The following is a 69,417-nucleotide window of genomic DNA, read 5'->3' as shown; positions in this document are numbered from 1 at the left end:
AATAGCTGCAAGGGTATATGAACTTCGGCTTGCCGAAGTTTGCTTTCTTTCTTGTATTAAAAAAGGAACGCAAAATAATGTATGGATATCAGTGCTCTACATGTTGTTAGTTTGAAGTCAAAAACTTGCCCTCATACTTAGGAATTGGCTTTTAAGTGCAGAAGAACTTGTCGTTTTTATTATTTTTTCCCCGACTGTATGCTTGACAAACAAAAAGAATATACTCGAGTGCCCCGACTATTGTTTATCTGTTACTCAGCTAACCAATTATAAAAAAAATAAGTCACAATAAATTTATGCTAATAAAAGTTCGTTTTGGAAAATCTATGCGTTTTTATATCGAAAATATTGACCCCTACCACGACTCATAGCGACATGATAGACTTTCGTGATTTGTGGGCGTTAGAGTGGGGGCACATTTAAAAAAAACTTGCGCTGCAAAGGCCTGCATGTTATATCTCAATTCTCTGGACCTTATAATTTCCGAGAGCTTGAAATTCAAACAGACAGACAGACGGATAGACCATGTGAGACGCACATGGCTAGATCGACTAGCCTAATCAAGAAAATTTATGCTTTATGGTCGGAAACGCTTCTTCTTTTCAACGAACACAATAATAAACTCTTCGGGTTTGAAAGGTGTCATTTTATCAAGGATTATATAAAATTTATAGATTATCCACTTCTCAAGTTATATCCGTATATAATGATAACAACAGGGCCATATCGATTTTAAAAAATGTTTCGTTCCAAGGCTCAGAATAGTGATGTCTTACCAACCTGTCTAATTTGTGCTAATTTTATTGACGAACACCTATTTATAATAGATGTATTTGACATTTAAAAGGGAGGCGACATTGGGGTCATATCTCGAGGTCAACAAACTACTGAAAAAGCCATCATATCTCCATTACAGTTCAATGAGCACTTGAGCTGACTCGTCTTGAGTGGCTGCACCCTTTCCCAGGCGTAGATATCTCTTCATTACGGCGCAATTATGTTGCGTAATTTGCCGGCCACTTCAGTTGTATGGATATAGCTGTGCATGGCCCCTCGATTCCGACATTAGCAAGTGGCCGCTTTCACTGGAAATCAATTCAATTAAGACATAATTTAATTCTCACAGGGATTACAGGCACCACCTCATCCTGGGGCGTCCGCACACAATACTCAGATTAATTCCACACGAACAACTCCGAAGAGCGACTGATGATTAGCACACGGCGAGGGAGCCGCCACCTCAATCCAGTTCAGCACCCAGTCATCAACATCATGTCAAGCGACTGCATTAGAGAAGACCCGAGGTGGGACCACCCATATTGACGTCGTGCTTTTATTGCTCAGAAAGTAACATAAACAAATTGCGCTTCTAACTGCGGCGGGCGTAGAACATTCACATCCAGAAAGCCAACGCTACCACACACCTGATGGCCCTGATGGATGGATTTAGATGGATCATCAGCATCCCCCTGCATTGAAATACACAGAAAAAGACGGGAAACGCATGGAAATAGTATGTTCAAATTCATTTACACCAGATTTGGAGGAAAAACAGAAATAGATATGCAATTGAATCCTTCAATGGATTTTGAAAATTAACTTATTTTTATTTCGATTTCATAAAAACACAACAACAATAAACTCATATTTACTATGTAACAATTGCCCATAAATTAATTGAATTAAAAGAAAACAAAAAAATACATATTTGTACACATCCACGAATATAATTGGCATTATTAACCAAATATTGTAAAAAAATATTAAAAACAAGAAAGGAATCAAACTTCGTCAAGCCGAAGTTCATATACCCTTGCAGCTTTTTTAAAAATTAAATGTTCTTAAAAACATTAAAATTATGATTTACTTGCGTATATGTTTAAAAGCATTGAAGCTATGATGATTTGCAGTTTTATATCGTATTCCGAATTTAAAAGAATTAAAAAATTAATAAGTGAAAAAATCTCAAAATATTAATAAGTGAAAAAGAATTTTTAAAAAAAATGACAAACTAGAAAAGTTACATTTCAAAAATTTTTTTTTATATTTTTATTGTTTTTTTTTTGGTAGCTATATGATATAGCGATTTTGATGCAATTTAAACCGTAATTCTGAAATATTTAATTTTTACTATATCGAAGAACTTAAAAAAAAAATTAAAAACATCAAGGTTGTAATTTTTTTTTCGATTGTTCCAATGGGAGCTAAATGCTATAGTCGTCCGATCGGTCTCGTTCCGACTTATGTACCACCTGCAATAGAAAGACAACTTTTGGGTTTCATGCAGAATTAACAAGGCAGAATTTCTAGTTTTTGTAAATAATTTGAGCAGATATTTTAAAAAATTGGTTCAGAATCGGTGACCGTAAACATGTTGCACAGTGTACTTCATGCAAGTTAGACAAATTTTATTATTTAATGTTGATCAATTTTTTTCTTTCTTCTTTTGTTTGTTGTTTCAGTATGTTTTGCTTATTTGGAGTACGGTTTGTGAATACTTGCGCCGGTTGTGTGGTGAGCAACCGCCTACTTTCTTGCCTTGTCTATTGTCTTTCCCAAATTTGTTTTCAAACAATCGTCAACCCATGTCCCGGGATGGCAATCTAAATAAGCCACTTGGTGCAGGACCACCGCAAACAGCTGTCTAGACTGATTTCAAGTGGAAATCCCAATTAGCCACCTTGACCGAGACCCGTAACCGGCCACTTGAGTAGCCAAAAGATCTGGACAAAGAACATATATAAACACATATTTCACAGTCCTGCCGACATCCTCGGGTCTGTCCTGTCTGGCCGGGAGCGGCGACAATGCGTGATTTGTAAACAATGCCACACGCATGATAACACGATCATAAAGCCGATACATACCCATATAGAGAAACTGAGTGGCGACCCCGACGGCTTCAAAATGTGTATTAGCGTCGGCACAGCTATACAGGTCGGACTGATGAACCAAAAGCGTTTATGAAAAATTTAAGTCAAAATATTTATCAAACAAAAACACCTCTTAGCGAGGTTAAAAAGTCATGACTATCGCACGTTCAACATACAAAAAAACTAATATAAAATATATTGACTTAAAATGAATAAGCATTCGAATAAAAAATACACTTTTTAAATGTTTCCATTCGTACCGCTTCACCGAGGTATTTTGCCTACACAGGCGTTTTTTAACTCAGCGTGCCGAATAATAACTCTCGATTTCGATTTTTTGGAAACATATGTTATATATCAAATGTTAATAAATCTTAAGGGTTATATACGCACAAAGTCAAACTAAAATCGTTACTGCTGTTTTTAATAATTGCAAAAATAGTAAAAAAAAAATTTTATATATATTAAATTATATTTTAACTATTTTATTTAGAGCAGCGTGGTTAGCATAGTGACATAAATCACTTATCTGTATCGTTACCATTACCTTTTTTATCTTAAATTTGAATATTTTACAAAACCGGTCCCAAGAGCTCCAATCAAAAATATTTAGTACCGAAACAAATAAATCTTGGTATGCAATCCCTTTACTTTTAGCGATACCTTTCGGACAAACAGAGCAGATTTTTAATTCTGAGCCAATATATTGTAGTCTCCTTTGCATACGCTCGTGGTGCGCATCGTCACTTCATGTACTGCTGTCTAATCAAAGTTGGTCTACATACAATAATTTTAAAATAGCACAACAACAATTTTTAATTTTTTTCTTTGACATTTTCTGGACAAATTATTCGACAACGGCCCATTTCCTTCTTACTTTATAAGTGGGCCTTAAGATCCTCAACTTTTGTTATCAAAAACATGTATATAAGGGAAGATAAACAAAAATAACCTCTTCATGAGGTAAAAAATATAAATTTTCGTGACGAAAGTTAGTTAAGGACGCTCTTCTGAACCGATTCCTCTAAAGTTTGGTAGATATCTTGTTTATACTACTCTCCATCGCGTCTACCTCGGGATTGAAAAATGTTTGTTGATAAGTATTTTTTATATATTCGAAAAGGTAGAAAAAAATTGATTAAAAACATTTATTGTTTTCAATTTGACGCCGTTTTGTTATTTTTAACTGTTAACGACGTCTTTACTAATGAAGAATTTGCTGATTTTTTTTCCGTTCTGTACAACGGCAGATGTCATGTCCACCTGGACGCAGTGATTTTTTTGAAGCCACAAGCCTGTATATCGGAATATTGTGTTTGTTTTTTATTTTATTTTTTGTATTCTTAAAGTGTTAATAAAAACCATATATCATGATGGAGTCGCCCCATATGAATTTAGTATAGCTCTCTTAGCTGAATGCCATCTTAAATCAGGCTATGTAGCGTCATTACCAGTCAATACCCTCGGGGCGGGGAAATCCTTTGAGCTATGATTTAATATTTAATATTAGAAGAATCGAAAAACAATAAACAAAAATTATGCCTGCTGAAATTAAATTAAATATTTTTTCTGAATTACGGTTAAACATTTTTTATTTTATTAATATCGGACAACGATATCATTTAGCTACCCTATGAGCGATTCTCAGTTAGAGTTCTATTTACTTAGTTTGAGTTAAATTTTCAAGAAGCAAATTAATTAAATCGAGTACATAAGTTGTGATGATTCATACTTTTCAGCGGATATTTATACCCAGCAACGTTAGTTGCTTTGAACTGAGAACAGCTATTGCATAATGATGACTGCTTTTCTTCTGGTTGTTTTTACTTGTATAATTTTATTTTCAACATTCCCTTATACGTTGTATGGATCCGTTTATTGAAATGGAATTAAGAGCACGACATTGTTATAGAATTGGTAAAATTCAAAAGTAGCAACCATAATTTACACTCTAAAAAGTACCCGCATAAAATCGAAAATAATTGTATTGCCCCAACTCGAAAATATATATATCTGCACTGGGAATCGTACAAATCCAGATACAGATGCAATAAGGCATGATGCGCACTACTAAGCTCTTAAGTACAAAAAATTCACTTTAGCCAAATGTGTGCTTTTCAATTCAATATCTGTTTCGATTTCCATATTCGAAATAGCTCATTTTTCAATTACCACTGGGTCTTCCAAAGACAAGTACGCGTATTATTAATGTAATAGTGGCTAATTGCGCATTTGCTGCGTAAGCAAATTAGAACGCAAGCGAATCACTTCAGGCATCGGCTCAAAAGCTTTGATTTTGATGGAACACTTGGGTGTCGGCAGCGGAATTTAGGGCCGCATTTTACTGTTGGGTTCATTGCATTGATTTGCCAGCAATATGGCATTATCCAAAGATTAGACAATTTGCAATACCTTCATCCACTTGAGCCCCTCCGGCATTGACTGAACAAGGTTTATGGCCAAATCGCAGCAACCACCCGCCAAATGCCAAATTTACCGCAGAAGTCGTTGCATTTATTTGGTCTGGCCGAGACAATAAACAAAGTATCACTGCTGGCATGCAGCAACAAATAGAGGCAATCTAAATAAGAGTACGAATACGACCAACAGAATAATAAAAACACATTGGCAAAATAGAAAAAAGTAAACAATAATAAGTCCGCAACGAATGACTGCCAATTTGAATGATCGAACGGGACTATTCTAAGACTATTCTATAATTCTATTTCAAACATAAAATTTAATTGCCAATTTTTGGCGCGTTGAGTTTTATGGATATTTAACCATTTATATGTATGTTTGGGCGAGTTTACAAAAAGCTGGAAGACTGAAAAAGACTGAAAGATTGGAATAGGTATGATTTCATGGGCAGCAATCACAACATCAATGAGTTCGTTTAGTGGAAGCCGGGAAACTAATATTTAATTTACTCAAATGTCTATAATTTATTTACTATTTCCCATCGTTTAATTTTATCGCTTTGGGAAGTAGAACATAAGACCGGAAAGGAAAGTTTTAAATAAAAATAAATTGATAAAAATTAGATTAAGTTTTACACCCAGACCTTCTGTTCTGCTTTCAGTCAGAAGCTTTCAGTCAGAAGCTTTCAGAAGTTTTCCCGCTTTGACCACATCCATGTCCTATGTGAGAGTAATAAAGAACTTTAACACTTGTTATTTCTTAATGAGAGGAAATCATCTAAAGTCATTACTTATTTTAACCTAAGTAACCTTAGTTGATACAAATTTAAAACATCTTTTAACTAAATCTGAGCATAGGATTGCTCAATAAACAAACATTTAAGCAAAATGATATAAAGAAATGATACAAGAAATTTTGTATGTTAAAAATTCGATCATAACGATGTTTTAGCTCGTTTAGAAGTGTTTTTGTTTGATTTCGAAAATAAAGCTTTAGTTTTAGTCAGGAAATATAACGGAATCAAGTATCGGTTTCGGTTTCTGACGGTTACAATTATTATAAAAATTTCGATTACACTTTGGGTAAACATTTATTGTTTCGGTTGCGGTTACGGAACCGCTAGAAGCTTTCAATTTTTTTATTTGTACTTATTTACTTATGAACGTTTGGCAACTTTATACAAAACAAGAAGGAAGCAAACTTCGGCAAGACATAGTTCATATACCCTTGCAGAAATAAAATGATTGCAAAAACAAGAAAGAAAGCAAACTTCGGCAAGCCGAAGTTCATATACCCTTGCAGCTATTGCAAGAATTAAACATTTTAGAAAACATTAAAATTATAATTTACTTGCGTATAAGTTTAAAAACATTGAAGCTATGATGATTTGCAGCTCAATTATTTGATAGTTATTTTATATATTTTTATTGTTCCTATGGGAGCTATATGATATAGTCGTCCGACTTTGATGAAACTTAAACCGTAAATTGGAAATATTTAACCATTACTAAATGTCGAAGAACTAAACAAAAAATTAAAAAACAGAAAAATTATAATTTTTTTTCATTTATTTCTCCGATTGTTCCTATTGAAGCTATATGATATAGTCGTCCGACTTTGATGAAATTTAAACCGTAAATCGAAAATATTTAACTATTACTAAATGTCGAAGAACTAAACAAAAAACTAAAAAACAGAAAAGTTATAATTTTTTTTTCATTTATTTTTCCGATTGTTCCTATGGGAGCTATATGCTATAGTCGTCCGATTTTGATGAAATTTAAACCGTAAATCGGAAGTATTTAACCATTACTAAATGTCGAAGAACTAAACAAAAAATTAAAAAACAGCAAAGTTATAATTTTTTTTCATTCATTTTTCCGATTGTTCCTATGGGAGCTATATGCTATAGTCATCCGATCCGGCTTGTTCCGACTTATGTACTACCTGCAATGGACAGAAAACTTTTGGGAAAGTTTCATGTAGATAAAAACTGAGAGACTAGTTTGCGTAGAAACGGACGGACAGACGGACATCGACTCTTCTAGTGATGCTGATCAAGAATATATATACTTTATAAGTTCGGAGATGTGTCCATCACTCCGTTGCAAACTTCTGAGTAAAATTATAATAAAAAACAGACAACCGTCTTATGAATGTGTCCAAGAAGTATAATATGATTAATTTTTTTTCACTTTTATGTATTTTTGCAATAAGAGCCCGAGCACTTAATTTTTGCCACTTGAGCTTCTTCTTAAGTATTTAATGAATCCAAATTGGAATGAGTCTACACGTTTCTACTTGAGGCGCCTGAGTGCTAGGCAAAGTGTTCTTTACAAATTATGGAAAGATTCAAAAATCTTGCACAAAAAAAACCAATCCCCTTTCAAGAAAAGCATACTTATCATAAATTTAATGGGATTTCAACATCATCATTATATTGCTAAAGATTTGGTTCGCCCAAATGATTAAATGCCATTTCTGCTAAAGTAAACGCTTTTCATATCATCAAGAGCCAAAATATTCAATCTAAAGAAAACATAAAAATGGGTGTTATATTTAAAATTAATTTTCATAACACTCAACTTAACTGCCCAAAAGGGATTTTGAGATGTCAGTAAAAACAAAAGATGTCGTTTTTTTTATCAATAAATCAATCAATCAAAAAGTATACATTTTTGAAGCAGCTAAAGTCAATTCAATACCGAATTTTGAATAGACAAAATGACCCCAGAGACATGTGGCTAAATCTAAATCTGAGACAGCTCGAGCGCCATTTGGGCACAAAAATGAAATGTATACACGATTCCGAACGGAAGACTGGCAAGTGCACTCGAGGATGAAGTGCGGAGACACGGCTCTACGGCTCATTATGCATTCACAAACTGCCATTGAAGTGGGTGCGACGCCCCATGTTGCATGATGCTAGTGTTAAATTTCCTATGGGTCTTATTATTGGTATTTGTAACACATGATTACGCTTTATTGTAAACAAAAGCGCCAATAAACAAGCAAACACGCACACGCTCTAATGATATGTTAATGCAGATGATGGCACACAGGGCGTATGAGTACTGTGCGTGTATGAGGAGCGGAAAAGGGGTGAACCAAAGCTGTTTGTCTGTCAACGACTTAGGCAAATAAACTTAAAATGCTCCCCTACTAGTGGAATGTGCCTATCCCATGGCTCTACGAATGATGAAGACAGATTAACCAATTGCTAATTGTCAAACAGTTAAGGTAGTAACTTTTGAATGCAGCCCAATCTAAGTTGACAAAACAAAAAGTGAGAAAGCGAGGAAGCGAGGAAGCGAGGAAGCCAAATAGAATAGTGTTAGTCGAGAATTTTATCCCTTTTTTCGTAAAGTAAGAAAAAGAAAACATGATTTTGAAACTAGTCTGTGTTCTTAATCTTTTTTTCTGAAGGGAGTTACACCTTGCGCCGGGCCGTTTTGTTGTTTCACTTTTTGACACATTTTTATTTTTAGAACCACAAAGACTTAGTACTTTAAACTTTTTCCCATACATAAAGTAATCTTTTGACTACAAATACAATTTTTTTCATAAAAAATACTTAACATCTTATGACTTCATTACTGTAAAGGTTCTTTGGTGAAAAAAGGTGTCTATCGATGACCTCGATTCCAAATAATTTGCTCAACTGAAATCAAATACTTAAGAGAGCAATAAATCGTCAAGGCGAAGTTAATATACCATTGCAGCTATTGCAAAATGTAAATAACATTTTTATACCATTTATTATTTAATTTGGAATATTTGGGGTGAATAACTCCACTTTTTTAGGACATTTAAAATTTTGTTGAAAATACGCGTAGAATGACACACAATTTGCTTGGATGCGAAACTTCAAAAGATATTTAACAAATACCTGTTTTTGGTATATCTCATAAAGCTCTGTTTGTCAGTTTCAAACAATTTAAAGGTCCTGTTTTAGAATCCTGGAATCATTTTTATTGTATGGGCCGGTCGTTACAAAAAAAGTTTGTTCAGAAACTCTTTGAAAATCTACCTTCTTTAGCGAGTAAAGTGAGCAAAATGTAAGCAAATATATCGAAGTACTCGTTAGTTTTTATATCCTTGCAAATGGAGATCTATAAGGTATTTTTATATATATTCATGATCACCATCACTAGGTGAGTTGATCTACCTCTGTCCTTAGTCTCTAAATTTTAAAGCAATCTGTTTGAATTTTCACAGAAGTTGTTTTTCTTTTTCAGGTAGTATATAAATCGAAACGAGCCTAATCGGTCGACCATATCTTAAAGCACTTATGGGAACAATCGTAAAAGTAAATAACAAAATAATGACTTCAATTCAAAATAATGGTTTATTGTTTCAGACTTACGGTTTTAATTTTTTTTTAAACGGTTTACGATATCATATAACTGCTTGCTAAACTTAGATCAAAAAAATCAGAATCTTGTTTTTCTTAATTATTTTATTTTTGGAATAGCTGCAAGTTTATATAAACTTCGGCTTACCAAAGTTTGTTTCCTTTCTTGTTAGTTAGTCTTTAAAGACTTTCCAAAATTAGTGCATAAATATACCTAAGCGATTTTTTTGTCAAAGTCATGGTAATAATATTGGGGTACTTTGATTATACATATATCAAACAGAAATACTATTAACGAGATATAAAAAAATCGCACCTTCAACATACATAGATAATTTTCCTAAAATATTTTTTCTGTCTAAACTTAGCAACACCATTTGCACAGGCAAATCAAATCAAACTTCGGAAACCTGAACCCTAACCCTAACCTAACCTAACCCTTACTTCGTCCAAAAGAATTTTTTGAAAAACATTAATAAATATAATTTCAGTCAGAAGTTTGCAACGCAGTGAAGGAGACATCTCCGACCCTATAAAGTATATATATTCTTGATCAGTATCACTAGGAGAGTCGATCTAGCCAAGTCCGTCTGTCAGTCTGTCCGTCCGTTTCTATGCAAACTAGTCTCTTAGTTTTAAGGCTATCTGCATGAAACTTTTCCAAAATTTGTCCTTCTATGCAGGTAGTATATAAGCCGGATCGGACAACTATAGCCTATAGCTCCCATAAGAACATTCGGAACAATAAAGGAAAAAAAAATTATAACTTTGCTGTTTCTTAATTTCTTAATTTTCTTTAGGTCTTCAACATATAGTAATGGTTAAATAATTCAGAATTACGGTTTAAATTTAATTAAAATCAGACGACTATATCATATAGCTCCCATAGGAACAATCGGAATAATAAATACAAAATATTATAACTTTTCTGTTTTATAATTTTTTTTAGTTCTTCGACATATAGTAATGATAAAATATTTCATAATAACGGCTTAAAATTCATCAAAATCGGACTACGACATCATATAGCTCCCATAGAAACAATAATGCATAGCATAATACATAATAACATATGCGCAAGCAAATCATAATTTTAATGTTTTCAAGAATATTTAGTTTTTGTAATAGTATATGAACTTCGACTTGACGAAGTTTGCTTCCTTTCTTGTTTAATTTTGATTTTATATTTTTATTGTTTCCATTGGAGCTATATGTTATAGTAGGCCGATTTAATAAAAATTAAAGCCGTGATTCTGAAATATTTATCAATTACTATTTCTCGAAGAACTTAAAAAGAAATTAAGAAACAGCAAAGTTATATTTTTTTCAGATATTTTGTATTAACTGTGCGGACGGACAGACGAACATTGCTAGTGATGCTGATCAATAATATATACTTTATAGGGTACTTAATAGGGTCGGTAATGTCTCCTTCACTGCGTAGCAAACTTGGGAATTAATTTATAAAACCTTCTTTAAGGGTATACAACTAATATACACAAGATTTGATAAATTTAAATATTCATGAAAACATTTAAATTATGATTTACTTGCGTATATGCTTAAAAACATTGAAGCTATGATGATTTGCAGCTCAATTATTTTTTTTTTTATCATTCCTATGGGAGCTATATGCTATATGCTATCGAACGAACAATAGAAGCAACTTCTGGGAAAGTTTCATGCAGATGGCTTAAAAACTGAGAGACTAGTTTGCGTAGAAACGGACGGACAGACGGACGGACAGTGATGCTGGTCAAGAATATATACTTTAAAGGCTCGGATACGTCTCCTTCACTGCGATGCAAACTTCTGACTGAAATTATAATACCCTCTGCAAGGGATTAAAACCATAAAATAAAATATACTAAAATAACAAAATAATAATAAAACACCTTTATAGATTACACTATATATAGAACAGGTGTATAAATATCCTTTTTAACTTTACCAACATCATGTCAATTTGAAAAGACCCTCTGCAAGGTCATTAAAGGATGACCAAACTGAGAAGCTTGAGCTGTCGACACGCCGCAGCGTTTATGTGTAATTTTCTTCTTATTCTATTGAAGCATGTGCTTTGCCGGCAGGATGAGTAACTACTCACTGCAACGCACTGTGCAACTTCTAGGGTCTTCCCAGCTCGTTAAAAATTCACTTCAGACCTCGCTTTCACTTTGGATAAACATAATGGCCGTTCATTTGCACCCGTCTGGGCTCTATTCTCGACCTACTCAGCACCCCAGCAGAAAAGGCAAGAAAATGTTCTTTCCGAATCAATGTCGAGCGCCCAGGAAAATTGCGTACGTGTGCGCCAGGACCGTGTTCAAAAGGGGAGAACAAGAAAAAAAAAAACCTTACCGAGAACAGAAAAGCAAAAGAAAAAGAAAAAGAAAAGTAAATGTCCCATCTTTTGCGCCATGTAATTTACTCTCTTGCCATGTGCTCCATCAGAGAGGAAATTGAAAATTGCTGCTAATAGCTGCCGACATTGGAGTGGGTGTGGCCGATAGGCGTTGGGGTGGCGGGACAAACGAAATTCTTCGTTTAATGATTATGAAAAAATAAAAGAAAAAAAAGAGGAAAGATAAAGAGATGTCACTAAGAAAAAGAAGGTGGAATTCAATTGAAATCAAAATTACTCAGCTTAGTGATGAAAGCTAACGAGGCGTTTACACTCTTCTTCTGCAATTTAATGTTGATTTATACATTCCAAAAATTGCACGGATATTTCAATGAATAAAAGCTCACGGACTTCAGATATAATCGATACACATGGATATATTTATTGTTTGTGCAAAAAGCTAGTTTGCTACTAATTAAAACAACCAAAACACCTCTTGACAAGGTAAAATTAACGTGACGATCGCACCTTTAACTCCAAAAACTTATGATATCACATTTTGTGACGACTATTTTTTATTTTATCATATAAAATTACTTTTTATTTATTATTATTTTATAGCCCTTAAATAAATTTTTAACGATATGTAGTACGTAAACGCAGCTTTTGTCGTTTGGAAATAAATCTAGCTTGTTTTCCAAAAAGTGGTGGAACAAAAGTATATTTAAGTATATATAGTAGTCTCCTTGCGCACGCTTATCGGTGCTCATGTACGGCCGTCCATAACATAGTAAAACATAATACAAGTAATTTACCAGATAATAAATAATAAGTCGCTTAATGACGGCTTTTGTAGCTTAACGCCATTTTTTTTAACAGACATTAGGGGCTATACCAGTGCAAAAATAGTTCATTTTTAGATTTTTTTTAAAGAAAGTCCTTAATATAGTGTTTTTTGCACGTAAAGAGTGAGCTTTCACTTTATTTTGAAATTTTTGTCTTACAAAAATATTTAGCAACAACGCGACTATGGGCTGTCTGCCGAGGCTCAACAAATAAGTAATCCAACTGCCGACATGATTCCGGTCGAATGAGTGGTTGAAATAAAAAAATTTTAAAAAATTATGAAAGCTAAATATATTTCCCCCACAACGATCTACGATCTTTAAAATATCTCAAATATCAACAAAATGGCGTCGGTGAAAAAAATGTCTTAAAATACGACTTTGCCGCTTTCAAATGATGTTTTTGACATTGTAAACTATCAAAATGGGCAAAAATCGGCAAAAGGGATTTTTAAAATAAGTTACACTGAAGCCTTTAAGTCCGCCCTCGTTCTTCTTTACTCGCTGCTATTTATTTGTTCCGAAAAACCTCTAGTCAACTGAAAATTTGTAAAGCATCTTCACCTAGTTGTGACTCAGACTTAGACATCCAATGAAAAAACTGTTTACACTATGCAATGAACACTTAAACAAGTTTTAAGCTCTTTTATGTTGTTTGAAATAAATAAAGCAAAACAAAAGATTAACGACCAATCCAGTTGCTGGTGCTCAACCAAAATATTCCGTTTTAAAAAGTTTTCCATCCAGCAGACTGATTTATTGAAGTGTTTGCCCATACACGACACCTTTCAGTTTGTTTTCCCAACACAATCCACCCAAGCATATTTCGCTGCCAAATGCTGCTGGGAAAAAAACAGATCTCACCAGTTCACCAAGTGACTGTTTATCAATGGATCTTCAAGTGTTTTCCGCCTGGTAGCCTATTAGTAGTGCTCAGGCGTTGATAAGGCCCCAGTCCGTTGGGCAATGATATACAAAACATCTCACCAACTCAGTGTTTGGACCCAGGTCCTATCTAAGGCCCGAATCTGCTGGCGGCAAACCAAATGATTTTAGCGACTTTAATTGTCGAACATTACGAGTCGGCAGGCTCATTAAAAACGTAAATTAAGTTGCCCCAATGGAACTTGGACACATGTGCGTATCTCTCAGTCTGCTACACCACAAAATTTTCATCTAAACAGATCGCTAAAAAACAAACAATCCAATAGTGCTAGTTAGACTCAACTCAACATTTGCCGATTTAAATGGCTGTCTAAAAAACGAGTTCAAGTAAAATAAAAAAAATTCGTTTAATGCATGTAGTGAAAATTGGAAATTTTTTGACGAAATTTTAACAATAAACGAAACCACAAAAGCCAAAACATTTATCATTTAATTTGATGCCGCTGCTACGACTACCATTCTCGAAATCATTTAAATGATTTTTTATTTGAAGCCAAATAAGCAAAGGAGTGGCCAGCGAGAGCGGGGTGGTTGCATGCTGGATCGAATTCGGATTTGGCATTGCGCAAAGATGTTTTCAACAGCGGCCGAACGGGAGATTGAGTTGGAAATTCAAATTCAATTTGAAATTGAGGTGGGTGGCCATTTTGTTCGACGGGCGGGCTGCTGAACAACTTGCGCAAATAGCAGCATCATCAACAATTCGCCTGCTCGTTTCTGTGGGTTGGATTCCCAGGAATTCTCGGGGACCGCACACAGTCACTGCTCGGTTTGGTTGGCTAATGAAAAGCTGAAAAACAATTAACTATAAATTAAACGCACAATTTTCAAAACAAAATAAACATAAATACGCCGGGGCATCATTTGTACTTTCTGTGTTTTGTTTACAGAGCAATCGTGGTCCGTGGGTGTGAGTGGGTTATTCGTCGGGGAGACGTCTATTCGTTTACCAAGCTAAACCAAAGGTATTCCATCCTAGTGGCAAGCCCCATCGCCCGCCCGACGGCATAGCAATTAGGCGATGTCGCTGCCTTCAATTCCCTTTGTGATTCCCCCTCTTACACAGAGAGAATTCTCATGTTCTCAGCTAAGTTGAAAATGTGCTCAAAACAAGAACGCAACTTATGAGTACAAAATGTTCTTAATGTTCCTGAATCAAGCTTAATTGATGTGGTTGGTTAAAAAATTAACCCAATTAGGAATGCCTTTCCTTAAAGAAAAACATTCCGTCCTAAAAATGACTGGACTAAGGGGAACATCAAACATTGGCTATGTTGTTAAGATCCCGGTTTCAAATCCCAGACAAGGTAATCAAAAGTGTAGCTAATAGAAGCTACTTGAGCGCGAACATATTTCTTTGAATTATTATCTGGATGTAGTACATAGCAAAATTTAATGCCAGTATGGCGCAACCGACTAATGCGTTTTTTTTTTTGTAAATGCGTAAAAAAAATACCAATTCAATACCATAATGTTCTCAAATTAAACCCCTTTAGTTCTCAGATTAAGAACAATGTTCTTTGTTTTTACTTTCTGTGTACGAGAAGGCCCAACCCATTAAACAAAAAGCAAACTTAAATAACAAAATCAAGTTACAAACAGCCTAGGAAACAGACCTTTCGGTTTTAAAATACTCTACAACAAGAAAAAAAACAAACTTCGGCAAGCCGAATTTTTTATACCCCAGCTGCTTTTCTATACAACGACTATATTTTGAATGCACAGTTGTTAAAAAACGAATAAACCAATCAATTCCGACTTGTTGTCTTATACCACCTGTAATATAAATATGACTTTTGGGCAAGATTCATCCAGATAGCTTTAAAGTTTAAACTAAAGATCCGTATCTCAATCTTTCTATTTCGTTTTCCTTTTGTCAAGGCTGGAAACTAATGATGATCGATCTCGTAAGTTTACACTTTTAAAAAATTTTTTATTTTATTTATATTTGAAAATTTGGCAGAAAACGGAGTAATTTTCGGAACATCCATGATGCTTCGAAGTATCGGCACGAAGGCGCAGTTTCGGCCAATATTATTATCCAGGTAAGGGATTGTATTCAAGTTTTTATTGATTGTTAATTAAATTTAATATAATTTTTTTAATAGCATTTTTGTGAAGACCCTCTGTAAAGCTGACAATGCAAGATGAAATAAACAGCGATTGAGTACTCTACAGATTTAATGGGGAAAAAAATCATGTGCTAATGTTAAAATGATCACAGCATTTAATATTTCTTGTTTAATTTCGAAGTCACGGTACTTAATATGGAATCCCCAAAGAAGTTTTTTTCCCAATATATGGGCTTTTGTTTATTTTAAGTATGCAATAAATTTAATTTAAATATTTATTATAAAATTGAAGTTTGAAATGTTAAATTAAATATGAAAAAAGCTACTAGATATATTTATTATATTTTTAACTATTTTAACATATTTGAATCAAGTAAAATGATATACATAATATACTATTTTCATGTGTGGTTCTAAATCGTTAGATTCAATGATTAAATAGTTACATTTCCTTTGCTTTTTTACTAGTTTTTTTTAATACAAACATGAAAAAATGGTGGTTTAGGATTAGGATTTCCTGTTTTGATTTAATAAAAACTAAATCGACAAGCTGGAATGAACGTGGTAATTGAGAAGTAATAATAAATAAGAAACACAATTCACCGCATTTAAGTATACCTCACAAGGGAATAGAGAAGCATGCTTTAAATTTGGGAGTTTAGTTGATGAATTTGTTGTGAAGTTATTTCTACCGAGAACTGTTAGGAGCAGGGCTGCTGTATAAACAAACGCGTCGGCAGAAAAACACGTGCAACAACAACAACCATAGCAATAGCCAAGCGCTGACTGCAAATCGCCGCTCATTCTCAGCCTCCTTTTATGGCACACATGTGTGCAGCAGACGCCGTCGATTCCATTCAGCCAGAGATCGAGGGTTGCATGGGGATCGGTGTCGGATATTGGAGGGGCGGCACAGGAGCATGGGAAGGCAACGACAAAACGCTAAAGCAAAGTGCATCCAAATGGGCCAAAACAAGAATCCAGTGCATTTATAATAAGTGAACATTTCGGGCATGTTGTTTACACTTTAAGCTATTCGGGCAACGGTTTTGGCATTTTTTTTTAGTTTCCATTTTGCCAATAAATACACTTCTGCTTAAGAATGCAGGCCTACGAATCTGTTTAAACAAAATAGCAAATATCGCTAAAATTGTTTACCAGACACGAGGACGTCCGTTGACAGGAGGCGACTAATTGCAGTTTGAAGATTGCGCATACGTCAATTGGGCGACATGAGTAATTTTGAACCAATTACAAGTCAAATATAAGCGGCCCGGCTCAAAAGGATTGCCGGCAAGTAAATGTCAATTCGTAGCACTCCGCCATGTGTGTCATAAAAAAGGTTGCATAAACAAATCCGGAGGCGGAGCAGTATAAACAAATTAGTAACCAAGCCGCCGGCGGCAGGACGAACGGATTTGATTCTAAGACCACATGCAGCGCGTTTTTTCAACTCTTCAACGCGGTAACATAAATTCCAAAGCGTGCCATAAAACTAAAACTCAAAGTCAAAGAGACCATGCATTATGACGACGAACAATGGGGAGGGTTTCAAAAAAAATGCACTCATATTCTCTAAAGACTACTCAATCTGGGCTTCCAGTAGAGTCACTTCGTTAAAAGTTTTGTGGATAATTAAGATTAAGAACACAACGTAATTTAAATATTTTTGAATCACTTCTCAGGTAAGGTGAAAGGTATAAACATATCTCTTACGTATTTAGGTAGTATACAACTCGGAACGGGCAGGATAGGGTGACTATATCATATAGCCCCCATATGAACAAATATACAAATCAATTCAAGACTCCACGTTCGAACGGTGCGGTCGCAGTGTAGCGACCGAAATATATAGGATGAAATAATTAAAAACAATTTTTTTATTTTTCACAACAAATACATGACCTCGATCCGGGAAAGAAAACCATAAACAAGTGGAAAGATCGGCAAAAAATCATCTTCATTATTTTAATAGCTGTTTTTCAAATTTGTATGAATATTTTTAACATTGTTATACCCTTGCAGAGGGTATTATAATTTCAGTCAGAAGTTTGCAACGCAGTGAAGGAGACATCTCCGACCCTATAAAGTATATAAATTCTTGATCGGCATCACTAGGCGTGTCGATCTAGCCATGTCCGTCTGTCCGTCCGTCTGTCCGTCTGTCCGTCCGTTTCTACGCAAACTAGTCTCTCAGTTTTAAAGCTATCTGCATGAAACTTTTCCAAAAGTTGTCTATTGCAGGTAGTATATAAGTCGGAACGAGCCGGATCGGACGACTATAGCATATAACTCCCATGGGAACAATCGAAAAAAAAATAAAAAAAATATAACTTTGCTATTTTTCATTTTTTTTTTTTAGTTCTTCGAAATATAGTAATGGTTAATTATTCCAGAATAACGGTTTAAATTTCATCAAAATTGGACGACTATATCATATTGCTCCCATAGAAATAATAAAAATATATATATAATAATTGAGCTGCAAATCAGCATAGCTTCAATGTTTTTCAGCAAATACGCAAGTAAATCATAATTTTAATGTTTTCAAAAGTACTTAATTCTTGCAATAGCTGCAAGGGTATATGAACTTCGGCTTTCCGAAGTTTGCTTTCTTTCTTGTTTCTCTTTTTAAGTATTAAAAAAAATATTGTTTAAGTCCAGAGAATTCTGTTTTATATAATATTTTATTAGATTTTGTATATTCCTTGTCATAGTTTCCTTAAACCCAGAAAGCACAATTCTTTAATAAAAGGTATAATAACCCAAGCGACTGGGGACTACCATACAAATTTAGAAAAACATGTCAAAAAATATATATCCCTCTGCAAGAGTATAAAAAAAAGTAAATTTCAATCATAAGTAGCGAATTCTTTTTGAAAAGGAAATTATTGCGACATTGCTTAAACTATTATTGACATAAGTAATTACAACTGTCTCTTGATTTTAGTGCCCCAAATTCAAAAAATGCCTGCGGGCTTTTAGTCTAAGAATGCGCCCAAGACCAATATATGTACTTCAAGATCGAATTGTTTTCTCAGCTGGCAGTCACCAGACCTGCACGTTCAATGTCCCACTTCCAAAGATTTTTAGCACTTAGAAAAATTACCGCCAAATAAAAGAGTTCTCATTATTTTGGACACAGATGTTATAAGTCTAGAAAACAGAACTAAAAACAAGATTACCGCCAAAGTCGAGGGCTTTGCTAAAAAAAAATAACCCCTACTCAGTTAAGGAATTAAACATGACTTCATGAATTAGTTTTGTCGCTCGAATTAGCTCCCGATTATGGATATTACAAATTTTTCAGTTCTAATTAAGAATCGACGTTTCCATGGATGACTTACATGTAATTTCTGAACAATTCACATGTAAGTCCATAATTCTTTGAACTGCCGTTGCAGACTGACAAGAGCAAAAATAGTAGTTTTTAAAAAATCTCTAAAGCAAATAATAACACCCAATCTTGTTTGAATTGGTATTTTTATTTTAACAGATCAAACGAACATTTTTGCGTACCACCAAGAAAATAAAATTATAGGTTCATCAACTTGCTTAAAAAAAGAAGCTCAAAAAACGATGAGAGTAATAATTTTTTCTTAAACTTTAAAAATGTTTCTAAGTGAAGCAAAAAAGAAAGCAAACTTCTGCAAGTTGAAGTTTATATACCCTTGCAGCCATTGCAAAAATTAAATATTCCTTAAAACACTTGCATTTTGGTTTTATGCGTATTTGTTGATGATGATGATTGATGATAATTGATGATTTTCAGTTCAATTAATCGATCGTTCCAATGGCAGCTATATGATATTGTCTTCCGATTTGAATTCAATTAAAATCGTAAGTCTGAACTAACAAATTATTACTATTTCCAATAGAATTTAAAAAAATCCAAAAATAGAAAAGTTACATTTTTTTAAATTTATTTTTGTAATGTTCCGTTTGTTCCGATCCGAACCGGATCGTCCGATCCGGTTCGTTCCGGCTTATGTACTTACTGCAACAGGAAGACAACTTTTGGGAAAGTTTCATGCAGATGGCTTTAAAACTGAGGGACTAGTTTGCGTAGAAACGGACGGACAGACGGACGTGGCTAGATCGACTCTCCTAGTGATGCTGATCAAGAATATATATACTATTTAGGGTCGTAGATGTCTCCTTCTCTGCGTTGCAAACTTCTGACTGAAAGGAAATGTTTTACAAGAAATAGGAGCATTATTATTGATTACCGCCTCCGTTAAAAGTGGACGGGGCGTTTACATTATTTTTGGTCATATGTCCCTTTTATAATCCTAGGCGTCAGTTTGTGATTCTATTTGTTTGTTTGTTTATAAACATCGCCCGGCCGTTAGAATTGTCGCCGCCTGGAATGGCGTGTCCTTCATGTCGTCAGCCACCAACTGTGCTGATAAGGACATGTCTATGTTTTCGTAACCATTCCTCCCCCTCCTGGTATGATCTTGTGCAAAACGATCGGGTATAAGTCAGTGGTTTGTGGGTCACAGACGTCCGTCCCGACCCATCTGACACATTGAAGCACTTCTATGTCGACATTGAGTGGGCGCGTCATAGTCGGTTATCACCAGCGGCTTTTGGTTTTCGCAAGGATCCGGCCACACGCATAGCCACTTCAACAAAACAAATCTAAAGGCCCTCTTTCGCTCGATCGCTGTCATTTCTCAAGAGCCTGAGAAGCCTGAGAAGCTTCTCCCGTCTGTTAATGCAAATTTAGGTCATGTGGCATCAAAAAGATCGCAGCTTACTGTTGAAAATGTAAAAATACTATTAAATATTCTAAAAATATTAAATATTTTAGTTTGTATCAACAATACATTTTTATCAAAGCATAATATGTATTCGAATAGTAAACAAAAATTTTGATACAAATTTTCCAAAGTCGTTTGTTTATAGTAAAACGTGTCCATGCCAACAAACGAAAAAATGTCCCCTACTCTACATTTATTACCTTTTTTGCCCTGTTATGAAAAAATCTAGACTTCTCAGCTTTAAATTAGGAGGGGTTTTCAGAATCCTTAAACAAGTATTCAGTTTTTATTAGAGTAAGTTGGCTTAAGTTCCCGTATAAAACAACGCATGGACCCGCGCATGTGACCCTTTCTCGAATTCTAATGCTCCCGATGGGTCTGGTAAATGGTAAATAAAGGAAAATTATGTTAAAGACTTTAATCCTTTCTTACATAATTCTTAAAACAGAATTTAAAATAAGAAGTACGTAACGAGATCTCGAAAACTGTAAAAGATAGAGATTTGGGATTCTAATTCTGAGAAGCTTCTCCCGTCTGTTAATGCAAATTTAGGTCATGTGGCATCAAAAAGATCGCAGCTTACTGTTGAAAATGTAAAAATACTATTAAATATTCTAAAAATATTAAATATTTTAGTTTGTATCAACAATACATTTTTATCAAAGCATAATATGTATTCGAATAGTAAACAAAAATTTTGATACAAATTTTCCAAAGTCGTTTGTTTATAGTAAAACGTGTCCATGCCAACAAACGAAAAAATGTCCCCTACTCTACATTTATTACCTTTTTTGCCCTGTTATGAAAAAATCTAGACTTCTCAGCTTTAAATTAGGAGGGGTTTTCAGAATCCTTAAACAAGTATTCAGTTTTTATTAGAGTAATTTGGCTTAAGTTCCCGTATAAAACAACGCATGGACCCGCGCATGTGACCCTTTCTCGAATTCTAATGCTCCCGATGGGTCTGGTAAATGGTAAATAAAGGAAAATTATGTTAAAGACTTTAATCCTTTCTTACATAATTCTTAAAACAGAATTTAAAATAAGAAGTACGTAACGAGATCTCGAAAACTGTAAAAGATAGAGATTTGGGATTCTAATTCTAGTGACCACGCCCAGTCAAACGCCCACCAATCAGAAAAGTCTGTCTTATTTAAACTATCGTTTTAGAAGTTACTAGCATAAATGTTAATTTTAAAACTAAAATTATTTTCAGGGGCTTGTCCTGAAACTTGTTTGCTAAGCTATAGTCGAAGCTCTCTACTGTCGCGTTTTTTTTTCATATATACCCTTGCAGGAGGTATTATAGTTTTAGTCAGAAGTTTGCAACCCTATAAGGTATATACGTTCATGATCAGCATCCATAGGATAGTCGATCTAGCTATGACCGTCTGTCCGTCCGTTTCTACGTAAACTTGTATCTCAGTTATAAAGCTATCTGCATAAAACTTTCCCAAAAGTTGTCTTTCTATTGCAGGTAGTACAGAAGTCGGAACGATCTGGACAACTATAGTATATAGCTCATATAGGAACAATCGGAAAAATAAATGAAAAACAACTATAACTTTGCGGTTTCTTAATTTTTTTTTAGTTCTATGGCTAAATATTTCAGAATTACGGTTTATATTTCGTCAAAATTGGACTACTGTAACATAAAAATATTTAAAAAAAAATTTTAACAATTTCACTTTTATTATGTAATTTTTTTTATAAATTCTTTTTGACTAATTAATAATTTGGCAGTTCGGAATTACGCTTTTAATTATATTAAAATCGGCAAACGATATCATAAAGCTGCCAAAGGAACTATCGAATAATTAAGCTGCAAATCATCATAGCTTCAATATTTTAGACATATACGCAAGTAAATCATAAAGAATCATTAGAATCATCATAAAGAATATTTAATTTTTTCAAAAGCTGCAAGGGTATATGAGCTTCGGCTCCCCGAAGTTTTCTTCCTTTCTTATTTTTTTTATTTTTTTAAGTTCTTTGATATAATGGAAATCGAATTATTTCAGAACTATAGAGCTCCAATAGAAAAAATCGGTATATTAAAAAAAAATTTTTAATATAACTTTTCTATTTTTTATCTTTTGGACATAGTAATATAATCAGCTTTTAGGGCTACCGCTCTGATCTTTGGCTTGCCAGCCCCAAATATTCAGAAGTTTGCAACGCACTGAAGGAGACATTTAAGTGCCTATAAAGTTTTTACAACCTAAAAAAACATCACGAGGAGAGTCGATCTAGCCATGCCTGTCTGACCGTCCGCCTGTTTCTACGCAATCGAACAATCGGAAAAATGAATTTATAAATTTTAACCTTGCTTTTTTTAATTTTTTTTTCTTTAAGATACTGAGAATTTTTTTTTAAATTCTTTTGGACGCCTTAAATTTGATTATAATCGGAAATAGATTTCATTTAGCTGCAAAAGGCATGATCGAAAAATTAAGCTGAAAATCAACTTAGCTTCAATGTTTTTAAACATAAACTTCGCAATTTATATGTTTTAAGGAATACTTACGTTTTGCAATAGCTGCAGATGTATATAAATTTCGACTTGCCAAAGATTTTAAAAACCAGGGTTTTAATATTAGTTTTTTGCTTTCAAGGTTAAATTGATATAAAATAGTTTGACATATATATTTTAAAATTGATTTATTATTAACAATAAACTTTAAATTATATCAATCACCTAAAGTTTTATAAGCAGGTGTAATCTCTTTTGAGTGCAACATTATTTCATGGCACTTAACTAAAAATTTAAATAGATTTTTTCAAAAATCCAATACGGAAAAACCTGGTGAAAATATTTACAGTAGACAGCCGAACTCCAAGTACAACAAATTAGTTTTCATTTACGATTTTATTTAGCTCTCAATTGGTACAACTAACACTTAAGGCTACTAAAGCTATTGGGCATCTATTGGTTACACATAGAGACTACAACACAACTTCTACGGCTATCACAAGAACGTAACCACTCTTTTAATACGGGATATGGCTTTTTTCACCTAGTCGATCTCCACATTCTCGTCGCCATCCTCCGGCGCCGAGTGAATGCTCTCGGCTCCGCTCTCCACACTCACCATCTGGCCAGTAGGACTGGGACAAGGGGTCCGCTGAGCGCGAACTGCGCCCGGAAGGGGAACTGGTGACGAGGATGCGGAGGATGCGGTCGCAAAACTGGACGACTGAGTGGGCGGTGGGATGGGCTGCGGCACCTTGTGTTGCGGGTAAAAGTACGGGAACGGCATCTGCATCTGGGGCAGCGGCAGACCTCCGTAAGCCAACTGCAACTGGTGGCGATAGATGTTGATCAGGGCGGGATCCAGGCCGCGCCCCGGCCCCGGGGCAGCGATGTGGGCGTAGGCGGTGCTGCCATCGTCCCGCACCAAAACCTGGACAGGAACCCTCTTACTGGCCCCCAGAAGGGCCGCCTCGTGCTGCTGGATCTGCTTACGTTTGGTCTTGTAGCGACGGTTCTGGAACCATATCTTCACCTGGGTCTCCGTCAGGCGCAAGCTCTTGGCCATCTCGCTGCGTTCCGGGCCGGATAAATAGCGCTGTTGGGCAAAACGACGCTCCAGTTCAAAGACTTGGGCATGGCTAAAGGCGGCACGCGACCGTTTTTTGCGGTTCAAACCACTGCCGTCATGTGAAAGCTGCGATTCTGAGGGCGAACTGCTTAAAGGCGGCGGTGTGTCGCAGTCTGTAAACGAAAAATAATGGAAAATTAGTACCGTACACAAAAGACCAAGAATAAAAGTGGTTTCCCAAAATGCATTAGCTGTAATTGGCATTGACTTTCCATAACTTACCGGAATCGTTGCTGGTGCAGCGTCTCATGTCCAAAGGAGCGGCGAGTGCGGATCCAAAGTATGCCAATTTGCGCTGCATATAGTCCGCGGCACTGCAGTTCGATATTGCTGTTGCCTGGTGATGGTTAGCATTATCCACCGGCGTCGAATAATACTGCATATAGTTGGTGGCTTGTCTGGAATTCGGTGGTGTCTCCTTGGCTTGAGGCAGACTGTAAAGGCTGAAATCTCGGCAGCAGAGAGACGGTGATTTGGAGGAGGATCGCTCGCGATCAGAGGGCTTGAACTTTTCCGTGTCCGGCTCAGAGTCCACGATGGACATACGACGCGTTTCCGGATTTGTACGCGTTAGAATGTCGTTAATGGAGAAGGGCGTTGTGAGCGATTTGCTCAGACCCGCCATCGCAGCACCCACACCCGCACTTTCCATGTTAAGCATTTTAATAATTTCTTGTACAGGGAACTATGTGTTTTTCGACACTTGCTCACTTCGTTTATTTTTTTGGTTTTTCGGATCTTAACGGCTCGAGGGTTGAGCAGCGAATGTGCCTCATCTGGACGCTCCGGGCTGTCTTTAAATAGCGCCCGAATTCCCCGGCGAGAATCACTCGGTTCCACGGAGTGGAAACGTACGCCTTACTAAAGTGGCTCGTTGGCATCTGGTGGTGGATTGGCATTCGATTCCTCCCATTGGTAAGTCCAAAATCTGGCTAGAGTACCTTTGAGTTTCTCTCAAGTGCGTAAACAAAATTTGTCGTTAAATGGTTACGGTTGCTTCTACTTGCATATTGCGCATTTTTTTTTGGGAAGTGCATGCATCCTGTTTATTGTTTACGGCTATGCCAACTGCTCCGCTGAATTTGGGATTTTAAATATTGGGTACAGTCCTCCAAAATGTGATTCTGTCTGAACCGTATCTGTATGATTTGTTTAGAATACCGACTTGTTTAGAACTTAAATCATTTGAAAATAATACGTAAACTCGAACTCTTTCCTCTTAAGAGGTAAGGAATTGTTAGGAATAGTAATACAAGTACTAAACAACACATTAATTTTACCAACGAATTTTATTTTCTAGTATCACGTTATTTATATTTTACAATTCCTTTTAAGAAAACTGATATATATAACATGTGCAGAGAGTTGTTCATTTGTTGTCAAAAGTTTGTTATGTAGTGAAGGACAAATCTCTGACATATCTCTGTTCCTACAAAAACTGTTGCCTACATTAAACTTTGCCAAAATTCTGTTTTCTATTGCGGGAACTAAGTTAAGGAATGGAAACAATAAGTCCATAGAAATAATCGGAAAATCATTTTTAAAAATTAAGGTGTATTTAATTCAAAATGTAGTATGTTATATGATTTCAAAAAAATTACTATATTTTTAAACATGTATGCTAGAGACATATATTGTATATATTAAATTATATATGGTCGTTAAAAAGAATTTTGAGATTTTTTTCTTGTTTTTCTTGTTTACGATTCTTATCATAATATTAATATTTAATACCTCTTTTTAGGTTTTCATTACTTAAAATTAATAAATGGTTCCTTTTCTTGAAACTGGATTTTTGATGATTAATTTAACGTTCTGTAAAAAATAGAATTTATTCTCACGAAAGTACTCTCTTATATAATCGTTTTTCGAAATTACCATCAAATTTTACAACATTAAATACAATTGATCACATTTTTCTAAGCATGCATAACTCTATATTTGGCGTACTATTTTTTTTGCCATGCATTTTATCTAATTTTAACACAATTATTTCAGGTACAACAAAAACTTTAGAACTTAAGGCCGTCAATCCTAAACTTATAGGCGCAGAACTCACAGAAATTTCCCGCCATTGGCTGACATGCACTCTCGCTTGTCTTCGCTGATTGGTTGCCCAGAAAACATAGCAACATGGCTTCGCACTCAACCTAAAAATCACTCGACCAGCCTCACTCAAGTCGAGTAAGATGTGGGAACAAATCCGATAAAATCCAGCACATGTTCGCCTTGCTTCGCCGTTGGGGGTGTCTTTTGTGCGGTGCTCGGGTATTCTGGCTCGGTACGATTCCCTGTTCTCTGCACTACACTTCACACCTTCGGGCTATAATCTTTTTATTGCCAATTCAGTGGCTCTTACTGCCATGGGCGCCGGAAAGTCAAGTCAACAGTGAATGAACAGCTCGATGGCGGAAGCGGGGTGGGGTGAGTTCTTGGTTATTTGCGGTCAGATTTGAGTAACCCATTCAGGACCAAGTGCGGTGTGCAAACGGAATGGACCGGGAAAGGAACTGCTACTCGTTATTGCTTTTCGATTGAATGCATTTTGATAATACTCGAGTAATTAGTATATAATGATGCTTGTGGCGGGCGCACGCGCCCAAAAGACTACACATCTTGGTATGTGTTGTCGCTAATTTTGTTAGCTTCCTTTGCTGATGCGATTACCCTTAAATGAAGCAGGTATTCAATTACATAAAAGGGGAAGGAGTCTGCCCACTGTAAATATTCAGCCATCCCCTATGATGAATTGGCGTTTTCAATTAAATTCGACAGTTTTTTGTTTGATTTCGAAGACCACCAAAATCCCTCAAACTTGTTGTCCTGGTTGTCCTTGTTGTATTAAGTTTCATTTAATGGTTTATCAAATGCCACTTCAAATGTTTGTGTTTCCCTGTTTTTGATTATCATTTAGGGTCTTGTTCAGTAAACTGATCTGTCTGCAGCACTTTGACGTCCAAGAAAGACAAGTGTGCAAAAACCTTTTTAAGTAGCTCAAAAAATTTCTTCGATTATATGTTTTTTGTCAAAAGTGTGGTTGGAAAAACATTGTTCTGGATATCGATTGTGTAAACTATCGATATTACTGATAGAATGAAAAGTTGTTTGGCTCCAGAAAAAAAATGTTAATAAAAACAAATATTTTATTCAATTAGACACTGATTATGGGGTTATGACACTACACTTGTGGCCTCTTTTAGTGACGGATACATTGTAGATCAGAAAGAGGCACTTGCTATTAAACGTTAAATTTAAACATTATTTTTAGTATGTCTTTATCCCGCTAACGTTTGAAGGTTCGCAGATTTTACCTTTATTTGCTAAAAAATATTTGTTATACATTATTTCACTTTCCGGCTTCGAACATTGTATTCAATTTTATTATGCTTTCAAAACTGATTTGGGGTTGCACTTAACATTTGACCGTTCCTTTTATCATCGACCGCAATAATTTATTATTATTTTATAGCAACTACGAACAGTTTTTGATTTACTTACAAAAGAAAAATTAGTCGTTTGTCACTCTGCCTAGGTGAACAAATATTTATTTTTTTATACCAGGGACCGTAATAGTTAATTCTGATTTTTATAAACAAAATTGGGAAATACCTCTTATTTTTTATTTTTAATAATGAATAACAGTTTTGTGATTTTTTTTTACAATTTGTAACATAACAATTTTTCTCGATTTTTATTTAAAAATCAAAAGTATATTTTAATTTTTTTAATAAAAATCAGAAATAACTGTTATTTACGAATCAAGAATAACAGTTATTCAATGATTTTTATAATAAAAATCAGCTATATGCAGCTATATAAAATCGTTTTCCGATATATATATATATAATAACTAAAAAAATATTAAAAAACAGCAAAGTTATAATTTTTTTTATTTTCCGACTTAAATATAAAATATAAAGACAGCTATTTGGTAAAGTTTCATGCAGAAAACTTTTAAAACTGAGAGACTAGTATGCGTAGAAACGGAGGGACAGACGGAAAGACCGTCGGACAGACGGACATGGCTAGACTGACTCTCCTAGTGATGCTGATCAAGAATGTATATACTTTATAGGGTCGGAGATGTCTCCTGCACTGCGGTGCAAACTTCTGACTAAAATTATAATACCCTCTAAAATTTACTTTTTTATTCTTTTTAATTCATTGGAATGGTTTAATAATTCAGAATTCAAATGGGAAAACGATATCATATAGCTGCCATAAGAACGATCGAAAAATAGCTTCATTGGTTTTTATTGGATACTCATATAATTCAAAATTCAGGTGTTTTAAAGATTTTTTAATTTTGCAATAACTGTAAGGGTACATAAACTTCGACTTGCCGAAGTATGCTTTCTTTCTTGTTTTTTAATCTATTACTTTTGTTTCTGGCGTTGGAGGTACAGAAAAATTGTATTTGAAAAAAGTTATAGGAAAATATATAATCAAAAATCTTCAAAAACAAGTCGTTGTGGCTGGACCGCCAGGAAAAGAGCTCACAATATAAATTAAATATGTAAAGGCGCTTGTTCCAGAAATTCATATGTTAGAATGCCAGAAACCGTTTTGTTTTCTTTATAAAATACTGGGAAACGCACTGACAAAAGACTACATACGATTTGTTACATAGCGCTTTAAAAGAGCTATAATTCTATATTTAGTTGAATTTAAAAGTGGGCTTGGGCTTCTTCAAGCTTTAAATGGAAAGGGAAAGTTGGACGGTCATTTGGCAACACGATCGTTCTCAGAGCTGAGGAGTCCTGACAAATTCGAAGGCATCCTTTTAAGATTGTATTACAAAATCGGCATATAGTCAATTCATCCGCTACGGTGTGTTTTCCCCTGAAGGCCTACTCCTCTTTAACTATTAGAAAATATAAATAATAATAAATCAATAATAAATATTTGTAATAATAAATAAAAAAGTAACAAAACAGATACATAAAAGAAATGTACCTCTTCCTCCTCTGTGATTCCCGCGCTGTTGCTGTCCCGCGTCGTCCTCCCCTTAAAGATATCTGTTATTATCTCAAATATCGCGAAAGAACCCACATTCTCTGGGTAAAACTTTGGACCGTGCAGTTTCAACTGATTAGCTGTTATCTGCAGTTTGCATATTGCTTCTCGAAGGCCGATCCTCCACTTTTTCCCCACAACTTCGAGGGTATCATATTTGTCATACTCTAGCATTATTTCAAGCTGTTTCAAGCTTTTTAATTTCTAAATTTATTTCCTCGACAATAAATGTACCGTTTTGTTTTACGTTCAAGAACAAATACTTTTTAAAAATTTCTCTATAATTACTTTTAGTCGTGTAGAGGTCACCTAAGAGGTCACATAAGAGGACCTCTACATGAATCCCCTGAATTATGTTTATTAGGTGAATGTAATCCAAAATTCTACGCGTGTAGATGTATTAATTGTTTTTAAATTAATTTCATTGTGATCAGAAATTATTGTTAAAAGAAAATAATCAAAATTTTTTAATTTGAAGTATTCAAAACTGGAGTCTAAATATTTTGTTTTATTGTTGTGAATTAAAACTTATAAATAAACAATCTAAAAATGAGCCCCATCTGAAGAGAAAAGGTGGATGCCCTTTAATTTGATTCAGCGGGTCCAATCTATTAACAAGAAAGAAAGCAAAATTCGGCCAGCCGTATAACTTCGGCAAGAATTAAATACTTTTAAAACATTAAAATCATGATTTACATGCGTATATGTTGAAAAACCTTGAAGCTATGATGATTTGCAGCTCAATTATTAGATAGTTATTTTATATATTTTTACTATTTCTATGGGAGCTATATGATATAGTCGTTTGATGAAATTTAAAACGTAATTTTAAAATATTTAACCGTCACTATCTGTCGAAGAACTAAAAAAAAATTAAAAAACAGCAAAGTTAAAATTTTTTTTTGTTTATTTTTTATAGTCGTCCGATTTTGATGAAATTTAAATCGTAATTCTGAAATATTTAACCAATACTGTATGTCAAAGAACAAAAAAAAAATTAAGAAACAGCTAAGTTATAATTTTTTTGATTTATTTTTTCGATTGTTCCTATGGGAGCTATATGCTATAGTCCAATCCGGCTCGTTCCGACACATATATTACCTGCAATATAAAGACAACTTTGGGAAAGTTTCATGCAGATAGCTTTAAAACTGAGGGCCAACTCTCGCTTTTTGCTCGTTCTCGTCATTCGGCTTTAATCTTCATTTGTAGTCTTCTCGTCTTTCGTCTTACTTTTAGATCTCACATCTTTCGTAGTTCTCGTTTAGCTTAATGGTTGTTGTCTAGGGTAAACGTATGGAATGCTTGCTCCTAAAAGCAGACACACCCCACATGTTAAACAATGTCAAATAAGATTTTCCCTCTCAAATAAATTACGAAAAATGATGCAGCAACTTTCTGCCGGAAAAAAAACATGCTGCCGCAACATGCTGTGCAACATTTAAAAACATGTTGTCTCAACATTTGTTTGAAAATTTAAATGTTTGGTACTTAATCGACGAAAAAAAAACCTGAAATACCGTTGCCATTTAATGCAGAAAAAATCATACCATAAAAAAACATAGCAGTAGATTTTGAGTTCGTGACGTTTTGTGTTCTTGAACTGGCGTAAGTGAAGATTGAACTTTATATCAATCACTCACCTTCCCAAAAGGGCGTGACAGCTGACCGGGTCGCTGGGAAAACTGCGAAAACGGCGACCAGGTGCCCTGAGGGCAGTCGAAGCTTCGATCATTTCGCGTATCGTTAAAAGTCAATTAAAAAACTCAATTAAATGCACAGTCGCGGCGCACAAGAACAAATGCCATTTCATCCTTTCACCATCATCATCGCTGTGTGGGTGGCTTGAAGAGGATCGGGAGTGAGAAATCTAAAAGTGGAAACGTTCGTGCCTTTCCGGACCAAAATGGCGGGGTTGTGATTCTCGGCTTGTTGGAGTGGTCAAGGGTACATAATGCGACCCATGGTCATTAGCTGATCATTGGAAAAAAAGTAATTTTCAAACTCGGATGTGAAATTTCAAATTAATGTTAAGTTGGTGAATAATGACAGCTGTCATTAATGTAGTTTACTTGATTTGTTTTTTATAATAATGAGATAAGCCCCAACCTAATTCAGATGTTACTATTATTCAGTTACACCTACCAAACCGGGCTTAAATAATTCGTCAAACAAAATAATAATTCGTTTACAAAAAAAAATTCAATTTTTATAAGAACTAAAAACTCGAAATGATTCTTTGATTTTTTAATGCTCCATTCCATTCATGAAATTCAAAGCTTTTTTTATGGTTAAAAATAAGTGATTTATTTCAATTAAGCAACGCTTTTCTCTAAAATCAATTGATTCATGATACCCCTCTCATAAAATCCTTCGTCCTTATTTGCAAAAAACTGAGCCAGTCGGTTTACACAATACTCTCTTGTTCGACATTGATAGGAATAGGTGGTAGTCACAAAATGCGATGTCTGGGCTGTAAGGTTGATGCAAAGTAAGCGACTCGGAGCTCGTGGCTTAGCCACCGCCTGGGCCGGATCATCATTCTTCGACCACGACCGGCCTCAAGTTTTCGTAAGTGACCCACTTTACATCAACAGCCACCATCCGCTTCAAAAACGGGTCGGTTTTGTTGCAATTCAGCAGCGATTTGCAGATCGAAATTCGGTCCAACATAAATAAAAAAAATTATAACTTGGGTGTTTTTTAATTTTTTTTCAGTTCTTCGAGATATAGTAATTGTTAAATATTTCAGAAATACGGCTTAAATTTCAACAAAATCGGACGACTATAGCATATGGCTCCCATAGGAACAAACGGAAAAAAAATTATAACTTATTTTTAATTCTTCGAGATTTAGTAATGGTTAAATATTTCAGAATTACGGTTTAAATTTCATCAAAATTAGACGACTATAACTTAAAGCTCCCATGGCAACAATAAAAATATTAAAAATAAAAATTTTTTTAAAAAAATTCAACTTTTTTTATTTTTTAATTTTTTTTTAGAAATTCTTTATGATTAATTAATAATTATAATAATAATTATATAATTATAATAATAAAATAATAATAACGCTTTTAATTTTATTAAAATCGGAAAACGATATCATATAGCTGCCATAGGAACCGGATTCACTTCATTTAAACACACATTTAAGTACAAGATACAACAATCCAAAAAATAACTAAGCCACTACAAAATATGAAGTGGTTTAAGATTTATATACTTTTAAAAATGCCGACCCAATAAAAATGTATATATTTTTGTTTTGTTTTTTCTTTGCATCTGCATTATCAATTAAAACAATTATTTATTTTTTATATAATTATAATAAATTATGATGACGTCATTACGGCCAATCATTATTATATAATTTGTGTATGTATATCTGTTCTCGTATTAGAAGATATTAGAGATTCACCCGCTTTTGGGCTGAATCGGGTTGCATTAGACTTCTAACGAAATACCTGCCGTTTTAGTCGAGTTCGAGTTAAAATTGGGATAACCAAAATCAGACATTAAAAGTTGTTTTATTACCCTTGCTTAATAGTTTAATTTTAACTTAATATACTTATAATTAAATGTGACTATTTTAATTGTAGCCAGAGGTAGTCAAAACTTTTTAACTTTCTCTCAGTTACTACGACTGTATTTAAATCAAATCATCATAGATTGACAAGTAAATTTCCAAAGCGTTAAATAGAACGATATATAAGAAAAAAGCATTACTAACTAACATTGCGTGCACTTATATTGAATTAGTTTCGCCAGCCCCTTACCAATAAAGCGAATTTTCACACCCACATCACAGTTCTCATTTTTAACTCTAAATGTTGGATTTTAGCCTGCAAAAGCTACTGGGTCTTCTTCTGACTTGGAGTTGTCGTCCCTTTGGAGTTGCATATGGACTAGATAACGGTCTGGCGCTCGTACCTCCCATGGGTTGGATGCCGTTTGAAAGGTTCCGGTGCATGACGGACTGTGCCCGCTTTCCCAGGGATTGCATCAGGTGAATAACCTTTGCTCTCTCGGATTTTATCTTTCTAATATTCTTCCAATAGTGAATCGCTTATCAGGCGTACGGCGGATCTATTGGTATCCGAGGGCTACGCTGCTGCAGGCTATCAATACTTGATTATTGATGATTGTTGGATGGAAGCCTCTCGTGATGACGCCACACATGAGCTTGTGCCTAGCCTCGATCGTTTTCCAAATGGAATGAGTGTGCTCGGCGATTACGTCAGTAAAACTATTGTATTCTATAACAAAATCTCACATAATATATCAAACAGATTCATTTCCTGGGACTCAAGTTCGGACTTTACCATGATGTGGGAGAGAGGACGTGCATGTTCCGGGGGCCTGGGGCTGCAAGACACTTTGAGCTGGATGCCCAAACCTTCGCCAATTGGGGCGTTGACTACGTCAAGATGGACGGCTGCTACGCAAGTGAAGAGGATTTGGACCGAGGATACCCCGCCTTTGGAATGGCCATGAACCGGACGGGTCGTCCCATGGTGTACTCGTGCAGTTGGCCCTTTTACAAGCCAAAGGTATGTTTCACGTGCTTCCGCCTTCAGAGCACCAACCCTATTTTCAGCCAGACTACTCATTGATCGCCTTACACTGCAATCTCTGGAGGTTTGCTGTCGACGTACAGGACTCGTTTACATCGGTGACAAACATACTCTCGCATTACGCTAGCAAACAGGATGTTCTGACAGCGCACGCTGGCCCTGGTCGCTCGAATGATCTGGATATGGTGATAGCTTAATCCTCTGGTAGCGCATTTCTTAAGGACTGATTTCCGCTATTTCCAGCTCGTCCTGGGAAACTTTCGTTTGAGCTACGACGCAAGCCGGTTGCAGCTAGCTATTTGGTCGGTGCTTGCGGCACCTTTAATTATGACCAACGATCTAGGAACTGTGCGACCGGAAATAAAGAAACTCCTCCAAAACCGGGATATAATTGCGATTGATCAGGACCCGCTGGGTAAGCCTGGAAAAATGGTTTTGGTTGATCGAAATATACAGGTAAACATCAAACATCAAACATCCAACAGTATTATCCATCTTTTCTATTGGATAATGGTTGACGAGTAGGTTTGGGTTCGATCCGTAACTCCGGTAAGCGACTTTGGCACAAGCTCGTTTGCAGTAGCCTTCGTCAATCAAGGAGGCTTTGGCCCATGTCCTCTGTGCCCTCAGACATTCGAGGTATCATTGTTCAGACTGGGACTGAACAGTCGTATGGGGTATCATGTGGTTGTAAGTATATTTTAATTTGACAAATCATTTTCATCCAGCTTGTATTCGTTTTAAGGACTTGTTCAACATCACCGACGATTTAGGGTTGTTTAAGCCAAATGATACGTTTATCACGCGAATTAACCCGGAAGGCGTAACATTCTTCAAGTTTACTGTCGTGTCTTTGTACTGATTCCACTAGTTTATAAAATTAAATTGTCCATTTACACCATACGCAAAAGTTGTTTTATACAGTTATTTAAAACGCAACCCTGTACTTTATAATTTGGAAGGGGCGGTTCGGTCGACGTATACCTACCATAGGAAGAACCGGAAAAATGAAAAAAAAAAAAATAAAAATAAAATTGCGAATTTGCATGAATAGAAACTATAGCTCCGAGAATGTCATGTTGCTGTCATAGAAAGAAACAATTAAAGTTAAAAGGATAATTAGGATAATCTACATTGTTTCCTTGTTTTCCAACATATACGAGTTTTATTAAAATTAAAGATTAATAGCCTGATTCCATTGCCGCATTAAAACGCATTTAGCCAAATGCGCATTTATTTACACAGGGAATCCCATAAGGCTAAATGCCGCATTTAAAATAAATGCGATTTTTAAATGCGATTAAAAACCATTCGCCCCGAAAGTTTTTAGAAAAAATACTGGAAAATACCGATGTTTAACGATATTTTGCTCGTGCCACCACTACAACAGCTGTTTTCTATAAGCAAGGTTGGCGCAATTTTTGATGTCTTTTGAATATAAAATCTATTTTGTATAAAAATGACTGAAACCTAGAGCGCACGCTGCAAATTCTGCTCGCAGTACCACAATGCTTTACTGCTGGATCTTTGGCATAAAATTACTCCCACATATACGGGGATCCTTGCCTTTTTTAGAAACTGTGGTGGCCTTCATTGCAAACCCGTCATAACAACGCAATCAGCTTCTCTTCTTTGTCGTTCAAGTTGGCAAATGTCTCGGTCGCAATATGGATGTCCTGCTGAGCATTACAGAGTTTAGTAAACTCACTCATGTTCATTAATTTTAATTAATTTCTTTTGGATTTGCTAAAATTCAAAAGTAAACAAGCCCAGATCAGCTGTTCGTGCCACTCACATGTCGGAGTAGCATTAACTAAATGCTAATGCGCCAATGGAATCAGGCACATTTAAAAAGTCCACTAATGCGGCAATGGAATCAGGCTATAAATTCGCCCCGAACGTTTTTAGAAAAAATACCGGAAAATACCGATGTTTAACGATATTTTGTTCGTGCCACCACTAAAACAGCTGTTTTCTATAAGCAAGGTTGGCGCAATTTTTGATGTCTTTTGAATATAAAATCTATTTTGTGTAAAAATGACTGAAACCTAGAGCGCACGCTGCAAATTCTGCTCGCAGTACCACAATGAAATACTGCTGAATCTGTGGCATAGAATAACTCCCACATATACAGGGATCCTTGCCCTTTTTAGAAACTGTGGTGGTCTCCATTGCAAACCCGTCATAACAACGCAATCAGCTTCTCTTCATTGTCGTCCAAATTGGCAAATGGCTCGGTCGCAATATGGATGTCCTGCTGAGCATTACAGAGTTTAGTAAATTCACTCAAGTTCATTAATTTTAAATAATTTATTTTGGATTTGGCAAAATTCAAAAGTAAACAAGCCCAGATCAGCTGTTCGTGCCACTCACATGTCGGAGTAGCATTAAATAATTGCTAATGCGGCAATGGAATCAGGCACATTTAAAAAGTCCACTAACGCGGCAATGGAATCAGGCTATAACAGAAGAAGAGAGAGATGGATGGATAAACATCGATAGTCCCCTGCCAAACATCGATAGGACCGATATTTTGAAAAATCGATGTTGGCATCGAACTTTCTCCAGCCCTAGCCGCCCCCCACCCCTCATTTGAATCCCCCGAAGGAAAGCGAACAGTGTCAAGATCTGCGAAAATTAGCAGGAAAATTTGTAGATAGGCCGAATTCAACGGAGCCACGATGTCCTACCAACTGTACCGCAACACCACGCTGGGAAACACCTTGCAGGAGAGCCTGGATGAGCTGATTCAGGTTAGTAATGGGCCCGCAAGATGGCCGCAGCCAACCAGAACGCAGTGTAATTGTCGGGATTCCATATTGCGTTCCATAGTACGGCCAGATCACGCCCGGACTTGCGTTCAAGGTGCTGCTGCAGTTCGACAAGAGCATCAACAACGCCCTCAACCAGCGGGTCAAGGCTCGCGTGACCTTTAAGGCTGGCAAACTGAACACCTACCGCTTCTGCGACAATGTCTGGACCCTCATGCTCAACGACGTCGAGTTCCGCGAGGTGCACGAGTTCGTCAAGGTGGACAAGGTCAAGATCGTGGCCTGCGACGGCAAGAGCGGCGAATTCTGAGCACCACCGATCCGATCTGAGCACCACGCCACACCACACACCAATATTACCATTACAAGTAGCTGTAAGATTCGTAGCCGATAAGCTGGGTTGGCCACCACAACAAACCGACCGTGTGATGCAGCAGGCATTGCAAGAAATACACTGTTAATTCATAGTTCAACAATTCGAGAATGTCAGTTATGCCTGGAGGATTCATTTTTGGAGTCCTTGTGAGGTTGGTAAACCATTCGAAGTTCACAAATTTGGGGTCTTGGAACCATACATATATATGTTTATAGGAAAATCTCTTAAAAAACCTTAAGAATTTCTTATTTACAGTTCTCACTTTCGTTAAGATTGGTAATTTAAATTGGCTCTTAATATTCCCAATAAATATGCCAGAATTCACTATGAAAACGCCAAACTAGCAAATGTCGAAAAAAAATTTGATATTGTTGAATTATTTTTCAACGTATTTAAATATACACTTCGTATAAAATACGATATAAAAATTCAATCAAACTCAGATTAATTCTTGGTTTTTATTTCACAACGACTAAAATGCGGCTTAAGCACAATCGGTTAGCTTAGCTAATAAAATTCATGCGTTCGTTTAAAATTAAGAGCATCATAATTGTTAAAAGAAAACTACGGGCTAATACAGGTTTACGAGTAAATGTAACGTGGTTATGAGAGTACACCCCAAAACGGTTCGGTTAAATGCTATTTTTTGTTTATAATTTCGCTATTGCAGGTCCTACGCCCGTCGGCCCACTGGCTTCAGTAGCTGCAGCTTGGTGGAAATGGGTCTCAGCGATGATGAGGACAAGAATGGCGATGATGATGATGATGATGATGTTGATGATGTGGCTGTGGCTGTGGATGTTGATGCTCCTGGCGATGAGGAGTACGACGGATAAATGGTGTTGCCACTGCTGGTGGAAAATCCGGGAGTGGTGCTGGTTCGACTGAAGGGCGCCGGATGTGAGTACTCCGACACGGGCTGGGGCTCCGTGCCGCGGAACTCCTGTGGCAGCTCTCCCCTGTAAGCTCCGAATTGCGGCGTGGTTCGAACAAGCTGCTCCAGCGGTGTAAGCCCATACTGCGCATGGCGCTGGTGGACCGCTCCACTGTCGCCCGCGTCCAATTTGGGCGGCAGCACCAGGCTGCTGTCCACCACCGACTTGCCATCGAAGGTGTAAAGCGCTCCACTCGGCAGACTCGAATGGGGAACCTTCCGGTTGTCCGGCGGCAGGTAGTAGGTGTCAATCCGCTCCGCAGCAGCCGCCACGCGGTCATCCATTTCAAGTTCCATCTCGTCAGCGTAAATGTCTTCTTCTTCGGGTCCGAAGAGGTCCTCTAGGAGTTCGGGTTCCGGCTTCTTGGTAGCACTGCTTGGGATCTCTTTTGGAGTGGTTGGGGCTGACTTCTTGGTGGTCTCCTCTGGCACATCTTCATCGTCCCCCTCGGGCGCTGTCTCTAGTTCCAGTTCCTCTTCGTTTATCTCCTCGCCAAAGAGCTCGTCCAGGGTGGGCTTCCTCAACTCCGAGGCGGCAGGCAGGGCGTGCTCCAGAGCTGCCGAGGGCAACCGCAAGGCTGAGGCCGATGGACTTACCTCCTTTATTTTAACCTTCAATATCTTTGAGGCATTGGTACTGTCCAACGGAGAGGGTATAAACATGGGCTCAAAGCTCTGCGTTTCACTGCCTCCTTGTTGAGCTGTCAGGAATAGGGTGTCCGTTTCCATTACCTCGTCGATTTCGGTTCCCGGGTCCTCCCGACGATGGGCCACCTGCTCAATGATTTCCTTGGGCAACTGGACCCCACTGCCGTCTGTTCTCATGATGGGTCGGAAACCACTTTCCACGATCACGGTGTCGGGCTTGAAACCCTGATTGACGGCCGGTCGCATACTGGCGATTTCCTCCTGGGAGGGTTCTTTCACAGGTGGACGTTTCATCAGGGGCGTGGTCGTGGTTGAGCTGGGAATAGGGATGGAGCTTGCTAAAGACTTTTGATCCACCTTTCCCGGATGATTAAAGAAGGCCGTGTTTTGCAGTGAGCCCTGAGGTTCCAGATCCACATAGGGTACTGGAATTTTGGTCTTTCCCTTGACCTTCAGTCGTTCGCCTTTATGGCCCAGGCCGAAACCTCCGCCCAGTTCAGTGGGCTGTCCCAAAAGCAGGACGGAGGCAGCCAGCGGTTGCAGCGGGAAGGGCTTTTCCTTGACGAACGGCTTGAGCAAACCCGGCACCGGCTTCCTGTAGTGGCTCACGATCAAGGAGGGCTGCTGCAGGAGGCCGGGGAGGGGATGCAAGTGCGGATGCTGCTGCGGCAGCACGGGCCTCGAGGCCGGCACCTTCTTGATGGGAGCGGGGAAGGGACGACGGCCGGGCAGCTTCACCGGATGGAAGAGCGGAGCGTTCTGCGGCGGACGCAGGAACTCGGACAGGCCGATGGTTTTCTGGGCCAGCGCTGGAAGATTAGCGGTTAGGTTGTGGTGATGCAAATGTAGATGCGGGTGGGGGGCAAGGGCATGCTGCGGATGGTGGTGCAGGCGATGCAGGTGCGGGGGATGGTGGATGAGATGGGGGCCTGGCCCTGGGCCAGCCGCAAGGATTGGCAGCTTCAGGGTGGCGGGGGATGGTGAGGCCGATGCTGATGGGGATGGGAATGCGGATGGAGATGTGTTCAGCTTTTGGGCATGGGTCTCGCCCAACAGAATCTCGGGTCGCGAGCTGATCTCGGTCGGGGTCACGTTCGGTTTCTGGTGCGGATGCGGATGCGGATTCGGGTACTGGTTGGGATGGGGGTTCAGATTCGGGTTCCTCAGTAGGCTCTCCTCGAGAGCCTCAGCAGCGCGGATGCCATCTGAAATCAGTTTGGTTATTTCCGAAGATTTCGTTATTTCAAAACTCAGTTTGGGCGGTGTTCCGTTCATATTGTGGTTCTTAATCAAATCGGTTTGGTGCTTCAATAAAAAATTATCGTTGGCGCTGACCTTTGTTTCGTGCCGAACGGACGCCTCTCCGGCGTAGTCCTCGTGCACGGGCGCCGGTTCCGATTCCGCCGGCAGCCGGATCTCGTGCCGTTCGGAGGCCGCTCCCTTTGGACCGCCCGCCTCCGAGTCGCAGGCGTCGTGGACGTGGATCTTCCATCCCAGGTAGCGGTGCGTGAAGCAGTGGTAGTACACCGTGTCCGGCGTACTCCTGTCGGGCTTCCAGCTGATCACGCCCGGCTCTCCGGCGTCGCACTTGAGGGTCAGGGTGCGCTGGTACGCGCCGAATGACTGGTAGTCGTCGGCTGGAGGACCCTCCACGTCCGGCGTCCAGTTGCAGAGGCGACCCACTCCCGTGGGCGTGACCTGGCCAGATCGGGAGCGATGCACTCCGGCGTAGATGCGAACGGCCTGGAAAGGGAATGGAAAACAATTATTGATTGGTTGCATAGGATCGTTCTGGTAAAAAAAATACATATTTCATACTCAATTTAAATATTATTCGCTTTGATTTTCACTTATTGCGGTTTTTAGTTATTTCAAATAAAAGCTTTTTTTATTTTTTCATTTGACTATTATTTCAAATATTTTAATATAAAGTCATAAAAAGAAATAAGCATTGCATTTAATATAACAATGCTATATTTAATTTTAATATTAAAAAATTAAATTTAAATACTGTATTTGAATTTATTACCCAGATATTTATTTAAACCTTTCAATTTTTTTATCACTATACTCTTTCCAAGAGTTTGTCCTAGGATGATGTATTAAACACAGACACCTCACCTTCTTTTCCTCCTCGCGTTTGTGCTCGTATCCTCCCACAGGATCGTCACTGATGTAGAACGGATGGTACTTGGCCGGAATATCGGGGTTATTGCCGCCCTCCACCACAAAGGTGTAGGTCCTGCCGCGCACCACATGGATTTCGGGGATAAGAAGTCCGTTGATGTACCAGGAAATGCCCCAGCCGACGTGTCCTGAGATATACACAAAATATAGCTGAGTTTAGTGCAAGAAAGAAGGTATATTGATATGAATTCGGGGAGCAAAGAAACTATCTTCGCAAGATAATAACTTGACTTAATACATGCTATTCAATAAAAATGTACAATAATATTTTTTTTTTTAAATATTTTGTATTTAATATGTTTTTTTTTTAATTCATAGCTTATTTCCCATTTAACCTTTAATATAAACATATACATATATGGGAGTTCTTTCAGAGACTCACCTGTGATGGCTGGATAACCGTGTTTGCCGCCCGTGGGACCCATCTGGGCGTAGAAGACTCCGTCCTCTGGCTCGTGGCACTGGATGGCTGGGATGTCCCAGGCGCCATTGCTGTTCACTGGCTTCGGAGTGGGCACTGGTCGCCGTTGGGTGACGATGGCGGTCTCCTGGCGCCTCTGCGGTGGCTGGCGATGCAGTGCCTCCGCCCGGTTCTCGTAGAACTCCTCGTCAGGCTCCACATGGGGTCTTCCCGCTGGCGGATAGCCCGCTCCACCCGTAGAACTCTGGGCTGCGGGGGCGGAGTCTTCCTGCTCGGAGGAGTTGCTGCCAGGACGAGCGCCCTCGGGCAAGGGACAATTCCACTTGGGCTGCCGGCCGAACTCGATCTGGTGCAGGTGCTTGTTATAGAACGTGTGGAAGGAGACCTCTCGAAAATCGTTCAGCGGTCCAATGGCCCAGACCACCGACTCAGCGTCCGTGATCGAGATGGGCAGATCCAGGCGATCCGTGGCAGCCAGGGATCTTTGGTAGGTCACAATCGAGTAGCCATTGACCATGGCAGCATTGAGCAGCCGGATGGAGTTGGTCTTCTCCGAGATCTTGGTGTCCGGACAGGCACCACGTCCGCCCGAGCACTGCGCCTTGCCCTCCAGGAAGTAGTCCGTTGCAAATCCGTTTCCGGTTTGGGGATCCACCCAGGCCACCACTGCATCTGCGCCAATCATCTGGCTGATGTTCTTGCTCGGCGAGATGCCGAACGACATGTAGTGGTTCGGATCTGTGGGAACATAAAGATTATGAGTGGACTTCGAAAATTTAGCTGGCTAACATACAGCCCAGAAAAAAGGTATGAATCAGAGAAACTGACCATGAACATTCTAAGGAGTTTTTCAACATTTGATCTGCCCACTAGTGGAACAACAAAACTGATTTGAGTTTTAGAAAAGTCTATTAGGTCATTTAAAAAAAAGCAACTATTACTTAAAGCTCTCATTAATTCGGAAGTGAACAAAGCTGAAAATAAATTAAATAATAATGTTACGAATATGATTGGAGCGAAGAGTAAAAAGTTTTCTATAAAGCAAATAAAGTTTATTCTATTTTCCGCGTTTTTTGGTTAATATACAAATAATTTCTTTTTATCCTGGAATTGCAACCGGTAGTTTTTTTTAATCTTTAAATCCGTGCTTAAATACTTTTTCAAGTGCAGTAAAATTCTCAGAGCCCCGCAATCAATGAAAGTTGCTTGCTCCCATTTCTGGCCAGGCGAACCGGTCGACCGGCAGTTTTCCGGTGAAAATTCCTGGCGGCATTCTTAGCGGTTGCAAATTGCCCATCTCGGAGTAAGACCAGTGGCGGATGGACATGGCCAAAGAATGCCCACGATGCTCGTGATTGCAGATGCAGCCAGCCAATAAAAGCAGCCATCCATCCATGTGTCCACCCCATCCCAGCCAGCACTCGCGTTGCGCAATAAAACCAGTCGTCATAATTCGCAACTTGTTATTCTGCCAACGACGGTGCTGCTGCTGATCGGTCAATTTGGATGCCAACTGGATTTTATTGTTGCCATCGCGCCCCCCTCCCTGCTAACTGTACTCGATAAAATGTCAAAGCATCATAAATCAGCAGCAGCAGTTGCAGAAGCCAACATGCCTTGGGCCTTTCCGCCGAAGGCTTGTCAACAAATGGGATAGGTCAGGTAAAGGGATTTGGTTCCAAAAGATATATTGGCAAATTCCAAACATGTTTGGCTGCTTTAACGGCCATTGGTTTGACTTTAAATCTTTTGTAGTAAAAATAAAATTTTGCCGAACAAAGCTACCGATAATGTTTTTAAACAGAACTTAAATTTAAATTTGAAAATAGATCTTAATTAAAATGCCAGAGAGATAAGCCTTTTAACTGGATTTTAAATATTAATAAACAATACTTTTAAAATTAATTTTATTTATTTACAATACCTAGCCTAATTTTGCTTTTCGCAACAGTAAAAATAGTATAAATAAAATAAATTGGGAAAAAACTAATTTTTATTATTTTAAAATTATTTAAAGTTCATAGTTCTATCGTTAAAAAATCAAGTTTAACTAGAAAGTTTTCAATTGCATTTATTCGATTTTTTTCAAGCTGCTGTTTTAAAATCTTTTAAATAAAAAGTAAAGAATATAATATAAATATATAAACACAAGCTAATGTTTTCACAGTCTGCTGAATGCCAGCGCCTATCGTTTAACACGGGCGGAACTGTTTCCGCATTTTGCGAGCAATTAGCACCCAAAGATCGGTCGGACTTACCCAATTTGGCCACCAACTGGACCACGATGCTCTCGCCGGCCACCGCCCAGCGGACCTCGAAGGCTAGATCGTCGTAGAGCACCTCGCAGTTGAGTTTCGACTGGAAGAGATTGGTTGAAGGGAAGGTTCGATTGGATCGGAAACGGAAGTGGATTTGTGGATTTGGATTTGGTTTGTTTCGGTGGTTGTGCAGTGCGGGTGTGGGTGTGTGTTCGTGTGGGTGAGGGGTTGGAGGGGGAGGAGAAAGCGTTGCCAAAATTAGAATTCTGATCGTACCCGAAATGTTTGCATTTTTGTTCTGCTGTTATCGAAAGTTTTTTGCTTTTGGAATGGTTTTATTATACAAAATGAAAAATGTTTTTGATTTCGCTTGGGTGTTAGTAGATCACAGGAATATATGTGTTTGTGTTTGTCGGTGTGTGGGGTTTTTATAGGTGTGTGTTTGGTGTGTGTGTTGTAGGTTTCGAGGTGAAGGAACAAATAGGATTCGGTCCCACACAGATTTCATTTTGTATAAGACGCTCCCGGAGCTCAAGCAAAAGCTGATCAAGACAACAAAACACAAATAACAAGCAGGTGAGTATTACATAGACACATATATTATAGAATGTGTTGCACATATGTATATAAGTATATATATATTTTGGATCTCTCCTCCGCCGTCCATCCAGCTTACAGTCTAGGAATTTCCGGTCACGACTCTCGATGCCGGATCCGAATCGATTGGATTTGATTGATAAATATAAATATTTGCAATTACACAACAATAAATACGCTTGCATAAATAGAGTTACAACACACAGTTACACCCATCAGCCATCAGCTATCAGCGCTGCAGCTCGCTTAGGATCTGTCTGGCGTTCTTCTTTACCTGTGGACTGATGCCGAGCATCTTCAGCGAGGGCGGCACATTGAGGCCCTCCGGCAGGCGGACATGGCCGAAATCGACGGTAAAGGCCTCGCACCACACGCCAAAGTGACCGATGTCGAAGATGGTCAGGTCCTCGGGCAGGGTCAGCACAATCGTCTTGCGCTCGTAGCGGCGCAGCGGGTTCTCCTTGCCGTTCTCGTCCGGAATCCTCAGACCCTCGGACGTGGGCCGCTGGCCACGACCCACCCAGAACTTGGCATCTGCAAGTAATTAGTGGAAAGTCAAAAGCAAGTTCAGCTCACTAGTAGTAAAACAAAGTAAGTACTTCTGTATCACCTAATTGACTTTAAAATAAACTTCTAGAACACTAACTCAACAAATCAAATTGTATATCTTCTTTCCGGTTTTGTTCACCCACACCTATGACAAAAGCATTTTATTGATCCAGTATATTTTGTTTTTATTATTTTAAACTTAATAAAGAACTTCAGTTTAAATTCCCCTTATTGAAAAAACATATTGTTATAAATAATGCATATCATTATTATAGCTTAAATTCCCAGTATTTCACAAATGTATTGCTTTGCAAATGAGTTCCAAGTACTTTGGAACATTTGTTTATTGATTATACAATTTTTAATTGAAGATTTTTGATAATGCTGTGAATATGAGTATTTATTTGTTTTAAATGGTTGTTTTTTCTTTGTAGGTTAAGCCTCATTGCAAGTTACTATTGAAATTATTAACTTATTTAATAAATAAATTCTATGATGTGCTTTCCTTCTATTTCGTATACACTTTTATGATAATGTTTTGGAGCAGTACTCACCTGGCGCCTCGCCGTCGTAGCTGAAGTTGGGCACCAGCAGCGTCTGGGCGTCCACGATCACAATGTTGTCGGAGGAGACCCCGTGTACTCCCCTCAGGGCACTGATCTTCTGCGGACGCGGGAAGTCCAAGTTGGCCGGAATGGCGACGTCGCCGAAGTTGACCGCGAACTCATCGCACCACACCGAGAACCACTTGATGTCGCGCAGCGTTTTGCCCTCGGGCAGCGACAGGGTGACGTCCTTGTTCCGGTAGCGGCGGGTCAGGGAGGCGGTTCCGCCCCTCTCGTCCCTCAGCCGGGCGGCACCCTCGTTGCTGGGCCGCGCCGTATTGCCCACATAGAAGTAGGCCGCCGGCGCCTCGCCGTCGTAGTTGAACTTCTTGATGAAGATGGTGCGCGAGTCCACGGCGTACACATCGCCGGAGACACCGTGGTGCAGGCGGGTCAGGGCTCCGATCTTGGTGCCATAGTACGGGTAAGCCGCGTCTCCGAAGCTGGCTAAGCCTGCAAACACAAAAGCAAATATAAGAATTGGTGTGGCAAGCAGCCATAAACAAGAGACTTAGGCAACAAACTTGGCACTAGCTGAGTCAGTGGGCAATGAATACACACACGAAATCTCCGCAGCCACTTAGCGACCACTTAATTAGTCATACACTGTGAAAATCTATAGTCTAAGATTAAGATTGCTTAAAATGCATTTTATATGGACAAAAATTCTATTATTTCGTATAAGCACTATGAATTAAAAATGTCTAGTAGGAAATATAGGTTTCCATTATAAATGTTAAAAGAACATAAAAAACTTGAATTTTAAAACGACATACTTTTAACATTTAAGTTTCCAAAACTACAAAACAAAAGTTGTTATTGTGAATATTCATTTTTTGCGTTTTTCTCAAAGTGTATTTCCTTAGCTAAAAATTAAAATGAAATAATTGTTTAATAGCGTAAAGTCCATTTAAAAATATAAAGCTGAGGTGCCTGTTTATAAATAATATGCTAATGGATACTACTATTCCTACTAAGATAGTCCTACTAGTCTTTTATAAAATATTGTTTTATTTTTTCAGTGCTTTTAATTTCCATATCAACGGGTTCTGGCAAACAAATAAACCAAAACAATCAAATCAAACACAAATCTACGCAAGCGGTGTGTCGCAGCTTCAACTCGATCGCAGTCTTTGTTCTCTGGACCACAGGAAGTTTCGGATTTACGGATTTACGGCAAATAAACTTTGAAAACAATCCGAAAACTCGTGAGGCGTGTAACACCAAAACATAAACGAAAAAAAACAGGTCTTAATGGGAACTAATTCTCGTTAGGAGATGAATGGTTCTAAGCCGATTTTAATGGGCCAACTTTGTTTGCCTTGCGGGCTGGCGAATTTCGGCGAATGAAAAATTCCCACTTCACCTTCACAAACTTGGCCGTTGAGTTCGGTTTGGCTCTTGTTGTTGTTGTTGTTCAAATTCAATTTATCTGTGGTTTATTACAATCTTTTTGTTGGTGCTGTGAGTGCTTTGTTTTTTGCATGGGCCATAAACACGTTTGCTTTTTTAACTGCCATCAAATGGTCTGTCGGGGCGACACAACCGCCATGGCCTGCAGTTATTTTTTATTTTTGACACAACCCGATTGGTTATTTACCCGCTGGCCGGTTCACTTTTCCATGGCCATGGCTTCGGCTGCTCCAAATTTTGCGCAGACGCGGACGAGTCTTTCTTGTTTGCCAGTTCGCAAGATTGCCAGAATCTGGCCAGTTTGTCGGCCACGGTTCTGCCCAGCCGATTTCCGCCTGGCTGTCCCAGAATCCATCATTGATTTAAAGCTCACGGGGGCACTTCGTATTCGTAGTCGTATGCAAAATGCCAAAGGTGTAATTAAAAGCACCGCACGGCAACAACAAACGCGGAGCAATCGCAGTCTTATTAATGATGATCGGGCTAAAGCCAGACGGAGCCATTAGGCACTCAGCTATTGGCCAAGCGAACCCATCGAACTGGTTGGGGGCAATTGCCAATCATCTGAAGCGGCTCGTATTGCAAAATCAATTGGCACCAAAAGCATAAAATCTCACACAAAAAGACATAATTCAATTGCAAATATTAAAAAAAGGTCGATATTTTTTAATTAACACAACACAATGAATTGCCAATAAAACCTAAACGAGAAACCATTAATAAAAAACGCTTGTAATGATATCCTTTCAATCTTTCGAAATTTATATTTCTCCGTTTATCGGACCTGCTCGTATTGATTTGATACTTTTAATGATTTCAATTGCGATGTTATAAAAAAATAAGTACATTCCGTTGTTGGCTAAAATAGAAATGTATATATAAGTTTTAAAAACAAATTTATTCAAAATCAAAAAATGGTTAAACGATAATTTTAATTTCTACTTCAATTATTTATTAATCACAACGCCTACTAAACAAGCTTAGCTATCAATTACGCGATTAAGTGAACCCTGTTCATTATTCGCACGGACTAAGCAACCCAGAGACCTACTTTCCCAGCGGCTTTTCCAGTCGCTAGGAGGTCTTCGAAATGGTATCAAGGAAACAAGCCAGCAATTTATGCAAATCTCGGGTGGAAATGCTAATGCAGTCCGTCAGTGGGACAATTGTGGAGTTGGTCAGTGGTTCAACGGTCAGCGCGATCATAAAAGCTGATGAATATTCATTTGGCTGGCTGGCTGGCTGGCTGGCTGGCACCGCACTCACAAAAGATGATATATACATCGGATTCGTATTCGGCATGTCATTGAGCTGTGTGGGCTCATTGTCTGGGCCATAAATACAGGCCACTAATCTAGTTTCTGTATCTGTATCTGCATCTGTATCTGTATCTGTATCTTTATCTGCAGCTGTGTCTGCATCGCTATCCGTTCAATTTGCATCACAATGGCACTTATAAATCATTGCCCGGGGTACTTACAGCTTAATGCGGCCAATAGGCCAAATAGCAGCAGCCAAGGTTTATCCTTCATTGCCAGCATGGCTAACGGTTGCTTTGCTCGTGGATGAGCTTGTGGTTGTGCTATGGTGTGTCTGGGGCTTTTGGTGACACAGTGTGGTTGTTTGGGCTGGGGCCCCGATTTTGATTGGATTTTAGAATTGGCAGGATGTGCTAATCCTAACACTGGCAATCACACACACAAAGGTTAAACTCTGGGCGGGGAAGAGATCTTCACTCGCGAATCGAAGACGATATGGGATCTTTTGGGGGGTTCCACTGAGCCTGTGATCTCGCGACCGGTCGCAACGAACTCCAAAACCGCACTGATCGCCAACGACGCTGCGTCTGCGCTGTCAGCGAAGAGTTGAAAAACTTAGCAAACTTGGCCCGCTGCCTCCACCGCCTCTTCTCCGCTCCCTCTCTCTCTGCCGACGCCGGCAGAACTGTTCGGGGTCTGGTTTTGCTGGCAGTGTTGCTGGTGTTTCAGAGGCTGGTGTTGCTGCTGCGCCACCGATATTGCCATATCTGCTGCTGCGTTCGCTGATTCTGCTGCGGTTATTACAATTGATACTTCTGCATCTGATGTTGCTGCTGTTACTTTGAGTTTCGATGTTGCTGTTGCGGCCATACAACAACTATTTTAGATGCTGTTGTTGCTGCTGCTCGACCTTTTACTTTACAGAAGGTGTTGCTGTGCTACCATTTATATTCTGAACTAATCTTGCTGCCGTTACTATTAGCATTGCACTCGTCATTATGGCAAGTGCTGCGGCTAATGTTGCGGCTGTTAAAATCACAATGGCAATATGTTGCTTGTACTCGTGTTGCTGCTGTTGTCTGCACACTTAGTGTTGCTGTTGCTGGTGTGCCGTCACTGTTACTGCCTTTTTGTTGTGATCACCTGGCTCTCCAGTGACCCACTGTTGTTGTGCTGTTGTTATTGCTGCCTGTCTCATCAGCGTCGGCAATAATTACTGCGTTGTTGCTGGCGTAGCCAACTCTAAAAAACGCCAAACTTCAAACGTCTTTCTGCCGCGGCGCCTTTTCGGCCAAGTCAAATACATTTTTTTTTGCACACCCTCTGTCATTTTTCTTGTCTTCTCTTGTGTTTTTTCGCTGCTCGCTTGGCTGTTTGTTGCTGGTGAATTTAAATTAAATGTTATTCTGCGTGTTGAACTTGTTTCACTGCTCATGCAATTTATTTTAGTCAAATTATGGCCCAAAAAGATTCGGAAATCTCGAATGCTCGATACCCACTTTCGTTTGGCATTACATGCAGTTTTTACTTCCTGCACGTTTAATTTGTGTATTCCCTTTTGCCTCTATTTTCGTGATATTTGATTTTTGGCTTTTTACAGTAATTGATTTTTGGGACTCAGTTTGAATCCACCAATTTATGTTATATGCCTAAAATCACTAAATTAAGTAAAATATCACCAGAAAAAAACATAAATAGAGTAAAATAAATAAATGCAAAAGTTCTTATGAAACATAATTATATAAACACAAACTTAATACCGAGTTTTATTTAAGATCACCAGCACTTAAGTATTTATTTATTTACTTTAATTTTTTCAGCAAAACACAACTTAACTTCAACTTGATTTTGAATGTGGTGTTGTTCTAGATTAGTTTATTTTGGCAAGTGTTGATATTATCTTTTTATACGATTAAATATTATTTAAAAACAATTTGTTTTCGTTTATGTTTTTCTTTTGATTGCATTTTCGATTGAACCCGCCATTACCGGATTACCGAATTAGATAACTCTTTCGTGATGGATTAAATCGCCGGTTCGAAGGTGAAAGAAAACAGATTGGCGATTCGTGATCCGTTGCCAAGTTCACAATTTTGGAACCGCTCGTTTTCGCTGGCGGCAATGCACAAAAAGGGAAAAGATCACAAAAGGTCAGACTATAAGTGTGCGGTTAACAGCGCTTGTTAACCGTTTGCTTACCGCTTACATAATTCAATTAGGGCCTCGGCCTAAATGAAGATAATTTCTGGGGGCCCAACAAAGCGGCGACATTGGACGAAGTCAAGGCGATCACCGAGTCTAGGTTTGGGCATCCTTTTGTTCTTGGCCAAGGCCCTGATTCTTTTGTGGGCTTTGTGCCTGCATTCGGGCTTTGTTCGCCTTATAACGCTTGGCTTATAATCTCCCCTTTTGTGGTAACAACAAAGGCAACGGCGACTGCGAATCAATAACCTCTGGCCAAAGATGATTTTTGTATATTCCAAACGGCGTTATGATTTTTGCAAATTCAAATTAGGTTTCAACAGATGTGCCTAAGTGGTGCCAAAAACCGTTTACTTTTGATTTTTGCAACTTGGTGTTTTGTGGAGCAGCTGGAGACGTGATTGGCGATTATGTATGGGGAGCGTGTAATTATAAGGGAAATGCTGGAAATACTGAAATGAGGCAAAAACGCACATTTCGTATAAATTACCGACAGTCATTCATGTTTCATGCTTCTTTCCCTTTGAAGACCGGCAGACGAAGAAAAAGGTATGTTGTTGTTGTAAAACGCTTTCATAATCAACTGGCTGCGAAGGTGGAGCCATCGGGGAACCTCTTTTTCCAGCCGCCTTTTCCTCGCCCCCAACTCCCTTCTTTTTACAAACCAAATTAAGGTTCGCCCTGAAATGCACTTAAAAAAAAACAAACCTTTTAAAATTAAGAATAGCACGTGTTTGGGAGCTCACAATTTAAATATTACAAAAAATATAATAAAAATTAAACAAGAAGTAATCAGGTATGCTTTTATTACATTTTGTAAAATAAATTAATTCTGATTATTTAAACATGAATTTTATTAAATTACGCACAACTTATTAATTTTTATATTTTATGGAGTAAGACCCAACAAAACTAATGAATATTTAAATGCCCTTATTTTATGGGTGTGGGCAAAACAGAAAAGTGTTTTAAGGGCCCTTTTTTGACAAGTGTGGGACTGCCTCAATGTGCGTAATTTGAATTGCCATCAAATTAGTTTTTAATTTTTCAACTGGCATTGGGACCAAAGCGAGCCCCGGTCGAACCGCTAGGCACACAAAAAAACACGAACAAACATTATTAATTTAGCTACCACTTTTGGCTGCCCAGCTGGTCTTCTTCTGGCCACTTTCGCATTTGCATGGCCATCTCGGGCCCAATAGATTTATGGCTCTAAGTCGCCGCTGTCCCTTGTCTCTTTCGGCGAGTTGATTGATCCGAAAATTATGCATGACCACGATAACGCCAGGAGGTCCCAAACAAATCCGACCATCCACATCCATCCATGATGAGGTCCGAGCGTGTCGCGTAATTAGCGTAATTATGCGAATTTCTTTGGGTGGATTTTATCGTAGATTTATGTCCCCCAGTTGGAGGTGGAATATCGTCTCTGGGATCAGTGCTTGAAGAAAACCTGACCAGTTCATCATCTTTCTGGTGCGGAGAAAGTGGCTCGCTTCTGGGATCCGCATCTAGTGCATTATCTATGCGTATGGGATCGTTTCCCTTTCCTGGCTTGCCGTCAGCATTTCCTCTCACTTGCATCATGCATTTTAAATATCGTGGAATATCAAGGTGCAAGCTTTCAATACTGCTGCCAAGCCACTCGGTCTAAGGTCAGATCGAAGCGTTTAGATCGGCATGGGGGGCCTGTCCCAAATAAATAGATTAAATATAAATATATGTATATTAAGCATAAAGCCAACATCCTATTTGAAAAAAATAATCACTAAAGAGAGGTACTCTGTGAGAATCGAAGATGGAATTACCCTAAGGAATAGTTTTACATTATAAGAAAATTTGGAATTAACTGAAATAAATACTTTACGAATACATTTACATTTTTTAACAAAGTTATTTCCTGATAATAACCATTTTAAAAACATTCATAAAATATTACCAAAGTTAAAAAATCTTTGCAGACTTTCCCAAGTTGATTCTGTTAAAACTAACGTTTAACTTCAATTTCAGTGCCTAAATTTCTATTCGACAGTTCCAATATTGTTGTTGGCCGTAGTTAATATTTTTTATGATTCCACTAAAAATGGCCAGGTTGTGATTATAAGCTGATCCACCGCTGACCACTTACAGGGTATGCAAATTGGAAAGGCAGCTAAGCTCAATTTACGGCCCGCTGACAAGGCACATTCTAATCAGACCCGCGAGTCGTCAGCAGAAACGAAAATAACATTCACCTTCTATGGCCAAAAAGCAAACAAAAATTCAAACAAAAATAATGTGAACAGAGCTAAGTTGAATGTGTTATCAGTTTGTTTGTTTAGGCAGACCAATCGCGTGCCTCGGATGTTAATTAATTTAATTAGTCGCGCACACAGCCAAGAAGAACCAATGAAACCAAGAGATGACCTTGGGTCGATGGGCGATCGGAGATGGGTGATGGGTAATGGAGTGGGAGCCCCTTGGCTGCACATTGTTTATGACTTGATTGTTCAGCTGCGAACACCTTGCCGCCCCTTTTCCGCCCCTTTCCGCCCACCTGCCGCTTCTTCGGCGAGTCAAGGTCACAGCTTCTAATTTGAATTTTACAACATGCACTTACTTTTTTGCTTTGCATTGCGAATAACGCTGTTTGTATTTGCCTGCCTTATTTATGGTCGCAGCGCGGGTAATTAATCTTTTGTGGAGCCGCAATAGATGCGAAATGCGAATGCAGCATCAAAAGTACGAGTACTAAGTCACAGCCACATATTTATAGTATGTGCATATGCCATTCGTTCTTGCTAGCTGGCATAAATTTCCTGCCTGCTTATTTATCATTTTGCCATTTTCATTTGGCGACTCTTTATGGCATTTTCTGTGCAATTAAGTTAGTTAGTTAGTTTGGTTAGTCGCCGGGCTTAGTTAGTGGGTGTGTGGGGCCGACTGAATGCCGAATGTTGGCTGGGTCGAGGTGCAGTCTAAAAGTGGCACTTTGCGGCCTTTATTTGTGCATACTGCTCAACACAGCATTGAAGAGGTGCAAATATTTGAGCATTTACAGACAAGTGCGACAGACAAGTCCGAAATTAAGTTGCCAAGGAAATATACTTATAACACATAATAAATAGGCGGCTAGCTTGAATAGAACTAATATGGAAGCATGTTTGCATTGCTTAAGTATTTGTAAATAAAACAGCAAATTTAATAAGGAGCTAACAAAAGACAGCGAATGACATTGTTCTAAGTGTTTTTTTTGAATGCAAATAAGAGTTAATTAGGAATTAGTTTAAATAAAAAATTGATGGCATTTTTTTTTAATTACTGGAGTGGGCCCAGTTTTAAAATTAAGAAAAAATTTAAAGTGTCAAAATCATAACACAATTTATTTGAAAGCTCACATTTATTGAAGCTCATGAACCAAATTAAGGTGTAGTAATTACTTTAAATTATAAAAACGCAAGTCTCTCAACTTTGTTAGCCACTGTTAAAGCATCTGCAATTAGCCATAGAGCAACAATAGTTTTGCATACATTTCTTGCACGCCGTGAAAAGCCGATGAGGCAATCGCAGTTACAAAACCAAAAGTCAGACGGAGAAACAAACGAATAACGGCCCACGCACAGACGGCAATTAACTGGTACACAGACACACATAAAATGCACTCAGAAAAAGATAACATATGATTTTCAAGGTGAAGTTCTTAAAAGTTGAGTATTGACCTAAGGTAGTATTTTTCTTTATTCTAGCTAAACTCAAACCGTTATCTGCAGTGATATATTTAATTTTTGGATAAAAAACATTTTTAAAGTAAGCACTGAATATTCGATATATTTTTAGATATGAACTTAAATTTTTTTTGCTGTGTGCCGCTAAAAAATGTGCATATGACTTGAGGATACCTAATAGACCAATGAATGTATGAGCAAATAGACAATGAAGTCATGTGGGAGACCCAGACCTCTGACAGATGAACACAGCCGGCACACGTGGGAAAAGAAAGGAAAGATTTGGGTTTTTCATAGGGAAAGAAACAAAGAGTAATTCAATGCGCGCTGATGGACACCAGAACTAACTGGCAGATTGCGCCACAACTATAGCTCAAAACTATACTGAACAATCTAAAGTGATATTTATTTATCAAAGTCAATGGCTAGACTGGCACACATTGAGGCTGATAAAGAAGCCGACTGCCAAGAGAAATATGAATAATATTAAAGGAAGCCATGTACCTAAGGGAAGTCGAAGTTTTCATACTCTTGCACTTAGAATAAAATTAATTTGGCAGTCTTATGCGGCCAGACCATTTTTGTGAAAGCTACATTATACACACTCAGATTTTAATGAAATTCAAATGTTATGGTCAATTAAGATAATTTTATACATAAGCAACATTATTGCTAGTAATAAAAAGTACAAAAATAGTGGTCTTAGAATTAGACCAAGTGGCTCAAGGCTATAAGCTAATTTTATTATTATTAAGTAAATAATAATAATAAAATATATCTGATTTCTCCAATTCGGTCAATAGGTGATAATGTTGAGAATTATTAAAAATTAAAATATGTAAATATTATTGAATTGCGAACGTCTGTCCAAAGTAAAAATGCCCTATAATACGAAAGGGTATATAAACAGAGGCGACGACACGCGCTGATCGTTAACAGAGCTGCTTGCTGTTATCTAACAGCCCGCTCTCTATGTTTAGAATATGTAACGGTTAAGCGCCGCGTGGGAGCTGCCGCCGCTTCTCTCCCTCTCTTTCTCTCCCTCGATTTCAGACCGTCTGATATTTTCAAGAGTTTTCGAAAATTTCTCTACCGATCAGTTTCAAAAGATACGCCAAACAGTTCAAAACGTTCTCAAGCGCTGGGAAAAAAGCAAAAATAAGACAAAATCCAAACAAAAGTTCGGAAGTTCGCGTTCTTCGAATCGAAAACAAAAGTAAAATTGTTAAATAATTTCCAAACAAACACAGTCGCACACAAAATGCACAGCAAATTGTTGGACGAGGTGGGTAATCACATTCAATCAATCAATCGATCGAACAATATTTCCCGTTTTCCCAAATCTATTTGGGAACGCATCGTATTATTTATTGGAAGCACTCTTAGTTAGTCATACCCATCCTGGGATGACTTGTTCCCACAGAGTCATCGTGTTATTTACAACCATCAGCATCATAAACATTTCGTTGGCTCGGAAAATTCGATGGCGGAAAAGCATTCTTTTGTAGCTGCAGAATAAAGAACGACAAAGCGAAGTTTCCCGGTTGAGGAAATGTTTTCAGATTATGGAAATTAAACAAATTTGGTTAAACAAAAAAACGTAATGATCACTCTAACTGCCAGACTAGTTTTCAGGTGGAGTGTGGGGCTCATAATAATGATATGCCACCCAGTCTGGGGCTTAATTATGGTTAAGAATAGTTTGTTGACAAACTGGTTTGAAAATAGGCAACGCGTAATAAATGAAATTGAATATTCAATGCAGCATAAAATTGATTAAGGTTTCTTATCGGACTTAAAAGCCAATAAAGGTGAACTCAAACTGGAGATTAAACAATCAGCATTGAGAGAAATACAACTTTATTAAGTAAATAATTTGTAAAGTTAAGATTTAGCTAAAATAACTCATGATTTCTCTAACATTTTCCTGAGTTTATAGATTATATTTCTCAACTAAGCACGACTTTGTTTTCTCTGTGTAGTCTACACCCAAGTTCTAGTTCAACAAGCTATTACTTAACATGTGGATTACAAAGTAAGTGCTAGACACAGCGCAAATAAGCTTCATTGCTCTAGCCATTATCAAATTCAACCGATTACAAAATAAGTTGTTATATGTCATGCGGGCAGCATACGTGATGAATGCAACTACTGATTGTTGCCCTCTGGTGTAATTTTCCATGCACATGCCTTTTGTAACACAGCCATATGCATAGAGGATTCCGGAACATACCCATATTGTCAGTCCCCTTTTTTCTAATGATTTATTTTCGCGGATCTGTTAGCGTCAGATCGACAGCTGACCCGATAGCTTTCCTCTTTTCGATCACTTCAGGTGTGCTCGTTCGGCGATTCTTCGTAGATTGCCTTTGAGTCACGGCGACTATTTTTACTCTCGTTTTTCATTTTCAAAAATCTCGCTCAAGCAATTTAAATTTATTTAATTTAACCACACTCAGGCCAGCAGGAACAGAGAAAAGAAAAAGAGAAAGAGAAAAAAAACACCCACAAAAAAAATGATATATTTATTATTTGTTTACCAAGCCGAAATTCTGTTGCCCTTCTGTCAGAAAAGAAATGGGCTATACACATTTTGAACATTCATCATTATTTGTTTAGATGCCATTTCTTAGTGTTTTGATTTCAATTGCGGTTGCCAACCCATTATACCCCTTTTAACATGTGAATTTTTAATTTTACGTTGACTGATTTCAGTGAATGAGCACGGATTTCGGTCTGTGGGTTTAGTTTATGTCAGGCAGAATTAACATTTTGACGTGCACGGGAATTTCTTAATTAGCGAACGTTAAAAAGGTGAACAAAGACCACTAATACACAGAGTGTAATTTATTTAAAGAATGATAGTCTGGACATTCCTATTTTAAGTTTTAAAATTCTCCTTTTTGATAATGCTATAAAATTGAGCATATTTCAGTACTTTTTAAATATATACGTGTTATTTTTAATAAAAGTTTACGAGCTGGTTAGTCTGTCCTTTAAACTTGTGTGCTTACAAACATAGTTGGTTCTCTGTTGGTCAAAGTGTATTTAGATGCGATAATAACAGAATATAACAGAATACCCCAGGGTTCATAATTGTGAAGCGCGTGCCCATTATGCAGTCGGTCAATTGGTCAGTTGGTGCGATAACACCACCAGCCCCCTCAGATTCCGGTCGGAGATTGCCGGGTCCGCCAGACGAGACGGCGCAGGCGATAAGCTGTGGCTCGAGATTACGTTCGTGAATTAACGGAGACCTTCACCCGCTCCCATTTCTTTTCAGCTGAACGAGAATGGCTATATTGTCATCGAGGATTTCCTCACGCCCGAGGAAGTGGACTCCCTGTTCCAGGCGGGAAGGGCCCTGTGCCTGGATGCGCCGCAGAACAACAGGAAAATCTTCAGCACCATAAAGCAGGAGGATGCCCAGGGCAAGGAGATGTACTTCATGGAGTCCGGGGACAAGGTGCGCTACTTCTTCGAGAAGGGGGCGGTGGGCGAGGAGGGTCAGCTGCTGGTGGACCCCATGATTGCCCTAAACAAAGTGGGTCACGCCCTGCATGTGGAGCATCCCACCTTCAATGCGATCACATTCAGCAACCGTGTTCGCGAGATCTGCTGGCAGTTGAACTACAATAAGCCCGCCGTCTGCCAGAGCATGTACATCTACAAGAATCCCGGAGTGGGCGGAGAAGTGACGCCCCATCAGGACTCGTGGTTCCTGCACACGGACCCCAACTCGGCGGTGGGCTTCTGGATGGCCCTCGAGGACTGCACCCTGCAGAACGGCTGTCTGCAGTTCATCAAGGGATCGCACAAGAGCGGCGTCCACAGGCGGTACATGCGCAATCCCGACAAAGACGCCAGCGAACTGATGGTCTACGATCGGGCAGCTCCCATCTATCCGCAGTCCAGCTTCACGCCGATGCAAGTCTCTAAAGGTGAGTTTATTGAGTCTAGTTTATTTTGAAATGTATACCATTCTCCTATATAAAAAATAGTCTATTTCCACATCGTTTTAAATTTCTAGGAATTAAGGGAATAATCCGATATTAACTTAATTCATTGTATATTTTTTATATGCTGCACTTGATTTCATGAACTTTTTTTTTCAGGCACTTGCATCCTCATCCACGGAAATGTGGTGCACAAAAGTGAGCCGAATCGGTCGCAGAAGAGTCGCCACGCCTACACTTTCCACGTCATTGAGACTGAGAATAACGTCAAGTATTCAGAAGACAATTGGCTGCAGGCGCCGAAGGACAAGCCATTCCCCGTCCTTTTTGAGCGCAAGGCCTGAGGATCTGACTGGGATCGCAGTTCGGTATTTTCGCATATAAGTCACTAGTAAATCTTTAAGTTTCGTTGTACATGCCGCCAAAATGTATGCAGTAATTGTAAATGTAATAAATGAATTTCCTATAAATTTGTATTCGAATTTAAACTGGATTTAAGCAGTTCTCAAGCAGGTCTGAAACTCTGGTGTCGAAGCAGTTCTTTAAGATGTGGTTGTGTTAAAGCAGTGTGCAAGCAGTCGATCGGCACAGATAGAGGAGAGCTAATGACCGACCTTAGAATTCATTTACTTATCAAATTCCAACGATAACAGAGAGGGAGACCCACACATGAAGAGCACGCTGAATGTTCTACAGTAAATACACAATAGAGAGGAAATTAATTTGGGTTGGGAAATAAAACCCCCTACCCAGACAACCAAATTTATAAAATTTTAAAACCTTTATGATTATTTATTTTGGAATGGAGATGTAGAGCTACAATTTAAAATTTATTCAGGAAATTTGTTATTTAATTTGTTTACTTTCATTTTGTTTATTTATCTGCTTACAAAAAATATAATATTACATGATTACAGTATAAGAATATTGTATTCAATTTTATTATTTTTAAGCCTAAAATGCAGAAATCCCGGTGAAATAGGAACATTTGACAAAATGGAGTCCAATCAATGAGTTTGACTGTAGTGATAGAGTGCAGCAAGTAATCCCCCCAGCGGCATTGAAGTAAACAAGTTTTCCACCATCCAAAATTCTCGTTCTCAATTTGATAAAATTATCTGTGTCCGCCACATCTCGGGTTACGATCGTAGATAAGTATATTAGTAGTAGGGCACTGGAACTCGACTCTGACACTAGCTAACACAAGTCAGTAGGCTGCTAGCTCTTCAACGAAACGGATCGCATATAATAATTCGAGAGCTACTAAAAATGTCATCTAGCAAGTGGGAATCTGATGAGGAGATCCAGTATTTTCGCGAGTATCTGCGCATTCCGAGTGTTCATCCCAATCCGGATTACGGTTAGTATCTGGAAGATGGAAGACTAGTCCGATAAATAACTTTACTTTATATCCTAACACATTTGACAAACATTTCAAATTGTTTACATGTGTGCAATCAGTTCTTAATAATTGTTTTTTATTAATGTGCAACTGATTAGCCATTGCGAATAACGACTTTTACATTTACCTCCATAGAGCCATGCCTCGTTTTTCTCAGGGGTCAGGCAGAGCAGTTGGATCTGCCAATGGCGGTATACTATCCAGCAAATGATCAGAATCCCGTGGCCATTCTGACATGGGAGGGCCTCGAGCCCGAGTTGCCCAGCATTCTGCTGAACTCCCACATGGACGTAGTTCCCGTGTTCCCAGAAAATTGGACCCACCCACCATTTGGAGCTGAAATCGATGAGGAGGGTCGTATTTTCGCCAGGGGCACACAAGACATGAAGTGCGTGGGAATGCAGTATCTGGCGGCGATTAGAGCGCTGAAAAGAAATGGAGCGAGATTTAAACGAACTATCCACATATCCTTTGTGTCGGGTTAGTATTTAATTTTAAAATTATTTCTTTAATTAAAATTATGGTATCACATGTATATATGTCTTGCCAAGTAGATGAGGAAATGGGCGGTCGTTTTGGTATGCGGCCCTTTGTGACCACCGATGATTTCCTTGCCCTCAATGTGGGATTTGGAATGGATGAGGGCTTGGCATCACCCGGCGAGGACATTCCTCTGTTCTACGCAGAGCGGGCCGTGTGGCGTAAGTTGGCAGTTATAAATCCCAAGGTGTTTTTATTACATTATTCTGCTTTTTTCCTTCTTACTCCTCCACAAAAAGGTGTTTATTTTCATATCAGTGGCACTGCCGGTCATGGATCCCTTCTGCTGGCCCACACGGCAGGCGAAAAGCTAAACTACATAGTTGGAAAGATGATGGAGTTACGTAAAGCTCAGGTCCAGAGATTGCAGAATAATCCAGAGTTGGTCATTGGCGATGTGACGACAATTAATTTGACCAAAGTCAGTGGCGGAGTGCAGAGCAATGTGGTGCCTCCTTTGCTGATGGTGGCCTTCGATTGTCGTTTGGCTCTGGATGTGGATCATCAGGAGTTTGAAGCTAATGTAGGTCAACTTCTGAACTTTGTGTTTCACACTTTAACCTTTGAACATTCTTAAAGCTTAACAAATGGTGTGACGACGTGGGCGGTGGCATCGAAATAACCTACGAGCAAAAGCAGCCCAAAGTTCCACCCACCGCCATCGATGATAGCAATCCCTTTTGGCTGGCTTTCAAGGAAGCAACCGATGAGTTGTAAGTATGACTTTACATTAAATGATCGCATAATATTATTAATATTTCAGGAAACTCTCCATCAAACCGCAGATCTTTACTGGTGGAACTGACAGCAGATACATTCGTCAAGTTGGCATACCAGCTTTGGGCTTCTCCCCCATGAACAATACTCCCGTACTTCTTCATGATCACGACGAGTTTATTCGGGCGGACACCTATCTAAAAGGTGTGGAGATATTTAAAAAAATTATAAGCAACGTAGCAAATGTTTAGTAGGTATATCTCCATTATCTACTGTGTTGTACATGATAACGTCTTTAATATAAATAAACTTCTATATTACTTGTTTTCAAAGAGATGTCTTTGATAAACCTTTGGCATCTGTCGCTCGTTTTTATTGTGCAGATTAAAGGTACGTCTGGAGATTAACGTAAGTAGAAAAAGATAACCTAGTTCCAGTTTTGGTTTCAGTTTTATCTGAACTCTCGATAGAAACACAATGACCGCCGCAAACTGGGATTCCAATAAGGAGATACAGTATTTTCGTGAATATCTGCGGATTCCAAGTGTGCATCCCAACCCTAATTATGGTGGGTACTAAAGCAAAGTGGTTAACTTTAACTGATTTAAAAAATTTAAATCAAAAATTTAAAGTCTGAGCAGTTAAAAAATGGCAATTATTTTAAAAAGTCCATGTGAATAAAATAAATGTTAAAAGTAATTTATATTTTAGAGCCCTGTGTGGAGTTTCTGAAGCGTCAGGCTGAGGACCTGGATTTACCTATAAAGGTCTACTATCCACTAAATGAACAAAATCCCGTGGTGGTTCTGACCTGGGAGGGTCTTGAAAACGAATTGCCCAGTATTCTGCTGAACTCCCACATGGACGTAGTTCCCGTGTTCCCTGAAAACTGGACTCATTCACCATTTGCAGCTGATATCGATGAGGATGGACGTATTTTTGCCAGGGGATCACAAGATATGAAATGTGTGGGAATGCAGTATCTGGCAGCCATTAGGGCTTTAAAAAAGAGTGGATCGAGATTCAAGAGAACCATTCACATTTCCTTTGTGCCAGGTATACATACATACCATTTCATCCATTTAACACCGATCACTTTCTTAATCAAAAGAGCGTCTTATTTAGATGAAGAAGTGGGAGGAAGAAAGGGAATGTATCCTTTTGTAACCTCAGAGGATTTCAAGTCCTTAAACATAGGCTTTTCCCTGGATGAAGGAATAGCTTCGCCCACTTCAGTGTTTCCAGTTTTCTACGCCGAGCGTACAGTCAAACGTAAGTGGAAGGGAAATCTTTGGCAGGCTCTGATGAATTTAAGCATTTTCCCAGGTGTAATACTTAAAATCAGTGGATCGGCAGGACATGGTTTGCTATTGATGCCAAATACGGCGGGCGAGAAGTTGAGCTATATAACCGACAAAATGATGCAGTTCCGGGCGGGCCAAGTAAAGCGTTTGAAGGACAATCCGGAACTGCAGGTCGGCGATGTGACCACCATCAACTTAACCACTGTGGATGGCGGAGTGCAGAGCAATGTGGTACCTCCTCTTCTAACCGTCTGCTTCGATGTTCGGCTTTCTCTGGATATTGATGTCGAAGAGTTCGAAGCAAATGTGGGTCTTTAAATTCAAGAGTCTTTTATGTAGTAAATAAAATCCTTTCCAGCTGGCCAAATGGTGCGAAGAGGCTGGCGGCGGGATTGAGTTAGAGTTCAGTTCAATTTGGAGAAAAGGACACATTCCACCCACTGTCACGGACAAAACTAATCCTTTCTGGGTGGCTTTCAAGAGAGCCACTGATGAGTTGTATGTATTGAAGCGTCCTCAAAAGTCGGAGTCTCTAATTTTCCCATTTTTCAGAGGTCTGTCAACCAAACTTCAGGTCTTTCCCGGAGGCACTGATAGTCGCTATATTCGCCATGTGGGAATCCCCGCCTTGGGCTTCTCTCCAATGAATAACACGCCAGTTCTTCTGCACGATCACGATGAATTCCTCCACGCAGAAACCTACTTGCAAGGTGTGGAGATATACAAGAAAATTATTGTCAATTTAGCCAATGTTTAAGTTGTTAGGCTTCCGTTTTTACCATTTTAAATAAATATGGTTTGGTGCTGCCAGATCTGCGAATTAAGTCAGACACTCACATTTTTACTTATATTTTATATTTACTTATTTTACTTATATTTATCATACACACATTATTTGACATTAGGTGGTACACAACCAAGTAAAATGTGATTGCATATATAACGCGTATGTATTTATTAGCAAGTACCCGAACCAAGTGAGGCATATATAACGCGTATGTATTTATTAGCAAGTACCCGAACCAAGTGTGAAAAATAACTATTTTAAATAAATATGATTTGGTGCTGCCAGATCCGCGAATTCAGTCAGAAACTCACATTTTTACTTATATTTAATATTTACTTATTTTACTTACATTTATCAAACACACACTATTTGACATTAGTTGATACACAAACCAAGTAAAATGTGATTGCGTATATAACGCGTTTGTATTTATTAGCAAGTACCCGAACCAAGTGTGTAGAAAAACTTTTTTAAATAAATATGGTTAGGTGCTGCCAGATCCGCGAATTCAGTCAGACACTCACATTTTTACTTATACTATAGTTATATTTATCATACACACACTATTTAACATTTAACACAAACCATGTAAAATGTGATTGCGTATATAAAGCGTATGTATTTATTAGCAAGTGCCCGAACCAATAATTTACACGCCGGATAACTCTGAAATTAACTGAGCAAGTACAACTACTTCTCCCTTACTTCATTTTCATTTGAGTTCTGACGGTTACTTTTCTTCAAACTTTTAATAAATCCAAAGACTATCTGTCACCAGATTTGACTTGTATTAATTCTTTCTTTGGCTAATAAAAATAAGTTATGAAGGCATGAATGTACTTTAGTGATCCGTACATTGAATAATAAATATGAGCTAAGTTCACTTCAAGTTAGTTTTTATTTATTGGTGCTCTCTACATAACCACTTCGATTCAAAAAAGTCTTAAAAGAATATTTTATCACAAATCTTTCTTGTTACATATATAAAATTTAAAATTTTTGAAATTTCGTAATATTTCATATTTTAGACCTTGTAAGCTGTTTAAATTCAGGAAATAATTTAGATTAATATATCTATGTATAAAAAGGAAAGGAAAACTAAACCAAGCGAAGGTGATGAGAGAACGGAATCAAAAGAAAAATCAAGTTTTAAATTACTAAGCTTATAGACTTGATAACAAATTGTATCGTTAGCCAATTTAGTTTATTAAGCTGCAAGATAAAAAACACTTTTCGAACCTCTTATAATCTCGAGCCATAATTTGGCCCCCGAAACTGGCCAACTTTGTCACACACGGCAGCCTCTTTTTGCGACTTCTTTGCGCTGGTCTTTTGTTGGCTGCTGCTGGCTCTTACGTGTAACGTTCTCTCATGTTGCAAAACGATTTGTTGGGGGCAAGATTTATGAACTTGTTCCCAGCGACAGCCGACAGTGGTGAACATGCCGCCTAATTAGAAGATTTTAATTATCTGTTTTCAATCAGCTTCCATTGAGATAGTGATAATGCTGCCGCAGCCCGGTGCTTGTCTGCGTTCCCCCCACTTATTTGCTTATTTCGTATTTTTTGTTTTCGGTGCTACCTTGTGGTCGTTTGAGCCAAAATGCTATTGACATTTCGCCGGCATTGGAAATTCGGCAAGGTGTTGTTGGTATCGCGGCCACGCGCATGCTGCCAATAAGCGCTGTCAAAGTGTCCCAAATCGATTAGAATTGATTTTGAAAAGGCCGCTGACAGGCGCAAACGGACCCGCGAGCAATCATCCTCGATACAATGGCGCGGATTACAGTTGTCTGTCGTGTTCTATGGACTTGCCACTCCCATTCCATCATTCGCCAGCCAGGACCCATCGGCAGTCCCCCAGATATCCCTATCCCCATCACCATCCCAATCCCTTTGCTCCAGCCCGGTTGCGTGTTTAAGGCCAAACGGAGAGGCGATGTTGCTGTCATTGACGATTTATGTCAACTGCCGCCGCGGCACAATATTCAAATTCTTTGCATTCACTCATCACTTGTCGCCGGCGAGCCGCCTGTCCTCGCCGCTCATGAGATATCAGCCAGGGGTGTGCTGTTCGGGGGATCACTGGCCATCTAAACCTACAGGAAGTTATCTTTAGTAAGATCTCTTTATAGGATATAGATATTATAAATACCAACATGTACTGAAGTCGAGATATATGCTGTTAAAGATCAAATATCAATTATAACTTTACAATACCAAAAGATGTATGTACACTTAAGTCTAACAATAATCCACAGAAAATGTGTCTTCCATATCTGGTGGGGCTTTCTAGTAATTATAAAATATTTAGTGCACTGTTAAACGTCTGTGCTGGAAAAATGATTAATTCACAAGATAATGTTTGTTATAATCTGTAATAGATCTTATGAATGGATTATTGGTAAAAAAAAGTTTTTTAGTTTCATTACAAAGTATGTAAACAATCCCCTTTATCTTTTCTGTTAACCGCGTCCCTGTATAACGACGAATGCTTTGAACTTTTGAATCGCTGAGCTGCAGAATAATGGGCAACGAAATACCTGACGTGGGTTGCTTGAGAAAAATCAGTGTATAGGAACTATTTTCCTAACTCTCACTCTCTATTCAAATTACATATCTGCAAAAAAAAAAAACAACGAAAAACGGAAAGCAATTAAAAAAATAATAAATATAAAAAGGGATGAACACCCCCATTCTTAAAAATATTATTATTTTTTCTAATTTTTCTTTAAAAGTATATTTAATTTGACTTTTTCTGACAACTAAAGTCTGTACCATAATTCAAGGGCTAATTTCTTAGTTTTTATTAACTTAATTTGCATTTCTTACCCCTGATGTTTTACTAACTCTAGTAGAACTTTTAAATCCACCCAATGGGCAGCTTTTGGACCCAGCACACTGAAGCTCATCTCCACCTAGTTAACTCGCAAATTGAATTCAAAATTAAAATTTATTTAACTCTAATGGATTTGGCAACCTGAGTGGTTGCCCCGCCCCCAGAAAAGGGCAGTTGGTCGGTCCCCCTTATCGGGCATCTGGCGGAGGATGAAGGATGAATTCTGGCGACTGGATGGATGGTGGGCTCTGAATCTGAATGTGAATTCTGGATATCTGGTGGCCGGTTCGCGCGTTTTCGCCACACCAGGCCAGGCCGAACTCGCTGCGTTGGCTTGATTTGACAGGATTCATTGTCTCCGCCACTTCAGTGACTTCAAGCTTACGCGCCTTCCTCGTCTTGGCCTTATGGATCTGGAGCTGGAGCTGGAGAGGGAGAGTCTGAGCTGGATGCGTATTGACAGTTTAAATGCGTCCATCACGTTGGCTGAACCTGGGTCGACGAGGCTGACGCTGACGGAATTCATTTAAATACATTTCGGCCCCAAGGGGCCAGACGTGGCCATTCGCATTGTTACTCAAGAGGCTTAGGGCACTGAACGAATTTGGTTATAAGATAGTACAAAAATCGATTGAAATTCGAAAAAGAAACGATTCAAAGCAGCGCAATATTAGACATTTTTAATTGCTTCGTATAGTACTTTGAAATTTATTTTATTGATATTTTATTATTATCTGTGATAATGATGAGCCACTAAAATAATTACGTTTAATAATCAAACATTTATTTCTTTCACCATCCTTAGCCCATTAATACATCTGTTATTTCAGTGTAATGGGCAGTAAATTAAGACTAATTCGTGGGATATTAACCTATAATGGTAAATAATTAAAATAATGAATTATAATTTACAAACATTAATTAGCTCCACCTTAACGCATGATTTTATTGATTTCTTTAGCTTTTCTAACAGTGTAATTGGCAGTAAATTGGGCCGCGTCAGGACCAATCGAATGGAATTTATACGCGGCGCATTTTCGTGGCCTTTGATTGACTTGTGTCACTTTGTCTCATTTGTCAGACGAACGCCTTCGACCAGGACGGTGGATGTGGATGTGGATGCTCATCATTCATCGCCATCCCTTCTCCCGTGATCCTGGCGCTTAAGTGTCAGGTGTCTCACTTTGGGCCACTCAATTGAAATGTTCTGGCGGATAATTCGAGGACGAGGATGGGGACGAGGATGAGGAGGAAGGCCCCATTCTTTGTGACAACTAAATGCCACGAGGCGGCTGCATTCAAATGCCCATCAAGTTGTTACACAGTCGAGCGGGCAGTGCGTATCCTTTTGGGCAATATCCTGTTGCCGCAGAGCAGGAACAACTCTCGAACATGGGACTTATGACAGCTGAATGGAGTGCCCACCAGGGGGAGGAAATGTCCTGCCTGCTAACCGGAGATATGTTTCATATCCGCCACACGCTAGCCAACTAACGAGCGAGCATTCCATACTCGCACTTGGATTACCATTGCCACAGCCATGTCCATTCACTCTGGAATTGAATGCCGCAGCTGAGGACCCGTGACAGCCAAGATTTGTTTGTTTGCCCATCCAGCTCGGCTTGTCCTAATCCCGAAAGGGTTCCGCATCACGCGGATAATACCACACGTCTGATTGAAGCGGGCCTCCATTGGCATGTCCTTCAATCCGCCTGACAGCCGCAAACTTCTATCCCCCGATACCGATCCTCAGATACCCGACTCGCATTGCATCGTATCTGATTCACTGATTCCGCTCCTCCTGCCGCTGTTAACATGGCCATTAATAATTGTTGGCCGCAGAAGCGCTGCCCCAAAAGTGTTCAAAGTCGTAGCCGCCTTTGCCCGCCGGCCAAGTGCAATTATTAACCGAAATGCAGCAATTGCAGCCACTGCTACAACTGAGATCACATTCCTTTGCTGCATCATTCACAATTGCTTTATGAACCGAAATCAGTTGTTAAATTGGCTTCATTATAAAAAAAATTATAATATATTTAAATATATGTAAAGTTAAAAAGCGTATATATTTGTATTCGTAGAAAAAAAATTTTTTTTGCCCCTTCAGCCACAATAAACAACAATAAATTCCTTATCTTACTATACACACATTAAGCTTTTTAACATTATTACACATTGTATTAAATATCTTAGCTGAGATAGGCTAAAAGCTTTAGGTAATTTTTAGAAAATGAAGCCAATATTTTTTTAAGAATATAACTTTATATATTTTTGCTTCTTATCGTAAAAAAAATTGTTTCCATGCTGGGAGGACATCAAAAAATATTTGTTAAAATGGATGTGGTAAAATAACCACAGACAAATAAGATATTATATTCCAAATTAAATGCAGAAACATTTATTTCCCAAAATGTTCATTTATTTCCTGCTGCAGTTTTTTGCTGTTGCCCACATGAAACCTCGCATAAATGAATTAACATATCAAGATCAGCCGAACCCATCCTTGCAGGCCCAAAAAACCTCGTTTCTTGTTTGCAGCCTTGAATTAGATAATGCAAAACGCCTGACTTCTTGTTGCAATTATGATTGCGCCAGAAGTTTCGATGGCCAGCTGCCGTATAGTTGCCGATCTCGGAACGCCCAGAGGTGTAGACTGCTCGATGGCAAATTGAAAGCCAAATTCAACTGGCAAAGACGCCCCCAAGCAACACGCCCATGCAATGGCTCCGAGTTGCAAGCTGCACTGAAAGAAATCATCTAAGTGCTTACAGTCTTCATTTTCCATTAACAGGAGTCTCCATCTGAATTTTACCAAAGTCAAGTTCTTTTTAGATAGGGCTTTTGAGCTTAATTTTTAATTAAGAATCTACTTAAAGCTATATGATCGCTGATAACATATAAAAAAAAAATTATATTTTTAGATGTCATAACTAATCATAATTTATAATTATACATCTTTACTCTAAAGAAACTTATTACCTATACACTTTTGTTCAAATAGCTTAAACTACATATACCCAAATATCAATTAATAAATTTCAAAAGGTGCTGCTTCAACAGTAAGACACCTTTGAAAACAATAAACGGCATTTCAACTGTATATTTTCATGTCATATTAATTAAAACCAATATTAGGTTTCTTTCTGTGTGGAGAGCTGGGATCTTGGTATTTGCCACAATTGCCTGGCACTTTGTAACTGTCGGCGGCTATTAAGCGACTCATTTTTTGCCGAGCTGCACTATGTGGGCATGCAAATGCAGGGCTCCACTGCAGTCGCTACCGGTCGGGATTTTGGATGCAGTTTCGGCCCGAGATGCAGATACAGATACAGCTGCGGCAGCTGTAAGCCTGGAAGCCTGTAACCTTAAGCAGAAGGTTGCGTAATTTGCTCGAGAGCGGCAGAGTTTTTGATTTCCTTCAAATTGGCAAGCGTCGCACAATCAGGCGGGCAGAAAGCTGAAAGGCCAAGCGATGGCCCCTCTTCGGCCAATGGCCTCTTGAATTGAATTCAAATTTCAATGCAATTTTGCATATCCAAGCGCATTATTGCCGCTTGCCAACTTACTTCCCAGCTTTAGCTTCAGCTTCAGCTTCAGCTTCAGTCTCAGCTTCAGTCTCAGTCTCAACTCGGCATCGGCACAAAGCCTATTGAACTGTGGGCCATTTCGGCTTTTGAAGTGCCGCCAGTTTTAGCCTTTAGCCAGCTTTGGCCTCAGTCGGCCGCGTTTGTGTCCTGATGCCCACCATTTTGCCAACTTGCCGCTCGGCTCAATTTCAACTGCAACTGAATTACGCAGAATGGATTCGGCCATGAGAGGGGGCATCAGTGCACTGTGAGAAAAATGTTATATTTAAATAATTTTAAGAAACAGCACATTACGGCAATACTGATAACAACTTTACCAGTAAAGAGTAGTAAACATCGGTACTCTAAATACTACACGATATATAAATCTTGTTTAGTTTCCGCTTAAAAAAAAAATAAGAAACTTATATGAATTGTAAAATTTGTCATAATTAAATATATATATTTTCTGAAATCGAATTTTTTTTAACAGATTTTATATTTACGGACCTAAAATAATCGAAATTTTAAACTTTCAATATTTAACTACACAAATAAAACCGTGTTT

General features: G+C 38.5%; 8 protein-coding genes across 16 annotated transcripts in view; 5 read left to right on the top strand and 3 right to left on the bottom strand.

Annotated features, from left to right (window-relative positions):
* LOC108135858 (nuclear cap-binding protein subunit 1) overlaps positions 1-1,052 on the bottom strand; it is a 9,770-nt gene extending 8,718 nt beyond the window's left edge. The window contains exon 1 of the mRNA XM_017256759.2: positions 781-1,052. The gene's annotated coding sequence lies outside the window, so the exon portion shown is untranslated. The remainder of the gene's footprint in view (positions 1-780) is intronic.
* Positions 1,053-23,481: 22,429 nt separating this feature from the next.
* Positions 23,482-25,075, bottom strand: LOC108135859 (homeobox protein bagpipe). The gene is made up of 2 exons (XM_017256760.2): positions 24,445-25,075; positions 23,482-24,335 (listed from the first exon to the last, which is right to left on the bottom strand). Exons 1-2 carry the CDS (start codon positions 24,881-24,883, stop codon positions 23,638-23,640), a joined length of 1,137 nt encoding a protein of 378 aa, XP_017112249.1. The 5' UTR covers positions 24,884-25,075; the 3' UTR covers positions 23,482-23,637.
* Positions 25,076-30,836: 5,761 nt separating this feature from the next.
* Positions 30,837-34,712, top strand: LOC108135855 (alpha-N-acetylgalactosaminidase-like). 4 transcript variants are annotated; one of them, XM_041709604.1, is made up of 8 exons: positions 30,837-31,230; positions 33,083-33,247; positions 33,300-33,477; positions 33,531-33,791; positions 33,839-34,000; positions 34,059-34,271; positions 34,341-34,505; positions 34,561-34,712. In XM_041709604.1, exons 2-8 carry the CDS (start codon positions 33,177-33,179, stop codon positions 34,675-34,677), a joined length of 1,167 nt encoding a protein of 388 aa, XP_041565538.1. In that variant the 5' UTR covers positions 30,837-31,230; positions 33,083-33,176; the 3' UTR covers positions 34,678-34,712. The 4 variants fall into 4 exon arrangements, with proteins under 4 accessions (XP_041565538.1, XP_041565540.1, XP_041565539.1 ...); XM_017256748.2 differs by lacking the exon at positions 30,837-31,230 and having other exon boundaries at positions 32,969-33,247; XM_041709605.1 differs by lacking the exons at positions 30,837-31,230; positions 34,561-34,712 and having other exon boundaries at positions 32,967-33,247; positions 34,059-34,230; positions 34,301-34,439.
* Positions 34,713-36,396: 1,684 nt separating this feature from the next.
* On the top strand, positions 36,397-37,062 carry LOC108135867 (transcription initiation factor IIA subunit 2). Its single transcript, XM_017256770.2, has 2 exons — positions 36,397-36,568; positions 36,648-37,062. The coding sequence occupies exons 1-2, from the start codon at positions 36,497-36,499 to the stop codon at positions 36,894-36,896; spliced, it is 321 nt and encodes a 106-aa protein (XP_017112259.1). The 5' UTR covers positions 36,397-36,496; the 3' UTR covers positions 36,897-37,062.
* Positions 37,063-37,401: 339 nt separating this feature from the next.
* LOC108135866 (protein Skeletor, isoforms B/C) lies at positions 37,402-48,415 on the bottom strand. 2 transcript variants are annotated; one of them, XM_017256769.2, is made up of 8 exons: positions 48,055-48,414; positions 45,111-45,614; positions 44,282-44,541; positions 43,411-43,510; positions 41,114-41,890; positions 40,666-40,859; positions 39,880-40,287; positions 39,590-39,749 (listed from the first exon to the last, which is right to left on the bottom strand). In XM_017256769.2, exons 1-8 carry the CDS (start codon positions 48,113-48,115, stop codon positions 39,708-39,710), a joined length of 2,346 nt encoding a protein of 781 aa, XP_017112258.1. In that variant the 5' UTR covers positions 48,116-48,414; the 3' UTR covers positions 39,590-39,707. The 2 variants fall into 2 exon arrangements, with proteins under 2 accessions (XP_017112257.1, XP_017112258.1); XM_017256768.2 differs by having other exon boundaries at positions 37,402-40,287; positions 48,055-48,415.
* A 6,417-nt stretch (positions 48,416-54,832) lies between these two features.
* LOC108135878 (phytanoyl-CoA dioxygenase domain-containing protein 1) lies at positions 54,833-58,165 on the top strand. Its single transcript, XM_017256782.2, has 3 exons — positions 54,833-55,024; positions 57,023-57,680; positions 57,855-58,165. The coding sequence occupies exons 1-3, from the start codon at positions 55,001-55,003 to the stop codon at positions 58,037-58,039; spliced, it is 867 nt and encodes a 288-aa protein (XP_017112271.1). The 5' UTR covers positions 54,833-55,000; the 3' UTR covers positions 58,040-58,165.
* A 720-nt stretch (positions 58,166-58,885) lies between these two features.
* On the top strand, positions 58,886-60,680 carry LOC108135877 (aminoacylase-1). 2 transcript variants are annotated; one of them, XM_017256781.2, is made up of 6 exons: positions 58,886-59,055; positions 59,233-59,577; positions 59,652-59,798; positions 59,877-60,160; positions 60,217-60,350; positions 60,423-60,680. In XM_017256781.2, exons 1-6 carry the CDS (start codon positions 58,965-58,967, stop codon positions 60,493-60,495), a joined length of 1,074 nt encoding a protein of 357 aa, XP_017112270.1. In that variant the 5' UTR covers positions 58,886-58,964; the 3' UTR covers positions 60,496-60,680. The 2 variants fall into 2 exon arrangements, with proteins under 2 accessions (XP_017112270.1, XP_017112268.1); XM_017256779.2 differs by having other exon boundaries at positions 58,887-59,055; positions 60,401-60,680.
* A 7-nt stretch (positions 60,681-60,687) lies between these two features.
* On the top strand, positions 60,688-62,482 carry LOC108135876 (aminoacylase-1A-like). Of its 4 annotated transcripts, XM_017256778.2 has the most exons (7): positions 60,741-60,762; positions 60,825-60,922; positions 61,066-61,410; positions 61,480-61,626; positions 61,681-61,964; positions 62,017-62,156; positions 62,211-62,482. In XM_017256778.2, exons 2-7 carry the CDS (start codon positions 60,832-60,834, stop codon positions 62,413-62,415), a joined length of 1,212 nt encoding a protein of 403 aa, XP_017112267.1. In that variant the 5' UTR covers positions 60,741-60,762; positions 60,825-60,831; the 3' UTR covers positions 62,416-62,482. The 4 variants fall into 4 exon arrangements, with proteins under 4 accessions (XP_041565455.1, XP_041565457.1, XP_017112267.1 ...); XM_041709521.1 differs by having other exon boundaries at positions 60,688-60,762; positions 61,480-61,964; XM_041709523.1 differs by having other exon boundaries at positions 60,717-60,744; positions 61,480-61,964.
* The last annotated feature ends 6,935 nt before the right edge of the window (positions 62,483-69,417 follow it).

This window comes from Drosophila elegans, unplaced genomic scaffold, assembly GCF_018152505.1.
Source record: "Drosophila elegans isolate 14027-0461.03 unplaced genomic scaffold, ASM1815250v1 contig_476, whole genome shotgun sequence".
In the NCBI taxonomy this organism is placed as follows: Eukaryota; Metazoa; Arthropoda; class Insecta; order Diptera; family Drosophilidae; genus Drosophila; species Drosophila elegans.
Note: the sequence above shows the minus strand (reverse complement) of the source record. Positions and strands in the feature narration are given on the sequence as shown.

Excerpts from the sequence above, each read along its gene's own strand:
- LOC108135867 (XM_017256770.2), top strand. The coding sequence starts at position 36,497 with ATGTCCTACCAACTGTACCGCAACACCACGCTGGGAAACACCTTGCAG. Across the intron at positions 36,569-36,647 it reads GCCTGGATGAGCTGATTCAG|TACGGCCAGATCACGCCCGG; the intron begins GTTAGTAATGGG and ends TGCGTTCCATAG.
- LOC108135877 (XM_017256779.2), top strand. The coding sequence starts at position 58,965 with ATGTCATCTAGCAAGTGGGAATCTGATGAGGAGATCCAGTATTTTCGC. Across the intron at positions 59,578-59,651 it reads CCACATATCCTTTGTGTCGG|ATGAGGAAATGGGCGGTCGT; the intron begins GTTAGTATTTAA and ends CTTGCCAAGTAG. Across the intron at positions 60,161-60,216 it reads ATCAGGAGTTTGAAGCTAAT|CTTAACAAATGGTGTGACGA; the intron begins GTAGGTCAACTT and ends ACATTCTTAAAG.
- LOC108135866 (XM_017256768.2), bottom strand. The coding sequence starts at position 48,115 with ATGCTGGCAATGAAGGATAAACCTTGGCTGCTGCTATTTGGCCTATTG. Across the intron at positions 43,511-44,281 it reads TGCTCGGCATCAGTCCACAG|TCGAAACTCAACTGCGAGGT; the intron begins GTAAAGAAGAAC and ends AATCTCTTCCAG. Across the intron at positions 41,891-43,410 it reads CCAGTTGGTGGCCAAATTGG|ATCCGAACCACTACATGTCG; the intron begins GTAAGTCCGACC and ends ATGTTCCCACAG.
- LOC108135878 (XM_017256782.2), top strand. The coding sequence starts at position 55,001 with ATGCACAGCAAATTGTTGGACGAG. Across the intron at positions 55,025-57,022 it reads ACAGCAAATTGTTGGACGAG|CTGAACGAGAATGGCTATAT; the intron begins GTGGGTAATCAC and ends ATTTCTTTTCAG. Across the intron at positions 57,681-57,854 it reads GCCGATGCAAGTCTCTAAAG|GCACTTGCATCCTCATCCAC; the intron begins GTGAGTTTATTG and ends TTTTTTTTTCAG.
- LOC108135876 (XM_041709521.1), top strand. The coding sequence starts at position 60,832 with ATGACCGCCGCAAACTGGGATTCCAATAAGGAGATACAGTATTTTCGT. Across the intron at positions 60,923-61,065 it reads GCATCCCAACCCTAATTATG|AGCCCTGTGTGGAGTTTCTG; the intron begins GTGGGTACTAAA and ends TTTATATTTTAG. Across the intron at positions 61,411-61,479 it reads TCACATTTCCTTTGTGCCAG|ATGAAGAAGTGGGAGGAAGA; the intron begins GTATACATACAT and ends CGTCTTATTTAG.
- LOC108135859 (XM_017256760.2), bottom strand. The coding sequence starts at position 24,883 with ATGCTTAACATGGAAAGTGCGGGTGTGGGTGCTGCGATGGCGGGTCTG. Across the intron at positions 24,336-24,444 it reads CTGCACCAGCAACGATTCCG|ACTGCGACACACCGCCGCCT; the intron begins GTAAGTTATGGA and ends TTTCGTTTACAG.
- LOC108135855 (XM_017256748.2), top strand. The coding sequence starts at position 33,069 with ATGTTGGATTTTAGCCTGCAAAAGCTACTGGGTCTTCTTCTGACTTGG. Across the intron at positions 34,272-34,340 it reads TGGTTGATCGAAATATACAG|GTTTGGGTTCGATCCGTAAC; the intron begins GTAAACATCAAA and ends GTTGACGAGTAG. Across the intron at positions 34,506-34,560 it reads GTATGGGGTATCATGTGGTT|GACTTGTTCAACATCACCGA; the intron begins GTAAGTATATTT and ends ATTCGTTTTAAG.